The sequence below is a fragment of the Boleophthalmus pectinirostris genome, unplaced genomic scaffold, assembly GCF_026225935.1.
Source record: "Boleophthalmus pectinirostris isolate CB_2022bp ecotype Guang Dong unplaced genomic scaffold, ASM2622593v1 HiC_scaffold_16, whole genome shotgun sequence".
Classification (NCBI taxonomy): domain Eukaryota; kingdom Metazoa; phylum Chordata; class Actinopteri; order Gobiiformes; family Gobiidae; genus Boleophthalmus; species Boleophthalmus pectinirostris.
In genome coordinates, this window is record NW_026571095.1 from 16,685,698 (window position 1) to 16,757,786 (window position 72,089).

General features: G+C 38.1%; 1 protein-coding gene across 2 annotated transcripts; it reads left to right on the top strand.

The window, feature by feature from the left end:
- Positions 1-27,802: 27,802 nt before the first annotated feature.
- LOC110173405 (BMP/retinoic acid-inducible neural-specific protein 3) lies at positions 27,803-46,269 on the top strand. 2 transcript variants are annotated; one of them, XM_055152064.1, is made up of 7 exons: positions 27,803-28,060; positions 32,653-32,855; positions 35,643-35,845; positions 39,191-39,296; positions 40,085-40,321; positions 43,723-43,945; positions 45,008-46,269. In XM_055152064.1, exons 1-7 carry the CDS (start codon positions 27,819-27,821, stop codon positions 46,131-46,133), a joined length of 2,340 nt encoding a protein of 779 aa, XP_055008039.1. In that variant the 5' UTR covers positions 27,803-27,818; the 3' UTR covers positions 46,134-46,269. The 2 variants fall into 2 exon arrangements, with proteins under 2 accessions (XP_055008039.1, XP_020795063.1); XM_020939404.2 differs by having other exon boundaries at positions 45,011-46,269.
- The last annotated feature ends 25,820 nt before the right edge of the window (positions 46,270-72,089 follow it).

The following is a 72,089-nucleotide window of genomic DNA, read 5'->3' on the forward strand; positions in this document are numbered from 1 at the left end:
CATTTTTCTGTACAAGCTTCTATAATATTAACATAATACAAAAATAATATTAAGAATATCATTGAGTATTAAATTATGTCAAAAAACATATTTCCACCAAATAAACATACCATATTTATTATGGTATCATAAATGGTAAATGGCACCGAGTCTGTTCCTTAGTATCAAAATCAAGTTTTCAGCCAATAGACTATGGATGGGCTAATTGACTGACATATCAGTAGAAACTAATAAATATCTGTTCTTGGGCTTTATTAGTAAGAAAACAAAAACAAATACTGGTAATCTTATTATGTGATGTGGTGAGTTGTTTACATTCTGGCCTATATAGGACTGAGAGTGGTTAAATATCTCTTGCACTCCATCCGTGACATTGCATTTTGTGAGGGCTCGATTCATCGTGCGCACAGTGGACTCTGAGCTCTGTGTTTACTCATTCACAATGGGCAAACAGCAGATGGCTTTTACCACTGTACTCTTATTCCAAGGGCCACTCACTTTATGGAGAGCACACAAACAGAGGGTCTTTGGCCATGCTGCGCTGTGGAGAGAGGAAGGGTCCAGATGGCAGCGGCCGAGAGGACAGGAGCCACGTCTGCTTCAGTCTGCTCCCTCTCTGCACACGGTATACAACACACAACACTAAAGAAATGTGAGCAAATGTTTCCGTAAGGACATATTCTCTGACAGTTGGTGCAATGACGAACTACAGATTTTAGCAGTACTGAGGCAAAGTGCAGATGTCCCTAACAGTGACACTTGTACGCAGAAAACATATTTAGAATTTATCTATATAAATATCTATATAATATCTATATAAATCTGATTTCTGGTGAGTAGACCTGTCACAATAATTATTACTAGTATATCAACTTAACATTCAATACATGATAGACTGAACATTATTATTATTATTATTATTATTATTATTATTATTATTATTATTATTATTATTATTTTGTAATAAATTAAGATTTGAGCTGCAAAGGGTTGAATACATAATTTGACTCATTAAAAACTAATTGTGTAAGTGTTGTATTCTACAATTTAGTTATTTCAGATCATGTCTTTTGTAAATATTGTACATTTAGAATACTCCTGCTTTATAGTTTGGTTTCAATATTATCATTTATCATCTATATTTACTTCAGCAATACATCAGACTTAAAAATGTGTTATTGACAGGCCTATTTAGCCCTATAGAAATCTGATCATCAAAAGCACATGTCAGTTAAACATTAGAGTAACTGTTATATTTGAAAGACAAAGTACAATTCATTAAATATCTCTTTCAGCCTGTCTTTGCTGCATTAATTTGTCCTTTCTTTGCATAACAGAGACAAACAGAGAAATCAGATTACTCACATCAGATATTACAGCCACGTGAGGCTTGTGCATTTTAGAAGCTTCTATAAGGAAAATGAAGCCTGTGTAGCTACCACATAATCAACCACTCAATGCATTAGTCTTTCAGAAAACCTAGAGTGAAATTACTTTTTTGAATATACCATAATTGCACATTTTACATAATGGCTTAATAGCTATAATACAGAGAAGGCTATTTTTGAGCTTGTTCTTCTTCTTCTCAAATCACTGAAGTGGCTGTTGAGTATAGTTCAGTGTGATTCTCTGTCTTTTGGACGTTTTATCTGACTTTTTCAGCTTCTTGTCACAACCAAGCATGTATTGTGACTGGAATAGTTCAGACCTATATACTGACCTGTTTATTTCCAATGTTATTATTAAAAAAGCATCAGCAAATCAGGGCTCATTACATTATTTTTTGATTGATGCTTTATCAAAAACATACCAGCACAGTTCTTCTCTCAGACACAGAAAACACTCTGTTCCACCTATGATTTATTTATTTTATTTATTTATTTTAATGAGACAGGGACAGCGCACAGTTTTTACATTTACCTTAACAGGAGACATGCACTGTACCAGGTTGTAGCACCAGTGCTAATGTCCACCTGTAGTCCCTGGACAGGTTCATTGATTGATTGTATTTAACTGACCTTAGCTATCAACTGTTCTTCCTGGAGACCTATGTAGCATGTTTGGGGTGATGTCATGTGGTATCATAGGAAGTGCTCCTGTGTGTTTTTAAACTCCACACACCTTCACTAGAATCATTTGAAAGATTTCAGCCAGGGAACTGACAGTCTTTATTGAACAAAAGGTAAAAGGTAGTTGTTAATTTAAAAACTACCACTGCATGACATCAAAATGTGGAACAGAGCATTTTGAGCTTTGGAGATATAGACAGACTAATAATGTAATGTTACTGAAACGTGTGAATGAAACAAAACTCAACTCACAACACAACACAAACTAGGTATGTTTTGAGGAGGCAACAACATTCTCACATGGCTTAAAACTCTCCAGGGTCAAGAATGTAATACAGCAGAAAATACTGACTCTTGCTAAAGCCACAAGTAAGTGTAAAGACAAAGATCAGAGCTGTTTTGTTACAGAGGGCCAAATGTTTGACCCTTAATATAAACGTTACAAGATGCTCTGCTCTGAGTCTGGACATAGATCAGAGATAAGGTTACACAAAACACAACAGGACACACAAACAGACATCTACTGCGCCTCTTCGTCTTCATCAAACTCTGAGAAGAAAAACATCTGTGCTTTGAGTCTGACCCCTGAGATCTACGAGCAAATGTCACTCTGTCAGGTCAGCTGCCATTGGTGCCCCTGTAGAGACACAATTCTAGAGAACCACAGGAAAATCACTGTTACATGCCTTTGCATGAAATCCGCTCTCATATATTACTTTAAAGGTCCTATAATACGTAAAATTGACTTATGTGATCATTAAGTCGGGTTATAATGCTGTTACCTCATCAGCCTGTGTTTTGTTTCATTCATAAATGAGTAATGCTCATTGATTAGTATCTTTGGTAACATTTTATAATAACTACACCTTATTTAGCCTTAATAAAGCATGAACAAAGACTTAATTAATAATGATTCACGCTTAGTAACTACTTAATTACTACCTGAATTAGCACTTAACTTGCACTTAATTTGCCTGTGCAGGTGTGTGTAAATAGTAACTCAATACTTCTTAATTACTCATGAACTAACCATTTGCATGTTTACAAATGCATATTTAAGTACATTTGAGCATTTATTAATTATTAGTAAGCCATGAGAGAATGATTTACTAATAATGCAATGCAATGATAATTCAGGCAGCTGTTATCTGTTAGTTAAATCTTTCTGAGAGCTTTTCTAAAGTGAAGACTAATTATGCTTTATTAAGCATTTGTTAAGGTTGGTCAAATTCCAGAGAAACAATAATGCATTATTAGTAAATCATTCTCTCATGGCTTACTAATCATTAATAAATGCTCAAATTTGTACTTAAATATACATTTACAAATGCACACACATATGGTTAGTTCATGAGTAATTAAGTAAGAAATACTTATGAGTAACTATTTACAGCACAGGCGAATTAAGTGCAAGTTAAGTGCTTGTAAACATGCAAATGGTTAGTTCATGAGAAATTAAGAAGTATTGAGTTACTATTTACACACACCTGCACAGGCAAATTAAGTGCAAGTTAAGTGCTAATTCAGGTAGTACTTAAGTAGTTACTAAGTGTGAATCATTATTAATTAAGTCTTTGTTCATGCTTTATTAAGGCTAAATAAGGTGTAGTTATTATAAAGTGTTATCATATCTTTATCTCCAATGTTCAAAATGCTTTGTTCCACATTGTGATGTCATGAACTAGTAGTTTTCAAGGTAACAGCTTCTTTTACCTTTCGTTTAGTAGACAATTATCCAGATGATTCTAGTGAAGGTGTATGGAGTTTAAAAAACACAGTGGAGCAATTCTTGTTTTTATGTATGTCATACCACAAGACTGCACATGGAAAAAAGAGTGTTTATGTGTTAAAACTGATTAGAGTTTGCTATCAATCAGTTTTTTTTATTGCTTTATAATTATTATTGCTACACCCAATAGTTTTTTTTATATGAATAATGATATGAAAAAATATGACCCAAATAATCATGGTTATTTTTAGCCCATTACATTTTTACATCAAGGAACGCCTCTACTCCAGTACAATGCCTGGAGTTGAATAATGGAAAAACTGCTTTTAAATTGAACTGAATTTAACTGAATACAGGTACCAAGAATATTCAGAATTCTCATTTTGAGTAACTGTAGTCTGGTACTGTTACTTTTTCATTTAGTGGTTTTCAGAATACAGTTACTTTTCTAAAATCAAAGGAATACATTGCAGGACTTTATCACACAGTTTAGACTTCAAACTACACAGTATTAGAGAGAAAAAAATTAAAACACTGCTCTTGTGGTATGTGCAATCAGTAATTGTTCATTCTATAGTTAGAAATAGGAAATGCATAATAAAACGGTGAAACATAAATATAAAGCAGTTGTGTTTAGACAATTTAAATGCAACTCGATTCAGAATACAATACTCTCATTTGCCCATATATCGGAATACGTTACAAAATACATTTTAATTCAGGAATTCAGCTTTCTGTAACTAAATACATTTTAGTCTTCTCTCCACTGATCACTGATGTCACAAGATATCGCAATATGGATAAGTCCTAAGACTGACTATTATGATAACATTATTTTGTTCAAAAAGTGTCGGTCTTACTGAATTTCTTATTTCCCAAAGTTATATTTTTCACCTCTGCTTACAACCCACATGTGCATATCCAGATGTCAAAAACACACTGTCTCATTAAAAATATTTGCCTGGATGACAATATTCTGCCTTAAACCAACCATGGACACATCAGTCTGTCAAAGAAAAACATGCACACTTTACCAACTCCCAAGTCAATGTGTAAAAGTTAAGTTGTCAGATACTGTCTACTTTCAGCTTATGACAGTTTTACAGTTTTAAAGACACGTGTTAGCATCAAACAGTGGAATAGTACATGGTGAGGGCAGCTCTTGTCTGGAGCATTGTTGGTGTGAGTTTTTGAGAGCGCTCAGCAGGAGGGCTGAGTCACGCGGAGGAGGAGGAGGTGCCGCCATGTCTGACACTGACAGACAACGCCATCAACACCACCTCAAACTTCTCCTGGACAAGTTTGACATCAGCACTTGTACAAGCACAACGTGAAAAGGCTGTTAGTAACTTTAATAAGACATTGTTTTCTGGTATTTAGTTATACATGACAGTTACATATTACATATGTATCATGATGTAGCATTTTGTTTATTCTAAGCTGACAATGTTTATCTAAAACAACTCAACCAACAGATGTAACATGTAACCAAGAAAATAGACACACTCCTTACTGTGAGCGGGCTTGTATCTCCACAAACCTGACACTTATTTGGCCTCCTACTTCCTGTTTCCATGGAAATGTTGTTTCTTGGGCTATAATATTCTACTATATAGCATAAAGGGTATCCAGTTCCATGGAGAATGTTCCGAAGTATGATTTTAACTTTTTATTTCTATGGTGGCATATCACCTCCAGAAATTTACATACTATACCTTTAATCAAAAAGCAATGTAGAACTTAATACGTAAAGACACAAATAGTATTTAGGGGTTTCAATCAAATGACTCCTTCCTGATTTGAAGGATTTTCAGAGGAACTTTCCCTTTTTCAAAGATATAATATTGTAATTCGAATTGTATTATTGCTATAACAATAGGTGTCTGTTGCCATACTTTCAAATCCATAAATAGGCCTACATAACTGTACAAAACTACATTGTATTTTTATTGTATTTGTAATCTATTTATTTAACATGTCTTATTTACTTATTTCCACATGTATGTTACATATCTACTACATGTTACTAATCATACAAATTTTAACATCTTGGGATTCATGATTGAGAGAGATCTGGCTGACAGATAAAGCAGATAAAACAAACTCTTGTCACATATTTCCAACTCGGTCAAGTGTCTGTGAAACATCCTGCAACACATGGACATTATTAATTCATTATAACCATGAACCCCCAAAAGTCCTCATGTTTTCCAAGATGTCTGACACACTTCTTTAGCCTAACCCCTTTTCTGATAGAAATGTAACAGTCGTATTGACACCAGCCAGCGATCATCTGATGGATACTGGTGTCAAAGTGTGAGGGGAACAGTCTGACTAATACAGAGAGGTGTCCTTCATTTTGACATATATCATAGATCATTCAGGGCATCTGCCAAGCTGAAGACATGTGAGCAATGCAACACAAGATAGCCTCATTGTGAAATTAAAACTCATACTTACAATATGCTAGTTCATATGGGTATGTACAGGTACCATTATAAAATGGTATTCATCTATTTCTACCATGGCTTCCAACAGCTGCTAATCTACTACGAGGAGCACTTTATTTGAGGTTAAAAAGTAATTATGCATGTAATGCGAAGCATGAAGATCAGTACAACCAATTTCACTACTACTACAGTTACTGCCCTTTCCAACACCATTTGCAAATAACTAGGGTATTCAGAAAGGGGCCAGATCAATTAAATATTACCTATACACAAAATGGATTATTGTGATCTTTAAGACAATGCAGTTATCTCATCAAAAAACATACCAGGAGTTGTGTTTTGTTTCATTCACACATGTTAGTGTCAGTAATCCTTTATTATTAGTCTGTCTACATCTCCAAAGCTCAAAATGCTCTGTTCCACCTTGTGATGTCATGAAGCAGTAATTTTCAAGTTAACAATTACCTTTTAGCTTTAGTTCAGCAGAGATTTACAATTCTAGAGCTGAACTTATCCAAATGATTCTAGCAAAGCTTGTATGGAGTTTAAAAACACAGTGGAGCTGTTTTACCACATGACATCACAAGGTGGAACAGACTGTTTTCAGTTTGAGAAGAAGACAATTGCAGCGTTTGTGTGTTAAACGGGTGAATTAAACAAAATAAAACTCCAGGTATGTTTTTGATGAGGAACCAACATTATGACATAGATAAAAGATAACATAATATGGGCCCTACCACTGCTTTTTAGTACTTATTTTATTTTTAGTAGATTTTATTTTTTTTATGGACCACAATTATTCAAGGTCACAGTCCTCGTCTAGTATGAAAATAAATGCAGTGATGAGACAAGATAAATGGAGAGCCGATCGTCTGCTTGAGAGGTAGTGAGTGATTGATAGAAGCTTCAGCTCCAATGTCATTATAATAAAAACACGGAGCAAGTATGTCTAAAGTAGGTCAAAACTAGCCAAGTGACACATGCAAAGATCGGCTGCGTGCCTTGAGCCAAATTTAGCAGCTTACAGGTGAGCGATAGCAGCATTAGCATGACAGAAGCTCAGCTATATCTGGCAGAGTGGAGTTTACCTGAGGCTGTCTCAAGTTGCCATCATACTCTACAAGGAACAGCCTCCAGCCCAGGTCATAATGTCAGCCACTTTTTACAGTGTACCTATTTGAAGGGGGGAAACTTAAAATGGTAATGGTGAATCAAAGTATAAAGTTCAAATTTTAACTTGTACAATTTAATTTATGCATCAGATTTGTGATTACAATCATTTGTTCATAGCAGTTACTCTGAAGATATGAGGGATTATCTGAGTTGGTGTTTTGGCTCATCTCACAATGGCAGCAGGAAAGGTCATCTGCCTATTGTTGTTTTGTTACTAAAACAGTATTAAAACAACAGCATCTTCAAATGGGACACTGTACATATAATTTTGTTTGGAGTGCAAAATGTAATTACGTAAACCGAGAGCGGTCTAATTTTTGAAAATAATTCGACAGAGCGTCACATCCGTGAGAAGTTTTTTAGCAATTTTTTAGTCAGCAGTAAAAGTGGTGCTTCAGAAGTAGAAAAATACCACTGAAATCACAGAGTAACAGTGAGAGGGCACTGAAGAGTGAATCAAAAGCCTGTTCAGACACTCAGCAGTGGATCATTTTTGGGTTATTGAAAAATACTCAAATGCTGCTTTATCAGGCTGTGGTCAGGCTCTGCTCATGTTACATGAAGGTGTTTCATTTGAGGAAAGTACAGGGTCACAGACGTGATACCTGTCCCAGGTTGAGCAGTATCTTAGGTTTTACATCATTACAAAAATACACAGCGATGTTTCCTATGAGCCCAGTGTGCACAGCAAAGAACTGCCAACAGCTCCAATGTGTCTCACATTTACATTTACCACGAGTCCTGCATTATGTTCACTCCAGGAGAAAACATACAAACGCTTAAGAGAAAAGACCCACAGAAAGTATAAACTACTGAATGTAATCCCTCAAGATTACAGTTTATAGAGAAGAAAGAGATTCCAAAGAAATCTATAGGCCTTTGTATGAGAGTGTATGAGAGAAAGTGCATCGAATACATAATAGCTAACGGTGTCAATACTGAAGAATCTGAGTCACCGAGGTTATCAAACGCTGTCCTTTAATTAACAGAGAAACTTTGACATTAATTCCTCCTGCGCGCTCCCTTTCACACACTAAGCAGGATTTGATTTGCAGGGCCATTATAATTGTACGCTTGCTGCATTTATGATCCATTTACACAAAAACAAATGCTAATCGTAGGACCCCAGTTGTTTGCTGTGGTATTCTCTCTTAATAGTCACTTGTGGACCAAACACAAAGAACCACAAAATGGTTAATTGCTCTTTATGAGCGCTTCTAATGGGCGTAGTTAGTTTCATTTGTAAAAGTGACAGTGAAATTGTGTGGCATTGATTTGATACAAGGATTGAGCATTATTCTTATACACCCACTGCACATGGAGGGTAATTGGTGCCATTCGTTTGTTGTCTCTACCTTGGATACCACCAGCAGTCAGCCAGAACAGAGAGGGGCTTTCGTACAGATGAATTATTTGTTTTAATCCCTGCAGGATATTGTCTCATGAAATCCTTTCTTTATAAATATTCACAAAAGCGGCAAACACAAGTTCTGGCCCTAGGGCAATTGGGCTTTGATATTACAATATGTATTTATCATGTACGACAATGTTGTAGGTTCACATCATTAGGGTTTGAAGCATTTCATTTGTTCAAATAACAATGTGCATGAGTAGAATATCCACAGGTTTCAATGAGATGAAAAACTAGGACCACTGCCATAACAATTTAAATGACAATAGTATGTTTGCATGTAAGGTTTATCTTTATGTCTCAGACACAGAGACATGTTTATTTCTAATAGCTTTGTTGCCACACTGGCTATGGCTCTTTATTCTAGTATCTGACTTTTACTGGTCATGTAAAAGTACCCCCTATATTACCCTGCCTTTGCTGATGTGTGTGTATTCTCTGCATTTACCCCTGAATTTAAAAAATCAACAACACCACCTTTACTAAAGTAAGATGCACACTGCCAGTGCACCAGATCTGTCTCACCGTTTCTGTAATGCTGTTGATCCATCAAAACCAAATCAAAAACTGACCCATATTTCAACAGTTTTGCCATGTCAAACTTCAACACGACATCCACTGCTGTCACAGCCTTAATCATTTATGAAGCTACAACTTTCAGAAGTGCTAAAAATGATACGTGTGCGATCTCAACACCAACGCAAGCTGCTAACAACTGAAATACTATTAATTAACTATCGGTCTTATTCATTTTGCTCATTATTTTACACCAAAGTTTATTCATTGATCGCACTAAGTATAACAAGACATATTCCCTTTGATCTACTAATTTCATGTGTGACTTCTGTGTTATGTGTGAAGGGGTCTAATTGAGTATTGGGCCCTTGTGTACAGAGCGCCTTTAATTTGGCTTACTGAAGCATGGGGGACCTAGCCTGTAGTTCATCTCACACTCCCATTTGTAGGTTGCACGTGGACTCCAGATGAGTCGTGGTGCTATAATACTAAAGCTGTTTGCCTTTGTCCTAATGAGGCATCAGGAATACTTTGTCTTGTAACACACACAGTATTTAGAGCAGCGTGTTGGAGTGTGTTGACACAGCCACAGCGGGGGGACGCTAATGAGCTTGGACCCAATTTAGATTTGTAACTAACAGCGTTGTGGTTCAGTGAGATAACCAGATATGCTGTAGTCCTCCAGGCATGTGTAATTATTATTGGATTAGGGATATTCAATTATTTATTATTATTGTATTCATTACTGTTTTTCCCATCAAATACACATACATACATACATCTAAATAATGTGTGCACCTTCGTTTGATACTTTTTGGTCCTGGCCATAGACTATATATATATAAGAGTTCTTAAACAGGGAGGCTGTGACCCCTAGGGGGGTTGCGGAGGTACTGCGGGGGGGGGGGTCGCAAAATCTTTGTTTGATTAGACATTTTAAAAAATATTTCTTCATGTTTGAAGAATGACGATGAATAAGTTTTCATTGGTTCTGTCTGTGCGCTCCTTCATCACTGCAAACACGTCGGCCCAGATTTTATCATGTCTTCTAGGCTACAGGTGAAGAGTTCCATTACAGCTTCACTTTTAAGCACAGCAACTTATTACCACCCATCAGGAGGGGGTCAGGCAACTTCATTCCCCGGCCCAGCCTCTTCTCTGTCCACGGAGCGACTGGGAGAGGTGGGGGAGTGAACAGGAGAGGAGGGGGGAGTCATGTCTTTCCTCTCACTCCTCAAGTCAGAATGACTGGAAAGGTTCCGTGTCTCATATCAAAGTCTTGTCTGAGCGCGCTGTGGATCCTCTCTTGTTTAATCAGATCATTTAAAAAAGTCACACTTTGAGCCCATTTTCCATGATGTCGTTGCTCCATTACTCTAGCCTTCTTAGAGTCAAAGTGCAGCTTGAATCTCAGGCCTGAATTAGCTTTGATCAAAGGCTTTCTGTCATGGAAGGAGTTGAGGCTTAAACTGGAGATGGAGCTAGTTTCAACTCAGGATTTCACGATAAGTCGCAACTTGTTAAGCGACTTGAATGGAATACCCCCCTAGTATTAAATATACAATAACAGAGTAGCTGTTTTTACACAATACTAGGCCAATTTAATACAAAACACAATCGTATGCCATATATATATAGTAGGGGGTCCCTGCTCCAGGTCTCCATCAGTTTGGGGAAAAACGTTGAAGACCCCTAGTCTATGGTCCTGACCTACCAGGACATCATTGTTTGAGTTTTGAAAGTCTTCTGGTAATTGTTGACCAAAGATTAGCTTCATTAAGTCAACAAGAGTTTTTTGTTTGTTTGTTTGTTTGTTTTGTTTTTTTATTATCACTTGAAAGAGTTTGAAATGGTCAGTAGTGAAGATGCACTATGTAACTATGTATTCACAGGGAGGGTTTGTCCTCTGTTTTCTCCATTGAGATGTTATTGCTAGGCATGGAATATTCCACAGTATGACATTAAACTCATCTGTTGCCATGAAAAAAGCAGATGAAGCCAAGTCAAATTTCACATCAGATCTGTGAGGTAAGCCTGCTCAAAGTAAGATTGCAAAAGTTTCATAGTGCACCTTCACATGTTTGAATATCTGAGGTGATGTAAGGAAAGAAGTGGGTTATTTGAATAAGGCTTACACCACCTGACGAGTCTATGTTCTGAATGATCCATGCAGCTCAAGAGCTCTCTAAAGGTTAATAGGTTCATAGTTTCATTTCACCAGCTCAATAAAACACATAAAAAGAGTGAACTACATTCGACGATTGTGCAGGTGGTAATTAAAGCCGGCAAGATTCAAGACACTCAACAAAGCGCAGGAAATCATATACTCCTCTAATTATGTGTCTGTCTATACACCATGGTGTGCAGATGAACTTAACTATAGAACTGACTTTGTTTCCTTTGTTTGTATTAAAAATTGTTTCTTTCTCAGTGTCTGCCATGACCGCTCAGTTCAAAAGGACTGAACAGTGATAGTAACCCAGGTATAAGGTAAGAAATATTAATACCGTTATTCATTTTATATGCAGTCTTATATCTACATTGTTTCTGCCTAAAACCATGAAAGGGGGATTCCAGAAACAAATCTTAGTTAATGAAGTTACTTCTTTTTTCACCTTAACTAAATGCTTTTTGGACTAAGTTGGCTCACAAAACTGGTGCATTTTCTGTTTTAGCCAAGTTGTTTGCATCACATGACACAGACCTGGGGCTGACACTGTTTGTGAGGCCATTAAAAAGAGAGAGATGGATCCAGTCTGGACACATAGTTAAGCCTGCAAACAGCTGGAGTATTATGGACCAGGCCTCATGCACCTCCATATGGACAACACTGTATAGATTCCCAGTCATTATGAGACCAATATTTTGTATTGGCAGCATTTTCCCAATTGAGTAAAGAAAGAAAAACTTCCTTTACTAACCTCATGGGACCACAAGTATCTGAAAATATGTTGGGGTTTTTTTGTCCTGACATTTCTGAAAACTAATCAAAATATGCCCATGACCACAGAAAACCTCTACACCACAAAGAGGAAATATATTACTTGAAACTCGGCTAGAACATTTACAGAATAAGTGAAATCCCTCAGGACCTTTAGCATCGTCAGTGCTGTAAACAGCGGCATTTAACCTTTTACCCCTTCTTTTTTTCAAGTCTTTGTTGAGCATCTGATTGAATGGTTCTCAGTTTGGTAGTATTTTCTCCTCAGTCTTTTCATCTTTTTCAATAGTGCACACTTCTGTAGGGATGTTCAGATCGACTGGATATTGATTCGTGCAGTTTAGGCACAATACAAACATTGTAGTGGGGGTTTTGCTAATTTCCAACACTGTACCTATTTATAGTTTCCTTTGAACCAAACGAAATATTAGCCTGAACTTTTTTATATATATATATATATATATATATATATATATATATATATATATTACCCACCTATCTCATTAAAAATGTTCAAATGTTAAGACATGTTTGTATAATTTCTAATCTTTTTGTAATTATTTTATTGATTATTTTGTTCCAATATTGCTGGTTCAATTGAATGTTGAAAAGAAAAAGAAATGGGCTACATTTAAGGTCCAAATAAGCGACTCATGGACCCTTTTATTGTTGGTTCAATGACTGTTTTTCTTGTTTAAAACTTGAGTAATACTAATTGTTCAGAGAGACACGATCACTCAGTCAACAATAAAATATCCTCATTAATGGTCATTAATGGTCAAATCCACCTTTATTTTGTGATTTGTGAATAATGCCTATTGACTTGGTTCTCAAAGGTTTGTGACTTTTAAAATATGGGTCCTCAGAAAAAAAGTTTCACAAATACTGCCATAGACTGTATATGTAAATGACATAATTAACCCGTTAGCCGTCAAGTTCCAAATAGAAAGAGGTCATAGAGGAACTTACGGCTCTTTCGGCTCTGTTCCCAATTGACTTTACATACAGTGAGCCTCATCATTTTGGTCTTAAAATGTTAATATAAACCGATTCTACATGATCCTAGTGTTTTTATTTTGCTATTTGTGCGTAAATAAATTTCTATTCGTAATACAGACCTAGCTCCATATTTACCCCGATTACCGCTAACATCGTGAGCTTCATTTGACTAGAGCCGAACGCTATAGGTGACATCACACATCAGCCTTATTGTTTAGTGTAATATTTGGTATAAAAAGCCTCCATATAGCAAAAGCAAAAATTCCACAGCCTAATTTTTGTTGACATGAAAATATGAAATAGATTTATCATGGTCCAAAAGCCCACTCTAACTAATTTGCAGATGCCAGAGTCCATCACCTATAAGTTTTTGCCCGTTGTATCTTAAGACCCTTTAGCTTTTGTTTGGTCGGCAACTTGTCGCCTCATGACAAATCCTATATATAAAAATAATCCCTAATCCCAAATCCTCCACTGTACGGACTCATGGGGGAGAGAGGATGCTGCTAAAATGCCTTCACTTCTTTTCCAATAAATACATGACACATACGCACAGACCAGCAGCAGCAGCACACCAGCTCTCTGCGGGCCCTTGATGTTATTTTTTCGTTAGCGGAGGATTGGCCACACTTCATCCACTGGGCAGAATAATCCCTGCTGTTTCTGAGCTGTAATAAGTGGAAGGCTCTTGTGTCGTGTGGAGCGGCTGCAGAGGAGGCGGCTCTCATGACAAAGGTAAAGGAGGTTAACGATGACTCCAGTGTAGCCATTTCCATAATATAATGAGCCACGAGGAGAGGATTTTACACAGGGCTAAGAAGGTTTACAGGAAAATGTGCTTGAAGAAGTTTAAAGATGTATTTTAATTTAAAGGGGCACTGTGTAACTTTTCTAGTGGAGGATTGCTCTGCTTAGAATGTTCCACAGTATGACATTAAAGAGCTCTGCTTTACATGTATTACATTTTATATCTTTATAGCGCAAAAATACATTGAAAAAAAAGGCAATCTGACTGACTGAATCTGTTCTGTAACGTGGTCTGGTTTGGTCCACATAAAGATAGAAAGGTTTAATGCCATACTGTGAAACATTCCAGACAAAGCATCTCTATGGAGAAATCATTTAACGGATCCTCCACCAGAAAACTTACATAGTGCACCTTTAAGTTATTTAATTTTTTGAAAGATTAGACTTATAAACTTAATTAATCCACGAGGGAAATTATTTAGACACAGTAGCTCACACATCACAATATACTGTGTTATAATAACAAAGAACAAAAATATAAATGGTACTAATACATTCAAAATAAGTAGCAAAAATAACACGAGACTGCTATCAAATAAGGCATAATTATATAAATGTATATGTAGAAGTAAAAATAAAAAAACAGAAATATTGTAATACAAATATACTGCATCTTTCAATTATACATTCAAGGTTGCAAGGAAACAGTACAAAGATGAAATAGTGATTGACATACAGTGTTATATTCTAATAACTGGAGATAGACTGTAATACTGTACCTTTTAAAACATTTCTTGAGAATGATTTTTTTTATCAGTATGAAAATGTTGTTTCACACATCACCTAATTGAAAGTGGTCTAAAAATTGCACCTTTTAATTCCTGCTTTATGCAAGAGCACTTAAATCTTGCCACGATCATACACATAACACATTTCTACTTATGATTTAAATTGTTACAAAGGCTTACAAAATGGGAATTTAATTAAACACACTCTTGAAATTTGCTCAGCTACCTCCTGTCTTCTCACATCACATAAAAGGAACAATAACTATTCACTAAAAGAGACCAGTGAATGAATGAATGGTGATAGGTAATTACAGTGGCTACTTATGAGTCTATTATATGATACTCCTTTACCTTGAAGCTCTAAAATGTGCACAGCTTAACTCCAAATTCAATCAATCACTTGTTATTTATAGAGCCCTTTTCAAAGCTCAAGGCTACCAAACCTCTTTCAAATAAAATCAAAACATTATAAAAGCACACAACATGCTGAACGTAGATTTAGTCAACCTATTGATGCTCTATTATCAAAGTAACTCTCAAAACCTAAACTATCAAAATTATCTGCAAGGTCATTTGCCATCACTCAACAAAACAGTGCAGGGCCATAGTGCAGAGGATGAGAGGAGACAAAGAGACTTCATATTCAACTAAAGCAGCTTATACTTTTTCTGTGTCTTTATAAGAGCTGACAGAGCACATTATATTTCAGCAGCAAGGGTCATGTCTGTCTGTGAAAGCTAAACCTGACAACTGCTCACATCAATAACACGCTCTACTGTGGCATAACCAAGTATCCAACAAAAAATGTAACATAGCAGAGCCATTGTGCTCCTCTTTTTATATTACAAGACCTTGTCAAGGAAGAAAGGTGTGTCTTCTGAATGAGGTTTTTACATAATGCATTAAGTATCTTGTTTTGTTGTTTGCTTGACACGGAAAACTGTAGAATGTGAAATGGATTGTGAGGTGTTTAGGAGATTTGGTGACCTTGGAGGTGGAATTTATTTTTATAATGGTGAAAACTATTTGGAAAGTGTTTTTTTTTTTGCTCTCTCTTTTTTTTTTACAGTGGCTCAGAATCACCTAATGAGCGCTGAAGGTCACACTGTGTGCCACGTAAACAGCTCCTTCGGTTTATTTAAAGGTGCACCAGGAGAATACACTGGGAGAATGTGAGGATTCATATATGCCCAAACTTGGTTTGTGTGCTCAGATCCTATCCAAAAGTTTCTGCGTAATGAAAAATCGGGACTGTTGCCATAGTAATTACTTTTATTTTGTGTTGAAGCTGACGTTATCAACATTCCCTGGGAGTGTGACGCTAACTCTTGGCACTGCTCTGTCTGAAGTTCTGTTACTCAAGTTTGACTTACTCTGAACTTTTATTTGTACACAATCTGATTAGAAAGACCTGATTTGGTTGGAACTACAACAGGTGAGCTGGTTTGTGCTCTTAAACAAGTCCCTGACACATAAAATTACACTCACAACCTACAACAACAACAACGGCAGTTTTTTCAGTTAGTCACTCTTACCTTTTTGTTGAAAATCAAATACCTATCGATCACAGACTCCTGAAAATGTGCTGTTTAAATCAATTTTGTATGTTTTTCCTGAGTTCTCAGATGATCTTCAGACTTATTTAGCAGTGTTTGCTTATCTGTTCATTGTGTCTCCATGCTAACTGGTGAATATTCTGCCAATGCACATACATGTAGAACACCCCCATTGTGATGTTACTGCAAAGAAACAAAAAATAATAATATTATGATTGTGGTGATGACATTGGTATCAGGTATTTTCCTTAGTATTGTATAAAGCCCCACTGCTTGCTTTTCTAACCATTGCCACTGATGTAGTGTATAACAAACCCATAAGACCCATTTCATTGTCTGCGATGTATCCAAGTGAGAAGATGGTTAGCTCCGATGTCCCATAATGATGCATGAGTATTCTCCCTAGTCTGTTCCAAAGGCTCAGTGACATTTGTTTAAACCCCAGAGCAGATGTTACTGGTGCATGTGATGAAGGTGACTCCAGTCAGCTATAAAGACATCCTTTTCTCTGAGTTTGTCAAAGCGTGCGCCTGTCTGTCTGAGCCTGTGTGGTCTGGGACTAAACACAGATCAATGCATCGACCGCACGGGAAGTTCATTAGAGCTTCACAACTGCAGATTACACACTGCAAAACGAACTCAGCACCAAACACAAAGAATAAATCATGTGCTTCAGATAGAGATTTGGTTAATTTGCCATGTCTCCTGATGTTTTGTTCCCCAAATGAGACTATAATCCTTTAACATTTCTTATAATTTCCTGACAACTACAAAGGATGTTAACATTTGAGACCGCTTTGACATATGTGACCTCAAGTTTAAAGATCTGAGGGGCACACTGGTAGAGTGGATGGACACATGCATGATTCTGGATTGTTTTTTAGTATAGTATCTCAATTCTCAATTCATTTCAGTGTTCACAAAATTCATAATAGGTGAATTTGCAACTCAGTCCTTGTTATCTTGGCCTACGTCATCAAAGCTATAATACTCCCTACATGAGCTGGATTGGACTAGAGTGGAATGGACAGCACTATCACAATGTCCAGGTCCTGTACTGATTTTAAATAAACTTAGAATCTACATTATAACTTCAGCATCATGTGTATTTTTTTCAACTCTCAGACACTACAATTTATTCTACAACACTCAGACTAAGACGAGTGATACTGAGACTGGATCCAGATATGAAAGAGATGATTTCTCTGAAAGATTGAGCATTGTAACCATTTTGCTCCTTGTTGAGAACATTGGTGTATTTTCATTCCATTCTTATTTTTGGACAATAGTCGATCTATAGTGTTGGTATGACTTACACAACCTGAAGCAAAACCCCAACTTAGTGTTTTGAATTTACATGAATCACTCTTTTCTTTGTAAAAAAAATATATATATATATTATTATTATTATTATTATTATTAATAATAATAATAATAACAAAGGTTGATCGCCAGCTGGAAGATACTGTGTGAATAAGATTAAATTGACAGTGACAGATCACATTTTTGTTAGCGAAAAAACGTTGGTGCAGGAGCAAGGACGAAAGTCTTGTTATTTCAGGCACTTGTGTCCATCATCACAAAAGCCTTATCGCACTCATTAAGGTTCCTCTGAGGTTAATGCAGTGTGGCTCTGATTGTGTTCAAGTCGACAAAAGCAAAAAGACTATTATGAGTGCTTATTGTCATGCACCGTTTTGTGCTCTTAAAACGGTAACTGATTCACATCCTGTACACTCACTCTCTGCGTGCCCATGTGTTAAACAGGCAAGGACCAGTCATTCATTTCATAGTCTGTACAACTGAATAAAGGTTTGTTATGAATTTGCCCAATCAACACACTGCAGACCTGAGCACAGGAATAAAACACCTCACAGCAGTAACACTTAAGTAACTATTTGTTTACTCAGATGTTCACTTCATGCAAGGTTTTATTCAACATGATGAACAAAATGGTTCTATCTATATTGTTTACATTTGGCTTTTCACTTTCATTTTGTTTAAACTGCGTAAAAAACACTACCACTTCTTACTACTATACTACTACTGCCACTGCTACCTACTACAATTATTACTACTGCTACTACTACTGCTACTGTTACTGTTACTGCTGCTGGCACTACAACTACAACTACTACTACTCCTATTACTACTACTGCTAGTATTTCTACTACTACAACTACTACTACTGCTACTGCTAGTACTTCTACTGTTACTACTACTGCTATCACTGCTACTATTGCTACTACTACTGTTACTATGGCTGCAACTACTACTGCTACTGCTACTGTTACTGCTGCTGGTACTACAACAACTACTACTACTACTACCACTGCCACACTACTAATACTACAAATACTACTACTGCTACCACTGCTACTACTACTGATGGTACTTCTGCTGTTACTACTACTGCTACTACAGTTGCTACCACTACTAATACTGCTACTACTACTACTGCTACTGCTATTGCTATTGCTACTGCTACTTCTACTGTTCCTACTGCTGTTGCGACTACTACTACTGTTACTTTTCCATACATCAGCTATGGAGCTTGGAGAGAGCAGCGTATACAGTCACAGAGAGGTGTTTTCAGGACACTGAATGATTTTGTGTAAAAAGAAAATCACATAATCTGGATAAGACAAAACTGAAAGAGTCTTAAGATAAAGGATGCAGTGAGCAGACAGCAATTCAAAGCATTTATAACATGAGCCAGCATTTCTCTGTCTGCTTTTAATTCAAGCGGCAGAGATCCACCGATTCCAAAGCTGTTTTGGGTATGGTCTAGTACAAAAATAAAATACTAATCAGGTATACATTTAATATAGCAGTGAAGGGTTAGGTTAAACAGCTAATGTAAAGACTATTTACAGGTCATTGTTGATGCTGACTGACTCACATTAGCACTTAGGTAGACCCATCATGATAATTACTACTTAGCTTTCAATATATGAAAGCTAGAAATATTTATCATGTGTACTTTTTCTTTGCACTACTGGGAAATTTATGGGTTTTTTGACTGATATGATAAGCTTTAAGCCATCAAATGGTTGAATTAATAACTACTATGATTCATCACAAACTAAGTACTTAAGTATTAACAATATTGTAGATTTAGAATAGTTTTTGTGACCTAAATCTGCTTCATGGTGTTTGTGTCAGTGGTATATATTAGTTGCAATATTATAGTTTATTGGCTATATTTTTCTTCAGCAATATATCGGACTTCAAATTTTACTAATAAAAATAAAAACTCCCACGCAGGTTCACGCATAGGTTCACTTTGTTTTAGAAAGGAAACACAATATTAGGTCAGCGCCAAGAATCTGTAAATGCACAAAACCCATTTCTTGATATTGACATTACAGACTGAAATCTGCAGTGCATGAGGTAGTAGAATAAAGGCTCAATCAAAAGTATCTTCAGATTTTTACTAAACTATTCCTGAAATAAAAAACTTTACATAGCACCATACAGCACCTATGTAAAAAGTACTCCAACCTTCAACTATCCATCTTGGTCATTCTTCTTTCTATATCTTTTTTACAAGGATAACTCTCATACATTATTACAGAGCCTTAAGGAAGATTGAAAAGATGGACCTCTAAAAACTGAGGCACATAAAGCGCTTTAAAGTGCTCTCATTTGGCCCATTTGTGAAATAAATTAAACTTTGCTACTAAATAATGGCCTCTGGAGGACTATAGCTGAGGGCTTTCAGTCATATCTAATTGGATTCATTATTGTGTGGTGCTGTGTGCTTATTGAAAGCACAGTGCGTTACCTTCGGCTGCTGTTGGGATGCCTCTCTGTGCACAGATGTGACAGGCGCTCGGTATTCTGGGTCAGTCCTCCACAGCCTCACTGAAAGGCCATGTTCAGGGAAGGAGCAAAAATAGCAGCCGGCCACAGGAGCTGGAGCTTTGACAATGAACTGGACATGTGCTGTACAGAGCCGTAACACCATGACCAGGGAGAGCATCAGAGCATGTACTGGCTAAGGTGAGTCATTCTACCACTAATATTGGTCCATTCATGGTATTATAGACAATGCCAACTTACCACCATCAATGAAATTATAATTAAATAGTGAACTTTTTTAAATTTGGCTGCTCACCTTCCATGAGTGAGTTTTGGCATAACAACAGCAGCTGGAGAATCTGTGTGCTCTCCCATACCTGGCCTAACTCGATGCATGATCACACTTTTATTTTATTTTACCTTTATTTAACCAGGAGGTCCCACTAAGATACAGAATCGCTTTTTCAAGAAAGACCTGGCGAAGGTAGAAGCCGACACAATCAATACAAAACACCATTATATTATAACACCATTTGCGTCTCTTAAGAAAAACATACATGTCTCGGTCATCGCATTTTTTACAATTTCCTCAAACTTTTCAAGTGACACCACAGATTCCAGTTTAAGATCTTTCTGTAAATTATTCCAAGACTATGGTGCTGCATAGAAAAGACATATTTTCTCAGGTCAGAGGCACCGAGGCACAGTGAAAAGTAGCTAGAGTTTCTCCAATATGGCTTAATTAACTATTCTTCTATGTCTTCTACAACAATAACAATAACAACAACAACAACTATTGCTATAGCTACAACTACTACTACTATTCATAATAATAATAATAATAATAATAATAATAATGTTTCACAGTTTACAATGGGAAATAGCTTGCTTTTGGGGCTTATGACACTCATGCATGTGATCTAAAAAAGAGTTCAGAGCAAGGGATGAGTTAGACAAATTTAAAACTGTGCATCCTGTCACAGTGTTACCGTCACATTTCTTTTTGACATGCTGTCAATGATGGAAGTGATTGCAACATATTTTATATCTAAAACTCAATCTAATCTAATCAAAAGTTGTTGATATGAGTACCATGGGGAGTAGCAGAGTTTCATAAAGTTGACATGTTCAAATATTGTTCCATAATAACAATATTGAGTGTGTGTCTATTGATATAATCTCAGTTGACCAGTTTTTCTATTGCAACTTAAAATGAACACTTTGAAAAGAGTTGCTGGCCAAGCACGCACACAAGTTTAAAGGTTAATGAGAATACATTTTCAAGCTTTCACAGTGGACTAGTGTATTATTCGGAGCTGATAGGTCAAACATTTATTTTGCATAATTACTAAGTGACTCATTTTTACAAAGACACAACTGTAATTGCACTTAAGACCGCCATCACCAGTGTGTCATTTACAGTCACTGGTTCAGAGGTCTACGTTCATTTATTTCAATATACGGCAGAGTTGAGATCATGCTTAATGTGCCGAAACAAGTGCTAATGTGCCTTGGCCCCCTCACACTCACAAAATACATGGGCGCGTAGCTGTTGCCTTTCCAAACATCTTTTCTGCAACGCTTGTCCAATTACCCACACATGGATGCTCATTGTCCAGCCAAAGCTCTCGATCGCTGATTAAACGAAATTACAAAGATGAAAGAAGTCAAAGGCACATCTGCAGAGGCTTGCCCACAATCTGCAGACTAACAAGTCTTTTGTGCTTTGGAAAGAGTTTGAAAGAACAATGGAGTCCTCTGAGCTGCCATGCACTGTGCACATCAGGTGAGGTGCACACAAAGTAATTACTGCGTAAAAGACATTTGAATTCACAGGTGAAGATGCAGCCCTTTATCAACTCAAAGAGGATAAAATCCTTCAGTGACATGCCACAACAAAAAGGTAATCTTATGCCAATTAATATACTGGTAGAAGCTTGGAGGAAGTGCAGCAAAGATAGTATGACTTTAAAGGTGTGCTGTGGAATTTTTCTGCTGGAGGATCTGCCACCTGCTTGACTGTATGAAGATGTTCCTTTTTTGTTTGGAACATTACACAGTATTGCATCCCAAAGGAAACAACTGGTGACATCATTAGGTAAGAAACACTTCAGATCTGTGGAGTGGCCTCCCACTGGAAGAATGCATGTTTTTCGAGGTACGGTTAATAAATAATATAATATTATTGCCTTACACTTGTAATGCACTTTACATACTTATTGAAGGCCCTCACAGGACTACACTATAGTTATTATTCATTCACATCATGGGTGGTGGAACGTTATTACCACAGCTGGCCTGGGGCAGACTGACGGAAGCAAGGCTGCCAACAATCACCATCAGCCCGTCTAACCACAACCAATCACTCACACCACACCTTTGGGTTGGGGGACCACTACTCAAACCATTGAGCCTCTGTCGTCCTTTTTAAGTAATAAAATCATTTGTAATTGTTAGAATGTACAGTAAGTTGCCTTAGTAACTATACTTCATACGCTCACCTTCTCAACTTCTAACACCTTGATTGAGTGGTTCCTATGCCTGAATCATTCTTAAAAACACTATTTTCTGATCTATAATGTTTCCCCATCAAAAACATACCTGGAGAGTTGCGTTTTAATTCATTCTCACATGTTTAACACACAAACCCTGCATATTTAGGCTGAGTTTTTCTCTCACACAGGAAACACTCTGTTCCACCTGGTGATGTTATGTGGTAATACACCTGTAGAATCGTTTGCATAATTTCATTCCTGGTTACTTTTTGCCTGAACAAAAGGTTAAAGGTAGCTATTAACTTGAAAACTACCCCTCCATAACATCACATGGTGGAACAGAGCATTTTGAGCTTTGAACACAGACCAATAAAAAAGGATTACTCAACCAAAAAAAACCAAAACAAAACATATGTCTGGGTATGTTTTTGATGAGATAACTTGGCTCACAATAGTCAATTTTGCATAATATAGGATCTTTAAACTGCATGTATATATTTTAGAACATATAAGGTTCTTGACCTTAAATGTTCCACCTCTTTACAGTCTCTGTAAAACATTCTGTACCAAAGGTTGAGCTGAAATCCTCCCCTCCCTATCTAACCTGAGCAGCAGTCATTCCATCATCCCATCTGGTTATTACATTTGCACGTCGTGTGTAGGCCCACAGGCATTGGGGTTATTTGGGGCATATTAACACCAGTGCCACGTCAGGACTCCTCAGCATCCCTTCTCCGGACAGCTCTGAGTCCCCCCCCTTCTGCCTCTCTCATCTGCAGCTTGTAAAGGCACTCATTCAGCCCCTGCACAGGCATAAATGATCAAAAATTGCCTACATTCCTCCTAAAGCACAGCGGGCGGCCAAGGAGAGAGAAAGAGGGAGAAGGAGGGAGAGAATGAGTCAAATGAGAGATGACAGAGAATGCAAATAGAGACGAGGCGAGGCGGCTGAATAGGGCGCAAAGGAAGGAAACACTATTGGTGGGAAAAAGGAAGTTGAGGATGTCAGATGAGGAAACTAGGATACAGCAGAGGAAAGCAGAAGAGGAGAAATAAAGGAAAAGTAGAGGGCTGGAACTTTTCAATTACAGCCACACATACAGACAACAAAGAGCCAGATTTCAGGAGATTATAACAGTCTGTAGCCCACAGGGAAAAGCTCATTTAGGCTCCTTCACTACTCCTCTCTGCACATCAATTACAAGTAGGAATGTTTAATACCTTCTTTTTGTCGCACAGCAAATGGAAGCTTATCATGGCACAGAATCAACAATGCAAAGGTTTATTCAAGTTTGTGAAGAGCAGCAGTTAAGTTGGTAAATTTGCCCACTTACAAGAAGATTTGTGGTTTTATTGCACTGGTGAGTTAGTGTGATTGTGTTTTTGGTGCTGAAAGTCATATAGAAGATAAACTTGAATCCAAACCATAAAGCAGAATTATCTATGAAAACTATTCTAAATGTAAATATTGTTGAGCTCCAATAAATCAACAGCAGAATGCAACACTTAAAGGTGCATTGTGTAACTTTTCTGGTGGAGGGTCCAACAAATGCTTTTCTCCATGGACATGTTATGTATGGAATGTTTCACAGTATGGTATTAATTAAGCCTTTCTATCATCAAGTTAAAGGTAAGATCTGTGGAGAGGCAAGCCCACTCACAGTTAAAATGCTGTTTAATGTCCAGATTCCAGGCAAAGCTTTGACATATCCATAGAAACAAGCAGGTGATGGACCCCCAACCAAAAAGTCACAAAGTGCATCTTTAAGTATTAAGTAGTTTGTAGTAGTAATTAGTAGTAAATAAAAATAAATAAATAAACATGCACATAATCATGCACATTCCGAGTACATTTTTCTTGACTTTTTAATGTATCCAGAAATAATTCTTATTATGTGTGTACAATTTTGTATTGTTTAAAAAATGATAACATAGATAGTAAAAATGTACTGTATAACACTAGATTATTGTGGGGTTTTTTTTCATTTCAGTTTTTCCTTAGTATGAAAATATGAAATGTATGATTGTAACTTACCTCTACCAATACAGCTACTACTTAATACTAATACTGAATCATATCTTTTTGTTGCTTCACCATTTGTTTTATCATGGCTCAGACTCATCGTGTGGTGAAGAGAATCCTCTCACTGGAAGATGACAGAAATGTTGAGTTTCTATGGGAGTGGATTGGGTTTGACTGAGGCTGACCAGGATAAGATGATATGTGTTATTGAATTCACTCTTAATTTGAGTCTGGCAGGAGAAATAAAGCAGGCTTCTGAGGCATCCTGAATGTGCACATTGAGTTACTTCCAGGCAAAAGGAATCAATGGGAGCCATGCATTGATCGAGCAGCATCATGGATACAGACATAGCAGCCCATTCAACTGCATGAACACCTTTGTACTACTACCAAATATTCCACTACTAATTGCTACTAAAACTATGGTATTGAAACTAGATACACATTTGAACATGTGTCAATACTGCAAACAAACAACATTTATTGGACAAAGCCGGGCCTTTCCTGAATAGCTTTAGAATGGTCTCTGTTTACAAGACCACATGAAAAAGCTAATAATGATGTTGTCCTGAAAAGCTATTCTATTTCCCAAAAAAGATGGGTTTTTTTTTTCTTTGGGGACTGAAATTGTATCAATTATTATTATTATTAAGTTTTTCAATATCAAAACTAAGTTTGAAATATTAGTATAGTGACAATAGTAACTGCCCATTGTTTAATTCTTTCTCCTTCATAGTCTAAATCATGAGATCAAACAGCTGAACTTCTGGAAATGGGACCCCTCTGACAAGTTGTCCAGTTGGTGTCCCTAAGCAGGCCCATCAACAGAATTCTGGGGGCCTTGGGCAAGAAGCATCACATTGCCCCCCCTCTAATATAAAATAATAGGAACATGGTCCAATTCTGGCCCCCTAAGACCCTGGGGCCTGGGCAACAGACCCCCCCCCACCCCCCATCCACTACCCTGCTTATACTAGAAAAGTGATCAAATATTATACTTTGATCTAAAGTAAAATCGTTTTTGATTATATATACAGCTGAAAAAGTTTACTACATCAAAATAAAAATCACAATGTGTTCACAAAAATGTTCACAATGATATAGAATAGGTTGCCTGATCGGGGGTAATGTCCACCCTGGGCGCAGCACAGGTATAGGGCCCTTCTCAAAGTCTGTAATGTGAAGTTTTATATAGTGAACATGTAACAAGGGCACACCAAGATGATTTGTACCCGGCGTCCTACACCCAAGAGCATGCAAAAGTAACAAATATGTATATACTGAAACACCTTGGGGAAGGTTTCAAAGTCATATCCTCTGGAGAGTTTTCAGGTAATTAGAGCTGTACTTCTACACACTCCAGTACACAGAGCTCAAAAGTCCGGATTCATTTTTCGCTTTGTAATTTGAAGGTTTTACGGCAGCTGTCTCTCCTCTCAGCGTTTGCACAAGTCAAACGCATGTTACGCCAAGTCTGCACAGCAAGAAAGCTAAAGGGAAAAAGTTACAAACTATACAGGCCCGTCACTCAAAACACTTATAATCACAGTATGGCATCAAATCAACTTCTGCAACACTGATAAGGTTGATAAATAAAATATACACCCAAGAATCAACAGGAGAGCAACCCCAAAACACACATACCGGTTACAAACCCTTTTCCCTGCTGCTTATCTTACTAGGAACAAAAACACACACAATATTTTTGGGGAGGGAGTTATGATGTGAAAACTAATGTAAGTGGCTTTCATCACCTCACATAAAACCTTTTTTTTGGCATTAATGGTCTGTAATTACTTTCACTTCTAATTCACAGCAATGTGCATGTCACTGCAGAAGAGGGAGAAACTGTGCTCAATAATTAGCCTATTATCGGGAACATTTGAACACGTTTAATGTGCTCCAATCATGCTGAGAGGGGAACAGCCTGTAATGGCGAGTAATGGGGATAAATGGGGAGATACAGAGAGTGACAGGGGCGGCCATTACTATGTGCACATCACCATAATCACATAAGAAATCACTGTGGGCCTACCTTCTGCTCTACACCACGTTGTCCTGTGACGCAGAAGCTCATGACTCCACCAAGTGGCCCAGATTGGAATACAGGGGAAATATCAATTCTGCAAAACATACTCAACAGAACAGTTCACGGATTATTTTATGTCGTATATAATGCAAATTCAATATTTCATACACCGACACTGCACGTGGTAGCACCATTAGCTACATTAACCGCCACGTGGCCCAACATCAACTTGCCGAACTAATTTAAATACCTCTAACCTCACAGTGAGTAAAGTCTGTATTTTCAACTTACCACTGTGCTAGCCTACTTCTCCATTATTAAAAAGAGTAATGTAGTTGGGTAATTTAAGTTATTCGTGAGTGATTATTAGTCTAGTCCGTAGGTGACACTTGATGCCCTATAAATCTAGCCTTGACCATAGCGACAAATACAGGCAATGTTTCATGACCAGATAAGATCTGATAAAATTTCATAAGGTTTTCACTTTGCCTGGCACAAATTATTGCTGGCTCCGAAACACTCATTTGGCACACAGTCTTGCGCGGCACCAGAGCGAGAGGTGAGCAGAAGGCTGGAGAGACCAATAGAGGAGACAGGGGAGGGAGGGCGTCAAACGCGCTAGAGCCGGAGCGCGCCTTCATTCATCCAGCCGCGCTCACACAGTGTTTAGCGGGAGCACAGAGAGGCTGCCTCACAAAGGATTCTTACAGAACATGGAGCTCTTTCCTATTCAATCTCTGGGGACATCTTAAGTGTTTCTGTGCGTCCTCCCAATGAACTCTGCCTCGCGCCTGTAGTAGATGGAAGCGCGTCATCGCACCGATGGATGGAGGAATGCACTAGGAAAATACGAAGTGGTAATTAAGTTCTGAAAGTGCAAGATCCAACAAGCTTTTGCCTTTACGGACATACAGACCGTGCATTTTAGCTCTTATCTGATTTGATTTTCGGTGCTTGCTTCATATTGCAATATGCGAGATGAAGTGGTCAACATATGCCTTGCGTGTAGGTCAAGTCCACGCGTGAAGCTGCTCTTTCGTGCTGTGTCATCCTCAGTTCGGGGAGAATGAGGTGTCTCTGGGTGAAGCATGAGCGGTCAGAGGATCAGTCATAAGCGGCTGTCTCTGCGATGGAAGGCTCTTTGGCTCTACTTCTGCTGCTGGACGTCCGGAGCCGCAGCCTCTGCCCCCGGACAAAGCGACTCCACGGACTCCCCGGGGTCCCTCAGCTGGCTGCTGTCCGATAAAGGACCTTTCCACCAGTCTTTGGAGTTTAGTGAAGCGGCAGAAAGGTACCAGCAAGGCTACACCACCAGGTACAAAATCTACAGGTGAGTGCTCGCAGTTTGGCACGTGCAACGTCAATTTTTTTTATCACAACTGTTTTCTTACTTCAGTGATACATTCACTAAATAACTGTGGTCAGAGTTGGTAGGTTAGGTCACAGACAGAAAGAGTGCCCTTGACAGTGACACTATGAATCCTTAGTGCCTATTCCTTGAATTGTGATGTGTGTGTGTTTGTGTGTGTGTGTGGGGTGTGTGTGTGTGTGTGTGTGTGTGTGTGTGTGTGTGTGTGTGTGTGTGTGTGTGTGTGTGTGTGTGTGTGTGTGTGTGTGTGTGTGTGTCATAACGTGTAGGAATTTAGACTAACAATACAAGATTTATTTATTATTGATTATCCCTTTAAAGAAGACCCTGCATAGAACATACCTTTTACAGAATAACTGAATAGCTGAATAGTCGAACAGGTATTTTTGCAAAATGATAAATTACCCTAAACTCTCTCATTATTGTTATAGAGTTAAAAAAAATATTAAGTTTAGGTTCACTTTTTGTTGGAAACATTTAAGACCCAGGATTTTAGGGCCTACAGACTTCTGATCTTTCCTGAGTGATGGTGGGGCTGATGTTTGAGAGCTGCTTTTCGGTCTACTCCACATTTTCGACTCTGATTTCTCTGATGAGCACTTTGAGTCGGAGAGGACCCAATCAGTCTCAGCAGATGTTTCAGTGTCTCAAATAAAAACTTGTCCAGATTCTGATTTGTCTCGATATGCAGGTACAGCAGCTGCAGCAAATTAGGTGGCGAGCTGATGGGGCCAATCTCAAGATGTACTACTTAAGCATGCAAAACAGACTGGCTCCTCTTTACAAATTATGTGATTGGAAAGTAATCACTGATCAAACCCATTAGCATTTGGTTTGGCTTTTGATAATTATATTTTGCTAATGCACCAAATGACCTCTGTAGGACTCTTCTGATTGGGGATATCTGTCACATCTTATAACAGGCTTCAAGCAGAGTGCCATTTCTGTCTATAAATCTGTGAGAAAATTCCTCATTTACATTTTCATCTCAGTAGCTGCAAAGGTTTTTGATGGATTTCCGTTTCTTTTTATCAGTCTTGTGGCTCTATCTGGGCTGGGCCTGTTTAATGCATCATACCTGGACAGTGTCTGCTCTGCTGGTGGACATTGCCAAGGGCACAGAAGAGAAAGGAGGCTTTATTGTGGAGATTTGTGGCTTTATGAATCATCTTGTCCATTATCTCCCCTCAGGAATCTTTTACTCTGTGGTGTTTATCTCGCGGTGACGCCTGCATTTTGTCAATACCAAAACCCCCCTTCATAAATAGATTCCACACCCTGAAGAGGCGCCAGGCTTGGCTGATGTGTAATACATTGCTGCTATTAAAAGCCAAAAGCACTGACTACAGCCCAGTGAATTTTTATAATTAATAGTTAAACAGTCTTCTACCAAAAGCCACTCAACTTCACTTTGATTCAAACTATTTGCTTTTGTCAAAACTAAGCTGCACTAAAATTTACAGAAGGGTATTGCATTCAGTTGAATTTCTATTTTACTTATTCATTTAGGTATTTATGTATGAGAAAAGTTTAATTGAAGACAATTCTCAGACAGGAATGAAGTATGTGTTGTCCAGTCCCAAGCTCAAAGGAAATGAGAGGATTGTTGGAGGCCAAAGTGACAAATAGAGGCCACATTTTGTTAGTAGAATGGGCAAGAAGATTTACTATACAATACTCAAGTTTCTTCTAGAATCTAAATCAAGAGCAAAATAAAATGCTGTTTTTGGCACAGCTTCACAATCTGCTCAAGTATCACATTATTTTAGTGTCCAAAATGCATTCAACAACACAAAATCTGTGTAGTCTGCACTTGAGAGTGACTTTGCAAAACAACATAGCTGAAGGATCAGAACAATTTGGCTGCTACACCTGGTGTCTTGTGTTAAGCCAAAGCCCCCGCTGGAAGTAATGATGAGAGACACGTGTTTGACAAGGTGAAAGGAAAATGAACCAAGGATTAAGTAGAGACATAAGAAGACCAGCTCCTGTTGTCCACAATGAAAGAAAGAGTCAGGACTAAGGCTCTGTATTACACATAATTGACTCTTGTGAGCTTTAAGTCATGTTAGAATAATACCTCCTCAAAAATATGTATAGAGTTGCATTACCACATGACATCACAAGGTGGAACAGTGTTTTCAGTGTGAAAAGAACTCAGCCTAAGGGTTTGTGTGGTAAACACGTGTGAATGAAACAAAACTCAACTCCAGGTACATTTCACTAGCAAGGAACAATGGTACATGATAAAGATACTGTATTTATTGACTGGGTGGGTGAAGACACAGGATGGGGGCTCTGTCTTAGGTGGTCAGACCAGCTGACCCAACCTCGAGACCCACCCTCCCCCTTTGTAGATGATGTCTTCAAGCTGAACAAGAGACGGGTGAGAGGGAGGGGGTCGAGAGAGATAGCCGGTGCTGTTGGAATAGGCCTGTATAAATAGGACGTCTGGGTAACTGAAGGTGTAATTTTAACTTCTTGGGTTCTTTTTAAAGACAATGCAGTAAACACACTTTACTGCATTGTCTTTAAAAAGAACCCAAGAAGTTAAAGTATATAAGAAGACAAAATGAACATCTTTTGCTTAACTGAAGGTGTGGTTGAGCTGAGCTGTGGGTCGCTGGGGATGAGCAGGGGGAGGCTGAGGTGTGGTCCTGCTCTTGAATCTCAGTCAATCATATTAATTCCACCTTTGATGAGGAAACAATTCAGAAAATAGATCAGAAATATCAGAATATGGGCCCTTTAAGTATTTAGTCACATTATTCAATTTAAAGCACAAATGTGTCAAATAATTCATATATCCTTGAGTTTGACCAGCACCAAATGTGACCATGTAGCCTTCATTCATGAGCAGTCTGTCCCCTTTCCACATCTGCTTTGCTGTTACTCTAAGTCACTGTGCCATTTGTGCATACTGATAGAGTTTGCTGTAGGCTATACCCGGGGCTCCTCATCTGTCCACCGGGGCCGGTCACTCTCCCTATCCCGTGATATGGGATGATCGAATATAACTATGACACATATGGCACAATGTCCCCCTTTCCCCAATTACCTCTCTGTCTGTCTCTTGTCTCATAGCAGGGATTTGATTGGGTCCTTGGAGGCGAGAGTTGGTACAGCGCAGTCATAGAGGTGTAGCATTTGCTGCTGCTGTGCACTGCTGTGGAGCTATGGGGGATCTCCCTGCTGGCTCGTGAATATCAACGGTTCAGCTGTTTGAAGTTTTCCAAACTGTGTGCGCTAACAAATGGAAAAAGTGACAATTTTTGATGCTCTTTTCGAGTTCTTTTCAAATTATTTTTTTATGCTGAAATGATGGTATTTTACTGTTGGCTTTGGCAATGAGCAATTAAAACATGGTACAAATGTGTGATTTTGCCAGAGGCTGTGAACTGCTATTTTGTATTCTGATTTCTACTGCTATGAGGAAAGAAACTGGTGAGAATTGTTTCTTCTGTTAAAAATATTCTACTACATCATAAGACATTAACTTGGGATGAGAATGAAGCAATAACAACAACAAAAACAACAACAATAATAATAATACATTTATTACGAATATGTTATTAAGTAAGAATACAGAGTGCACAATGGGGCATATAATACTTTAAAGTAGGTTAGTTGCACTATTAAGTAAATGTTGAAATTAATAAGAACAAAGAGACTGGTGAATTATTTATAAACTGAACTGCAACAACTTTTGAAGTTATACGTTTAAAACTTTTAACATTTAAAACAATATGCAGGAGAAAGTCTTGCCTCAAAAGACCTACAGACTGACAGGTGAGCTGCACTACGTGAAGGTGACAGCTGACATTACTTTACTGTTAATAATGTGTGGGACGTGCTGTTTTTGCACCATGCATCCACTTCATACCCGTTTCATATATTTTCATTGGGGTTCACTGAAGGACATTTCACAGCTTCTGTTTTTTCGTATTTCTACAGTTTCTAGATTAGAACCTATTAATACTGTGGCTCAAGTGACTCATCCCCTGACCAGAACATCTCAACCCAAAACTCATCATTACACAGGCTGTTCTTATGTCCTTGGGCAATTTTCCATGCCTCCAAGGGCTGATAACAGTTAGTGTGTAAATGAAATATTACTGCATGATCTTTTGCTAGTACTATGGACATTTTTGGGCATTTCTTTTGTTAATTCTAATTCAAATTTACATTTACCATTAGTAGGCTTTGGTGTAGTTCTTGGTTTAGTTCATATAAATAAGTAGTAACAGTAGTCAATGATATGCACTTTATGTTGCATTTGTTTGAATGATTTTAACAGTTTATCTTACAGTTTATCTTCTTAAACTTGTACAACATTTAGCTGGGGTTAATATGATCAAAATTTTCCACTTCTATCTATGAAAGATTACACTGGATTATTCTTCATGTTAGCATCCTGACATCCACTATAAATACTTCTCCTAACCTTCACCAAAGCCTTGACTCTACGTCTGGAATATCGATCTTTTCCATAGCAACAACATTATAGACTGCAGCTCACTGTTGGAAGTGTTGTTTTGTTGTGTATGTCACAGGGAGTTTGGTCGATGGAAGGTCAACAGTTTGGCCGTGGAGAAGAGGGACAGTTCATCGGGCAGCGGGGGCCTGTCTCCACCCCTCGACCCCGAATTCATGCACGTGGTCCGGCAGCTGGGGCGCCGGCCGAGTCTGCAGACCATCACAGAGAGTCTCATTAAGAAGTATGGCACTCACGTCCTCATCTCTGCCACACTGGGAGGTACGCTACACTGAACAAAACAGCTCTGCTCACAACATGAGGGGGTTTGTCAGCAGATGGCATCATAGACTATGAAACTTAAACTCAAATAATATGATGTTAATACGCCATGGAGAAGAGTGATACATATCTACTTCAGTGGTGAAAAAAAGGTTGATTTTTAACTAGGACTGGGCGATATGAGAAACAGATTAATCATCCTCATATTGATCAGTTCAACTTAATTACATTTTGTCTTTTAATATTAATTTCCTAGCAATTATTAAAGTATGTATTATGTATTCGTATTTCGAAAATAGTCACATTTCTTTCTTCAAAGTCTTAACTCAGCTCCAAACCATAGGATTTGGCTGTAGACCCCTTGATTAGAAAGACCCAAGCAAAAAATTGTCAATCTCAATCAAATTTGATTAACTTCACAACCAAAATTTTAAACTAATATTTAAAAAAAAAAATAGGCATTTGAGTCTGTTGGGTTTAATTAAAATACAGGAATAGGAATGCAGTTGTTAAAGAAAGTTCTCTCTTTGTACAGTTTATAATAAGAACAAATCTGCTAAACCTCTCAGTTACAAGACACGATTTTCAAAAATTCTAATTAACACATAATACAGTTTATGACCAGTAATTACAAATGTAGATTGCAAGCAAGAAGATGAGCAACAACAACAATGTTTTTGTATTCTTATGACACTGGTTTAAAGGGCCCATATTACACTAATTTCTGATCTAAGTAATAATGTTGTTTGATTTGCATCATTTTGTTTCATTCACATGTTTAACAAAGTCCATACACCTTCACTAGAATCATTTGGATTTCAGCCCTGAAATTGCCAATCTCTACTGAACAAAAGGTAAAAGATATCTGTTGACTTGAAAACAACAGCTTTATGGCCTCACAAGGTGGAACAGAGCATTTTAAATTTGGAGATGTAGACAGACCAATAAAAGGATTATGTGTGAATGAAACAAAACACAACTACACGCTACAGTTTTTGATGAGGTAATAGCATTCTAACTTGACTTAAAGCGGATAACAGTTCATTTTGCAACCTTAGCCTTCCTTCCTTAGCCATAGTTTATAGACTTGGTTTAGATCTGGTGGTACTAGGAAAGCCAAATATTGTCTTTGGTGTGAAAAGCTAGATAAACTAGTGTAGACTATTAGACTGACTTGTGGCATTATGAGAAGGTGACTGGTTCTTGGATGCTGGAAAAGCAGCTAAAAAAGATTGCAACATCAGCGTCACATATGGCACCCCAATCTGAACGTCTGTTGTTTTCTTATCCACAAAGCCCATAATGCATTTCTTGGATCAGTGGTTTGCATTACACCCTGCACCAAATCACTGTTAGAGAAGTAAATTGGGGAACAGTGAGAGATTTTAGTTTATAGCATGAGATGCCAAAGGGAGGATCTTGTTTGTTGTAGTTTTATTTATATGCCACCGGCTGGTCCGCTATTTTTCTTATAAATCGTTATCAATAAGCCTTAACCCAGATGGAAAATGAAATTCAGCTGGAACTCCCTATTATTATGTTGTACTCAGTATCAGTCTGATGTCTGGCTTTTATTTTACTCCCATGAATACGGTAATTGGCCAAAAATCCGCAGTAAACATACGGTTTGGCTGTCACTGTTTCAGAAGTGGAGACAAAAAATTTTTTTTCCAGTCCCGCTATTTTGTACCAATGTTGAAAAAGTGTCTCCAAGCTGAAATCCATCCAAATCCATGAAGGAGATAAATTCAGATGCTCTGACACAGAAACACAAGTTCACAAAGCAATTTAGAAGTGCTCTCTCTCCTCCTCATAAGCAGACCTTCAGCGTCGGTTATGTGTGTCGACTCTGAGATAGTGTGACAGACAGACTAGTGCTGGCATTAAAGTCAAGAATATGATGCAAATATAAATGACTGTTTCTAAAGCAAAATGAAATATTATTGAGAAAAACATTATCTGAGGTTTTATTGACAGAATTATTAACAAAAATAAGTTTACCAATCTCATTGCTGTTGAATACAAAAATACAGCCTTAGACTATGCAGATGACAATGATGGATGATGGATTGTATGAATGCTTTTTCTTAATATGTCTAATTGTTCTAATTGGTATATGTGCCTTTTTGTATTTATTATGTACTCAGCATGGTGCCATGAACAACATTTTGGTTGTTAATGACCTTGGTATGGACCACTTGTGGATTCTGATTCACAATTAATGAACTGTTTAAAGTATGTAACTACACACATATCCTAAATTGTTAATGTTTCTCTTTATGGCCATAATGGTGATGACTTTATGGTGTTGCTGGCTCCATCTCACATTGTTAGAGGTGTCAGAGGTGCTGTACTTTAAGTGAAGTGCCTCTCTGAATGAAGAGCAGCTGTGATTTCTGGACCACTTAGCCTCAGCAGTGAGGTCAAATCTGTGTGTATCCGTTTGTAGAGTGTGCATAAAAACATTAAGAAAATACAGAGTGATAACAGGCCTCTTAAAAACACCTGTTTATGGCTTGAATGAAAACATGTTTTATCTTTTACACCAAGAAATGTTCCTCAAGGACATAGTATCACCTATTCCCAAAACATGCATGCAAATAGTAACACTTGTCATTCATTGGAGTATATTTCGCCTTCAGATGCAGAGGCCAGGTTCTGCCTTGCTCCACTCTTTCAACCACTAATCACTGCTGCGTTTCCACCGATCTATAAAGATGTTAATGAAAGATGATTAGCGCTGCTCAGTCAGAACTAATGAAGCCCCGGTTTTCTCTGCGGCACCAGGGGAGGAGTCTCTCACCATATTTGTGGACAAGAGAAGGCTGAACCATGAGTCTCCATCTGCAGACAGCGAGGCGGCCAAGTCCAACTGGACGGGGGCGGTGACACTAGAGACACTTCACCAACTGGCTGCATCCTACTTCACCGACAGAGAGAGCACTCTGAGGAAACTGCACCATCTCCAGATCGCCTCCAGTGCCATTCGGGTAAGCCAGTAAATGAGTAAGTGCATATATATATATATATATATATATTATATATATATATATATATATATATATATATATATATATATATATATATATATATATATATATATATATATATATATATATATATATAATATTATGTTATTATATTATGGGTCAAACACACAGCATTAGGATAAAGATTCACTTGCTGTAGATAAATGTTTTGTTCTGACATGGTTAGGCTTCATGTATTTGCTATTTGTATTTAAAATGCAATTGAAAAACTGTGCAAAAAGCTCAAAGTGCACCATCAGTGCACCAGATATTAAAAACAACCATATAAACAAATGAGTGACTTAGAGTCATTACAGGCACTGAAATAAACAAGCTACTAAAGATTAAATAGCTAAATATATTAAGTGTTACATCAAAGTTCAAAGTGCATTGTTTAAGTTTAGAACATTTTGTAAAAGCTGTTACCAGTCTTACATTTAATGGAGTGATAGCTTCTTCCAGAGGGAAGACGCTCTCACATGTCTCTGCAGGATGGCCAGAGGGGTTGTGTATGATCTGAAGGGCTCGGTATAAAAAATCTACATTTGTAAAGAGCTTTGAGGACAGATAGGTCACAGTTCATTTTTTTCTTTTGGCTGAGCGGACCATCTTGTTTGAAGCTTTCCTCTCTTTGGCTGTAATGTTACCAAATACAGTGATAGAGCCAACCAGAAGGCTTTCAATGGTGCAGCGATAAAAGTTCAGTGGGATCTTAGGGTTCTTTGTGAATTCTTTTAGGTTTCCACAAAAAGAAAAGCCACTGCTGTCTTAACAGTTTTGCTTGTGTTTTTGTTCCAGCTCAGATCATTAGACAAGGTCAGACCAAGAAATGTACACTCTTCCACAATTTGAACATCAACATCAGCAATTACAATTGGTGGATGACCATTCTTACAAGTAAAATCAATTACAAGTTCACAGCTCTGTAACATGTTGATCAATCAAATCAACTGGACTGAACTAAAACTAAATAAAGGTCATAAAGGTCATAACCCCAAAATTAGGGACTGCTGGTTGAGCCTGTTACTCAGAGTCAGGACAGTGTACTTATTTAGTCTCCCATCTAAATAAAGCTTACATTTTCTTCGAGAGGAAGGTAGGGCTATCGAGTATTGAACACTAAGCTGTGCACATAGTTCTTTTCTTTGCTTGACAACTTGTTGAACACTCATTGTTTGAATAGCTGATTGCAGTGTGAGTGGGATCCCATGCATTATCTTGCCTCACAGCTTCAATTGCAGGTTGAAGTAAATTCTGAAAGAGTAGCAATAGTTCTTTAACACACATTTAACTGGCATAAATGGTCAGATTGATTAACAGAAAAAATCTTACAGGTTTGCTATGTGAACAAGCTGCTTTAGGGTCATAGAAGTTTACCTCTTTTAAATTTAAAGAGCTGAGTATGAATGGAGCAACGAATTATGGCCACCAAGGCCTTTTGAAAAGGTCAGTATGGAGTTATTGCCATTGCAAGGCTGCTTTTGCACTTGGTTTGATGTGTTGGGAGTAAGACATGTAGAGAATTTAAATACTGTTGACAATTCATTAACATACACTATTTCAACTAGTAGGAAAGATATTCTGAATTTCAACAGCCTGTCTGACTACATCACCTTCACTGCACTACTTTACATCAGGTTAAATGAGTTTGCTGAACTCCTAACAGACTTCTACTGCTTACCCTGAAGATAACGATTATGTATAAATCACTTAATATTAGCTCAAGGTATTCATTTACTTAATTCACTTAACCAGGCTGGATTAGGAACAAATGCATGTTTAGAAACTTGCCTCGATACATAAAGATTTACCTGCTGCCACCACAAGGTACAGCTAAGCAGGCAAGATTAAGAATAAGAGTACCGGCTGTGACATGTTGCCAAATAAAGTTTTTAAGACATGTTTGAGAAATACGGACGCTCTATAGAGCACGCTTACAAACACCAATCATCAATTTTCTTATGTGGAGTGGCTATTACGCTGTATTCATTATTCAGGCCGAGGGGCAAACTGCGCCTTTAGACTGTGCGTCCCATCTCCTGAACCGGTTATGAATCAGCCTGATTGATTAGAGATATCGTACCATTAATTTCCAGCCAAGGTCCTCTCCCCATTTACTTTAGCAGCATGTGTGGAGCTGAGAGGCAAATTAAAGATGAGAGCATGAGATGAACACTAGCACCTACAGAGCAACACAGTTCATTAGCGATCGCTAGCAGCTCGCCATACATGCGCTACGCTAACATGCTCTGAGTAGTACTTTCCTGAACGCCAACATTAATTACGCTAAGAGGCAAAGTGAACACAGTTTGAAGGTTTTTACAGGCAAAGGAGTTGATTCTTCCTTTCACATCTGAACAAATTATTCTGTGTGAGCATAGGAATCTTTATAATTGAGGACCTTTACGGTACTACTTCACAGTGACTCAGTGCATTAGAAATTCATTTGAGGCATAAAGAGCTTTTGATGAAGTATCTCTTGACCTTAAGATTTATTTAGTTTTAATGCAAATGAGCTGTTATTTACAGGACACGCTTCAAGGACTTAATGTTCTTTGTATTAAAGTGAGAAACGGGCTACAGCATTTGCAAGAATGACTGTGCAAATATCAGATTTAAAGAGCAGCATATGACAGATTTGACATTTCACTAAAATGTGGGTTAACGTAAGTGGATTGAAGAATTTGCTCAAAATTTTCTATCTATAGATACTTTTTTTTTTTTAAACAGACATGATGTAAACTTAACTTAAATGAGGTTTTAACATAATAGTCTCCCCTCATCATTGGCTTACTCCAAGTTGCATTTTGATTAGTTCATTCATGTTTGACTCATCCTGAGCTGTACTATATTTGAGGCTTGAGTGTTCGGAAAATTTCGGTTTCATTCTGTTTCTCGGGGTCATGTAGAGTTGAAGCAATTGTTAGTGGTGAAATGTCACAATGAAGAAGCAGGGATTCTCAGTTGTGTACTTTAATCAGTAAGTCAATGCACCCATTTCTATGTCATTTTAGATCAATATTATTATATATCATAAATTATATAGATAGATTATATAAATATTGATCAAAATGTAAAATAATGATGTTGCATAGATGAAGTGTAATGTAAAAAGTCTGCCATTGCATTCTTAAATTGTTTAATCTGCTTTTGTGTATTGATAACATTACTTTTATTTATTTTATTTTTTTATTTGCTTCTTGACTGATGCAAACTAATCCATATAAAAATATACCACATGTACTATCCCACCAAACAAATGCAGTCCATCTAAATATGATTAAGGCCACTGTATGTGTGTTACAGGTGACTGAGACCAGGACGGGCCCCCTTGGCTGCAGTAATTATGACAATCTGGACACAGTGAGCTCAGTGCTGGTCCACAGCCCAGAGAACAAGGTCCAGCTCCAAGGTAAGAGCCACATCCAACTCTGGACAGCTCTATCTGTTCCACTAATTTAGGCTGTTACAGAAAGCTGGCTCATGATACAGGTTTATGGACAGCCTGTACATTATTTTGTGTGAAAAAATTTTTACAATCTCATAGAAAAGTTGCAGGGAGGAAACACTGTAATAGTTCAATTTCTATAGGTACCAAAAGCATTGGCCAAGGGCATTATTTGTTGTAGAAATTGCTCAAGTAGTAGATTTAACAAAAATCTGTGACCCAAAGAAAGGAACACTCAACACACTGTGGTATTAAAGTCTAGCAATGATTCCCCTGTAGAGAATGTTATAACCTTCAATAATCTGGGTCAACTATCGGCAACAAAATGGCATCAAGGACTAGGTTAGAAGTGTCCTACGTACAATCGTGCAATTATTCATTATCATTATTTATTCTCTATTTCAGATAACGGTATAAACAAAAAAAACAAAAACAAAAAACAACAGTATCATTATCACGGCATCAACACTGAGTTTGAAATTTTAGTATAGTGGCAACACTTAATAGATTTGAGAAGAGCGTTTTGGCCATCATTGCACACCATTGTAACAGCCACTAGAAGCCAAATGGGGCGAAGGCTTGCCCAAAGATACAGCAGCAGTGTGCTTTGAGCCAACAGCTCTCTGGTTCCTTCACTATATCTAAGTCTAACAAAATACTTTTATTACTTAAATGAATTATTCTTGCTGTTCTTACTCAGTATGTTTTTTTATGATGATGTTGCATTTAACTATGAGATTTACCCCTCTCAGGCTTGCAGGTGCTCCTCCCTCTTTACCTGCAGAGTCGTTTCATCCAGGCGGCGCTGGACTACATCGGTTGTAAATCCGAGGGCGAGTTCGTCTGCCGGAGTGGAGACTGCTGGTGTCGCTGCAGTGTGGACTTCCCTCACTGTAACTGCCCACTCTCTGACCTGAGCAGTCTGCAACACAACTTGCAGCGCGTCCTTGAGGCCTGGAGGAGCAGCAATCAGGAGTTTGAGCAATCTGGTGAGTGCTTGGCATTTACAAGTATCCAGTAGCGGATAAAGTAAATTTTGTAAGTTAAAGTAAAGATAGATACAGATGTAAAAATAACTCAAGTAAAAGTAAAAAGTATCAATTGAAAAAATCTACTTAAGTAAAAGTATTTAAGTACCAATTAAAAAATATGCTTAAGAGTAAAAAGAAAAAGTATTTCACATATTTCAAGTGTTGTTCATTTGATAAAATGTCATGACACTGATGTCAATATTAAGCCAAAATAATGCCTTAAGTCATATGTAAAGTCCTTTTACTTTTCAGACCTGTTCAAAAATGTAATGGAGTAGAAAGTACAGATACCTGCTTTCAGATGTTGTGAAATAAAATAAAAAAGTGTCCACTGTAAAATGTACTTAAGTAAAGTACACATACCTGAACATTTAAGTACATGCACATTTGGGTTTAAAATATCATAGACAATTTCTGAACTCCTCTATTCGTGAATTCTGTGGGATGGTTTTCTTGGATCGAGTTCTTTCAATCTACCTGAGAATTAATACCCCATAAAGCCTTTTGAAAATTCATGCCTAGCTATATAATACTGCCAGACTTTAAATCCAAAGCCTGTCAATCTTGGTGTCATATCTGAAATGGTTTCTGATGTTTTCTCTGCGCTGGAACGTGTCCAAAAACACCATCCATCTGTCATCACTCAAGTCCAACAAAAATATACATAACATCGGCCAATACAAGGACGACTCTAATTATGACTTTGAAGGTTCAAAAAAATATATTAATGCATTCAAATCCAGACCAGCTGTATTTTGTTTATTTGTTCCTCATAACTTGCTTTTGAGGTAGACAACTGGGGTCCCTCACACAATCACACAGATACACAAAATAAACATAAAAGATACACAGAGAACAGTATGGTTTAACACGGGGGAAAAACACACAGTAAATAACCTTAAATAAAAAAACAATAACACAGTGTTACAGCTAAACGGACATCTTCTAAAAACTATTTTCTAAAGTCATTTCCCTTATGGATCAATAAAGTTTGCCTACGTCCAAGTCTAAGCCTCTATACTGCTTGTTTTGAAAGAAGAAAGCAATCTATTCCTCCAAACAGCAATCCCATTATAGTCCATTATACTAGTCGTAAATAAATTGCTCATAATTGTCCTTTGCTATAAGAGGAAGAACTTCGGCAATGGCAAAGTAAATTAAAGTCCGCGGATGGATCACAGTAGAATATTAACTACTGTCACCTTGGATATTTTGGTAAAAATTCCTCAATTATTTTATAAGTAATATGTGAAACAGGTTTTACTGTTCATTTCAAAAGGTGATTTTTTGATTATTTTTTTCTTTATATATATTTTTATGTTTGTGTTTTTACTTATATTTTATTATATTTTTTTAAATGTATGTTTTATTTGGTTGTATCTGTTAACAATATTAAGCTGCTTATTTTAGGGCAAGGGTGGGGGAATAAGTGGGGATAAAAAATAAACATAACATAAATATTGTGTCTACTGTAACACACAATAAAGTATTAAAAATAAGGTGAATCTTATATTCTTTTTAGGTGACACAATACATTTTAAAATATAAATATACAAATACAAATAAATATAATTAATATAATGAAATACAAAAATAACAGGGTAGTACAGGGCTTCGATATAAACTGCATATGAACACTTAAGCCACATATTAGTTAGTACTATGTGAAAAACACAGAATCCAAACATACATTATACAAAACTAAGTGTCTAAAATATCAAAGGAAAATGCAGTAGTGTTGAAGGGAGTATACTCTGAGCTTGGCCCCATGTGGTCTCTTGCACTGTGTAGTTCAGGTGTGGTAACATGTGAGGGAATATCTACATGCTCCTGTCATCTGCCTACAGCATTTTACAAGTGAGATCAAAGCTACACACACATCACTGAATTATTCTCTCAGGCTGCACTAAAATGCCGGAGAATTTCTGTGGTATTTTTCTTGTTGTTAAATCACACCACACAACCAAGGCAACCAGAACAATTTATTTATCGACAAAAGCACCAGAAAAGTTGAGTTTAACCAGACGCTAGTTACCTTGAACATGCTGACAACAGGTGTTAAGAAAAATCCACTTAAGTCTAGGCGAGTTTAGTAGTCCTCAACAATTCATCAGTGGTGGAACAACAATGTAAACATAGTACTGTACTTAAGTATACAGTTTAGGTATCTGTACTTCACTTAAGTAGATTTAAAGTGGATATTTGTTACTTTTGCTTCACTGCATTTTAAAGTAGGCAACTGTGCTTTCTACTCCACTACATTTTTTAACTGGACTGAAAAGTAAACTTAACTCTTTATTATTGTGTGAGATCTACTAGGGGTGTGCAAAAATATTGAAATATTGATATATCGTATCCTTTAATTCGATGACACAGTATCGTGGGCTGCTGTATCGATATAACACCATTATAATACCAGTATTTTTTGTTATATTTTACTAAACTATTTTGATACAGTGCTACAGTTTCGTTATTTGATTAGAGAAAGGAAATTCATTTATGCAATACATTTGACATATTCACTGTTTTGGTGATTAAAATGGGTGAGTTTTCATATGAACTACACAAGAAGTAGTTTAATAAAGACTAAGTTTCACAGCCATGATTTAGCCTTTATTTTTTTCTTGAACCGTATCGAATCAATTTGAAATATATCGTATCAAATCGAAAGTGCACTGTATTGAGATATGTATCGTATCGTGGCCTATGTATTGAGGTATGTATTGTATCGGTAACTTCTACCCAGCCGTAAGACCTACTGAAAAGACTGAGGCGTTTATTTTTAACACCTTTTTAGTTTAGTTTTAGTAAAAATAATAATAATAATAATAACAGCTAGAAAAAAAAATCTATTCAATTGTTTCTGTTGAACAAAATTCAGAAAAAATCTAAATCACTTACTTGAAGCTTTATTAGATCTCAAAATCTGTGCAAAGTAAATTTCTAATACTTTTACTTAAAGGTGCATTGAGGAACTTTTCTGGTGGAGGGTTCATTAAATGCTTTTCTGCGTGGAGATGTTGCTTTGTCTGGAATGTTTCACAGTATGGTATTAAACATTTCTATCTTCAGGGAGTCCAATAGTTACAGATCAGATCTGTGGAAAGGTAGTAAGGTAGATCTGTACCTGTTTATCTAGGTATTTTTGAGCTATAAAACCATGTGTAATTTTATAAATTATTTTCTTGAGTATTTATTTGCTCCACTATCTGTACTTTTTACTAAGCAACAAAAATGAGTACCTCTTCCACCCCTGCAATTCATGCATTTGTTTTCCAAGGACAACCATTGAAAAGTTTCGTGTAGGCTATTGTTACCCCACAGTGACACTTAATGCATGTTGTTTTACTTGTCACCAGAGGAGTTTCGAGGCTTCGTGGACAGACTGCCAAAGCACTACGCTGTGAACACATCTGTGGTGGAGCACTTGTGGCGCGCTGATGCCAACCTGCTACAGCGCTACAGGCAGTTGGAAGCTCACAGCGCCCAACTCTCCTCCAAAGCCCGCCGCATCACTAACAAGCTCTTCAGTCTGAGCAAGAGGTGCAGGCAACAACCCAAAATAGTCCTACCATGGCCCAGGTGAGTCGCAAAATAACACCAAGGGAATAGTCAGAGCGCAGCCTGTTAACCCAAGATGCTGCTAGAAATGTATAATTATGAAAGAGACTGGGCGTTGGGAAAAGCAGCCAGGCGAAGCGGTGGTTATTAGGAGGCTCGGTTGAGGAGGGAAGTGCTGACAGGGGCAGTGAGGATTCTCTGTTAACTGGAAAAGACAAGGTTGATTGTCCGTAGAGACAATTTTCACTAACACTATGCAGGCTGGGTCCAAATCGCAATAAATTTAAAACAAAGTATTCTTCTATTGGACAGATTTTTTTCCTCTATCACTAACTCTTCAGGGTGGGTTAGTCCACAGGCTTCTAGGCATGAGATTGTTATTTGAAGCAGTCTGGATGGAGGGTTTTCCAAGTCGCTCCCTCAAAGTGTCTTTTTGCATTTTCAGCAGCTCCACCATCTGTTTTAATATCTATCAGAGATCACTTTGGCCGTAACTCTGCTCAGATTTATGCCTCTCTCATGAACACTCCATATTGATAGCTATTTCTGGCTGGAAATTAAGTAAATGACACAATCCATCAGCTCAATAGTGAAAAGCATGCAAAGCTCCCTCAGTCTACAATCCAATTACAATTTTTATCACACCCCTTTTCTCTATAAAAGGAAATTCAGGAAAATCAGTTTTGCATTTAAATCTGTTCTGAGGGAAATAGCATTTTTATGTTTACGATTTGCCTTTTAGCAAAAATATAGTGTAGAAGTCGTTTTTCATTGTTACAAATAAAAGCAGAGCAGAAAGACATGCTTCTGAGTGCTGTCTTCTGCACACAGAAGAATAGGTTGATTTGGATTGGATTTAGCTTCTGAGGCTCCAGCTGAGACTGTGTTTGGATAGAATGACAAGCATCAGTGTGGCGTGTAATAATAGAGAAACTGTGAAATCATAAAATAACAAAAACATGTGACAAGCGATTCATATGCCAAACGTGGATTTATTGTTGAGATAATCACTAAAACATAAACCATATGCATAATGTACTTTGAAATATGGATATGGTGGACATAAATATCTCCTGTCCTCAGCAGACCGCTGCACTTCTGGCTGAGCTTCTGCCTGTCCAGGCTGTACTGCAGTGAGAACAGCCATGTTGGAGTGTACAGTGAGGAGGGCCGCAGCTGCTCGTGCCCATACGCCCCCCTGTCCTGCCAGGGTGTCATCCCCTGCTCTGTGGGAGAGGGCTCCCGCTGCGCCTCCTGCTCCACAGAGAATCGCACGCGCTGCTCCAGCTGTAACCCAGGCTTCAGCCTGACACAGGGAGCCTGCCGGCCCGCTGTGCCCGACCCCACTGACCCCTACCTGGGGCTGGAGAGTGATCGTGACCTGCAGGATCTGGAGCTGCGCTACCTGCTACAGCAGCGCGACCCGCGCATCACTCTGCACGGGGTGTTTGTAAGCAACGATGTACGCATCAACACCTGGTTTGACCCGTCCTGGAGGAAGAGGATGCTGCTCACACTCAAGAGCAATCGTGTCAAATCCAACCGCGTTCACATGCTGCTGGGCATCGCGCTGCAGTTTTGTCTCACCGCCAACAGCTCTCTGGAGCCTGCATTCTCTCTGTTTGTCAACCCATTTGGAGGCAGCCATGCAGAGAGTTGGACCATGCCCATCGGCCAGAGTGGATACCCCGACTGGGAGCGCACCAAGCTGGACAGACCAATGGACTGTTATAACTGGACTCTGACTTTAGGGAACCGTTGGAAGAGCTTTTTTGAGACTGTTCACTTTTACTTGCGTAGTCGTATCCGGGAACCCACGGGAGGAAATCGTACTACGGTGTACTATGAACCGCCAGAGCCCACTGAGCCGGCCAATAATGTGGGCTACATCAAAATCAATAGCATGCAGCTGCTGGGGTACAGTGTGCACTTTGACCCAGAGGCCATCCAGGACCTGATCCTGCAGATTGACTATCCGTACACTCAGGGCTCCCAAGACTCTGCCCTCCTGCAGCTGGTGGAGCTGCGCTACAGGGTCAACCGCCTCTCTCCTCCAGGGGTGCCCCACGTGGACCTGTTCTCCTGCCTGCTCCGACATAGACTCAAACTGTCCAGCGCTGATGTGAGCCGCATCCTCACGGCTCTGCAGGCCTTCAGCTCTAGACAGCCCCAGCACCAGGAGTATGAGGCCAACAAACTGTGCAGCTAAAGACTGTCTCCTCTCAATCCATTTGTGTTACATCTGTGCTATGTTATACATGCAAATTGTGCATTTCAAAGGTTTTTACAATCTCAGTGTATTTTTATGAAACAATTGTTGTCAAAAGGAATAATTCTGTATTAAATAAGAGTGAAGAAAATAGGAATAAAGTTTGGGTACAAACTCTCCACAGGTTTGTTTTTTTACAAGTTTTGTTTTTTATTAAAGATAAAATGATTTTCACTTTTTGTTGCAAAGTAAAAACATCTTCAATTTATTCTGCCTTTATTTATTTACACAAATTATCTTCTGTTTTCTTCCAACCACCACTCTAAAGTCATTGTGATTCCAGAAAGCTTTTTATTCATGAGGACCACTGCATTTTAACGGCCTGTGCTTTGGTTTTCATACAATGCTTATTATAATATTCACAGTTTGTATTAGCAAAACTGAAAAACTAAAGGAAACTCCACTAGGTTTGGAGATTTAAGTTTGATATTAAGATTATTGTCACGTTATATTTGTTGTCAGAGCGTTGGCATGCATCAAACTCAGTCGCCCTAATCTGCCTCACACATTTAGCGTGTTTGCCACTAGAGAGCTGCAGTGTTGTGTTGTCTTGGCCCATCTGGAGGCTGCGTATACAAGGTCTCCATTCTCCCGTCAGGGGCAGGCGGGCACAGATTACTAAGTACACCACGCTCCTCTGCCATTCAGACTTACTGTGATGGATGAGGGCCTGCATCAAACAGCAGCCCCAGGTGTGTGCGACAAGGATACTACATTTTGGTTTGGCCTCTTACAAAAGTGTCTCAGACCAAACGGGAAGTCATCTTTAATGCCCCAAAGGGCTAGAGCCTCTGGCGCTGCAGCTTTGATTAGACTAGCATCTTAAGACGCAACTTCATCAAGATTCACCGGGCACGTCTCTCCCGAGATTTAAACCAGACACAATTTGCTCCGATGTGCCTGTTCCAAATGAATGTGAGGAGGCGGGCTGATGCAGATCTCTGCGATGTACTACACCAAACAAAACCGCTATTCTCAGTGGTACGAGTATAAAGATGTTAAATGATTTTAGCAGTAAAGGTTGGCAAAGCTCAAAGCACTGGTTACATCACTATATGTTGTAATAGTCTTTGCCTTTAGTTTGAAATATTACAAATATCTATTAACAGCACAACAACTGAATCAAAATTACTCCTTCAAAACTGTGTGGTGACTTTAAACTGTATTAAAATCTGAAAAATTGACAATAAAAATAAACAGATATAAGACATACATTTTTTAAAATGACGTGATGTTTAAATAATGTGCAGGTAGGCGGTGTGCAGGAGGCAGAGAGAGGGGAACAGGAGCAGTTGGTGTGTGTTTAATGCTAACATTGTGCATCTGGCTGTGGAAATGTGCTGCAGTGGGAACCAGTCCAACACACAAGAACAGATGAAAGACAAGAACATATGAGCTGCTCTCATTATACTCACTACACTGGCAAAAACAGCACATGTTCAAATACTCAAACACATATAAAACACATTTATTTAGACTAAGAGAATACCCTGGGTAGGCTGAGAGCAGACACTAGGTGACTAAACGCCTACTTGAAACACTTTGTAATTGTAGTGGTTGTACAGTAGACCTAGTATTTTGTTGTGCATGCGGACAGTTAACTATGTCCATCTGTATTCTTTTAGTTATTTTTTTGTTTTAAAGGTGCAAGGTGTAACTTGTCTGGTGGAGAGTCCACCATCTGATTGTCTTTATTGAGATCCTTTACCCTTTGCCTGGAATGTTTCACAGTATGGCATTAAAATGATTTATCTCCATGGGGACAATTAGGCGACTCTTCCAAGGTGAGATCTGTGGATAATGGCTCCTGCTAATGTTTTTCAAGGTGTTTCTGTGGAATAAAAATACATATAATTGAATAAATGTATGATAGACAAGTTTAATGCTATACTGTGGAACATTCTGGGCAAATCAACAAAATCTCCATGGAGATAAGCAGGTGATGGATCTTCCCCCAGAAAAGTTACACAATGCACTTTTACCACAATCAGTAAAATTATTGTTAACACACAATTATTCTCTAAAACTAAACTTAAGTTATTCAGCCAGTATCAGTAAGTGTCTGTATTATCCAACAAACCCAAATGATATAACATTTGATGGATGTTTGTAGCAATCAAAACAATCACCGTCAAAACAGTGTCATGTAATGTAACAGATGTAACATGGTTTAGTGCACACGCAGGTTGCTGAGCCATATCTGAGTACATGAGGCTGGTGGTCCTCTGTGGGAACATGAGCTGGACTAATGTGTGTGTGAGTTTAACAAGCGCGCCGCTCGAGAGGGGAGCAGTGAAGAGGAAGAGTTTATGGAGAAGGACAGGCCCAGGGGACGCATCAGGAATAATGGCCGACGATTCTTCAGAGCAGCACAGACGGAGGGTTTTAACAGGCAACAGGGAGGCACGCTGTCAGGCATCACTCCAGCTCACCAGCTCCTAATTGATCAGTGCATTTCAAATTTTTACCACTTTATTGTTAGTGTTTTCCAGAGAGATGTGATTATTGAGTAGAGATTAAAGTGCAATATATAACTTTTTGGTTGGGGGTCCATCACCTGCTTGTTTCTATGGATATGTCATTGCTCTGCCTGGAATGTTCCACAGTATGACTTTAAACAGCTTTACCTTGTAAATGTACTCACTTACAGGTGGTTTTATAGCTCAAAAATACCTAGAAAAACATGTGCTCTGACTGTCAGCTGGGCTGCTTCTCCATAAACCTGACATGCAACTTGTTCTGGTTTGGGCATCATGGAGATAGAAAGTTTTAATGCCATACCATGAAACATTCCAGACAAAGCAAATGCGTCTGCATGGAGAAAAGATACACAATGTACATTTAAATCTCCAGTAGATATTTTGTTTGGCAAAACCAGCTGCATAAATATTAATAAGGAATATACGGGTAAAAGTTTGTCTGAAGAGTTTAGATACACAGAAATGTGAGCACACTACTCTCTTATCCTGTTTGTAGTAAAACAGGATTGCGGATAAGTTCAAACTAGGAATGCACTGATACAATGATGATGCTGATAGAAAATTTTGATGGATGAGATATCGGTACCAAGATATCAGTTCAGTCGATATTCCATTTTGATCTACGAACTGGTGTGATAAGATGATTTACTGGTTGATGTTGGCCCAAAACACCTTGAAATATTTTTCATAGCTGTTCTCTAGTAACTTTAAATGACAAATAACAGTTACACATTTTGATCATTTTTTACCATAAGCTTTGCAGTTAAAGGAAATACATTTTATTTTCAGTCTCTGCCCTGGTATCTCTTGATATTGGGGATAGGCAGATACTTAAAGCCAAAATATACAGACCCTAATTCAAACTATATCATTTGGGGGGAATTAACAAAATGGATCCTACACATCAGCCCAAAAATATCGGCAGAGCTACATCTAGATTCTTAACTACCAGTATTGGCATTAGCCATGAAAAAAAACATATTGTTTGACCTCTGTTACTGAGTGACAGGAATAGTTCAGCTGTTTCAAAGCCTGCAGAGTGAAAAGATTGATTTGGAATATGTGTCTGTCTATAGAATAATGTATAAAGCTAGGCTTCAAATTCATCTGAAGCATAGCAGTAGACTCATTTATTCTAGGGATGAAGACAGTACTGCACCTTCCTCCATATTTGAGGCAAATTCCTGTTTAGGAGTACAGGATTTGTTGTTTGACATTTATTAAATGGAGTAGCCTTTTGAGCAGTGCCATCTTGTTTTTTTTTTCAGTTCTTTCAGTTCTTGTCATGTTAAGGCAAGACAAATGTGATTATGTTGAGGCACTGTGCTGTTTTATCATTTAGGCAATAGGTTATCAGATTTTGTCTTCTTCCCAACTACTTAATGTTAACCCTGACTTTACTGTCTCCCTTTACACACATCAAATACTAAACTCAGAATCATAATCACAGTTTGAGTTTTATTGCCACTGTCAGTGACCAAATTCACAAACTACAAGTGTCTCTCTATTCAATTTTGGGGAACATTTCTATCAATATGTAGAGGGCAGTCCAATGAATAAATTTTTTATTGAAATCGAGATCCAGCCATCTTTAATTGACAGTTGTATGCTAGTTGGTTTTTTTTTGTTTTTGTTTTTTTTAATAAAGAGGTAAACACAGCCAATCCTCTATCAGTTAAGACATGTGTTGTAAAATGGACTCATAGAAAGTTTGTAACTCATTATTAAAAGACATATTTATATGGTTGATCAGATAAAATACATTTTAATTGAAAATTGAAACTGACCAGTATGTGCAAAAAAAGGTGATTATTTTTATCCTTATCAGCTCTAAAACATATGACATTATAATAAGTGCCTGGTTCTTTCTTGAGATTGTTTTGTCCTTTCCTAAAGAAAGTCTTCTGTGAGCTATTAAAAGGCCATTCAGCGGGACGAGCTCATTTAGTGAATTAAAAGAGTAGTCTTGTTCTGCCCAAGCTGATAAGGAGTGTGTGGTAGAGCAGAATATTGATTAGATGTAATGTTACACCAATGGCTTGGGTTCTCTTGAGAAAAACACCACTTCTGAATTAACGTTTAGTTCGGCTTTTACAGCTCGTGTGCTTCTGCCAAGCTGAAATTTGACAAATGGCCGCCATGTGGTACGCCATTCCCCTGGTGAAGTATTTGTCGGAATGAGTCATAATGAAGTGAAAGAATTTGACTTTGGACAGTGGGAAATCCTTTCAATCAGAATTAAGTGGCCTCTTAAATCAGCAGTGTAGGCCTTGTGACAGCCTCCAGATAAACAGTAGAAAACAGACACTGTCCAATTTCTGCTAACAATTTATGTGAATTTATGAGTATTAAAGCTTAAAGAGCTCATATAACACTATTTTCTGATGTTATAATGTTGGTTCCTCATCACAAACATACCTGAAGATGTGTTTTGCTTAATTCACACATTTAACACACAAACTCAGCAAATTTAGTTTCTCTCCACCTTGTGATGTCATGTAGTAATACAGGAAGTGCACCACTGTGTTTTTAAACTCCATACTGCTTCACTAGAGTAGTATGGATGATTTCAGCCTTGAAATTGTCAATCCCTACTAATCAAAAGATAAAAGGTAGCTATTGACTTGAAAACTACCCGACTACCACATGACATCACAAGGTGGAACAGCGCATTGTGAGGTTTGGACATTAAACAGAAACACAAAACATTAAACAGTGTACTCACGAATAATATATTTGATAGCAATCTTTTTTTAACCTAAGGTGTACTACATAATTTTTGTGTTAGAGGATCATTCACCTGCTTATTTCCATGGAAATTATATTGCATTTATTCAGTTACAGGTTTTTAATACTCAAACATAGGCAATAGGAGGCAAGCAGGTGGTGGACTCTCTACAAGAAAAGTTACATAGAGCATTTTTAAAATAAAGCAAAATAAATTACTCACAGGAAAAGTGCACTGCTGACTGAGCCCTCTCTGATACCTCCATCTCCTCAGTAATATCTTCATAACAGGTCTATTATGCTGCTTGACTATGTCTTTGTACTGCATGTTCTAAGGCATTCTCTCTGTGGTAAAGTTAGTCTATCATGTCCTCATTGTACCAGGCAGAAATATCAAAGGAAATTCAAAAATTCTTTCTATTCTCATCATCCTTTAGTGGAGTGGGGCCCAACCTTTTATCAACCCCACCTCCTCGGTTCAAAACTGCACTCCCCATAAATTAAGTACTTAATAAAAATTCTTACCTGCATGGATTCCAGACAATTTGTTTTTTGTTCCACCACTACCCTTTCTGATCATTGAATAGGTATTTTTTATTATTTGATTTGCACAAATAATATTGTTGTTGACCTGACCCTGTGATGAGTGAATCTCCAGGGACCCTCTACAATCTCTGGCACAAAGGCTTTGCTAAAACACTGTGTTTTTTTAACTTTGAACATGTGCCTGCAGTCATCAGACAGTGTTTTTTCACTTTAGATCTTTACATCTCCCTAAAACTATATCACTAATGATGAAGGTAGCTTTGAAATAACAAAGCAAAACAACAACAACAAGCTACAAGCAACTGTTTTTTCCCCCATATTTCACAGTCTGCAAAAGTTTCTCCTTTTGTATTTCACTGAACTTGAACAGTGCTATCTATCTCGTATCTATACCCCATTCGTTCTATTGTGCAAATCTTTCACAGCTGTTCTCCTCTGATAAACGTGTATGAATGCTATGGGACTTGTTACAATGCGATGCTTCTGTTTTGATACCTCCAACAAACTAATCTTTCCAACATTATCAATAAACACACCCTTCGCGGCCTCACAAACTTCTCGTCATTCCTCATTTTTGGAGGTGATTTAAGGTAAAACTATCATCACGCACTAAATAAAAATGTCATTGTATTTGCTTTAGTTTGATTGAGATCTCCTGGTCCACTCCCCACTATCGGCCCCATCAATCTCCTTTGATTTCGCGAGCCGCCCGTGTGACTGTCCTTACGAAGATTAAGCGTGCGCTGGGGTTTACACAGAGTCTCTGTATAATGACTTAGTGCCAGTTCCCCTCTTTACTTCATTGCCATTGTTCAGCCCTTGCACACTCATTACCGCTGCAGTGCTAATGATGCAGAGGGCCGAGGTGCTGTGCCGAGATGAAACACGCCGATGCCAGGGATTTACAACGCTCCCTCCCTGATCACTGATAAGTAAGCACAAACAAAACTTCGCCTGAGGTCTGCACAGCGGGGAGACACATTTAGATTCATTTTAAATGCAAACAAAAATGGCTAGACACAATTTTAAAATCATTATCATTTAAAAAACGTGCCTTCATTCAATTCTGACACCAGCCATCTGAATTATAATCCATAATAAAGGACAACAAATTATTTTACAGTTTAAAGGTCCTATACTATATTATACTATAAATTGACCTTTTAGCCATGTCATAATGTTGTTACTTCATCACAGACCTGGAGTTGTGTTTTGTTTCATTCACATATGTTGACTGATCCTTTATTATTAGTCGGTCTGCATCTCCAAAACTCAAAAAATCTAGTTTTTGAGTTAACAGCTACCTTTTATCTTTATTTCAGAACAGGCTGACAATTTCAGACCTGAAATTATCCAAATGATTCTTGTGAAGGTGCATGAAGTTTAAAAACACAGTGTAAGTCTCTTCTGTAGTGTATAAGTGTCTTGCACAAGGACACAACAACAGAACGTGCTAATCTAAACTGAGATGGAACATTGGCAAATTCTCAAAGCACTTAGCTACAGCTTCCAGAATATTAAATCACAAAAAGGTGAACTTCATCAGATATCAATAAATTTGTGTATTTGTCTAATCCACTTCCTAAAATAAATAGTAAGTCTATTTTTGCAGTACTGTGGCAAAGATGCAGAGGAAACCCAAACTGTATTTGAAGTAAGCAGTGGGTAGACACTTGTAAGTCTCTCCAGTCCAGTCTCTCATTATCGCAGCGGCCTTGGAAACCTTGGTGCGTGCTTTAAGTGGCTCTAGAGCGGAACATACTGTATAATAGCCCATTAATCAGAGACTCGGGAATACGACGGCTTTGAACTGGAGGATCCTTACAGTGCCATCATGCTTAATGGTAATTGTCTAGGCTACTTTCTGCATGTATCCAGAGTTTCTATGGCCAAGTGAGAGGTTCACATAGTTTTCTTATGGGAATAGTATGTTCAACGTGAAATAGAAATGTAATGTGTGGCAAGAGAGAGAGGGAGGTGTCGTCATCATGCACTATAGCGCTTGCATTTACTTCCAGAGGTGGAATTTTGGTATACTGCATTATATTTACATACTATGGAAATGAAATTAAATATAGACCTATTAATATAATTTGTTTGGATAAAAGTATATTTAGAATATCTGAATAATATAAGCAATATAAGCAGACAGTGATGTAGTAGTAAGAGCTTTTGAGTTTCCTCAGTAGAACCAAGTCTACAGTTGATTACTGTAGTAAACAGTAACTGTCAAGCAAACTTGTTAAATACTTTAGTAGAGATTGTTGGAGTAATTTGGAAAAAGAATAGCCACGTACCAGTACACATTTTGATAACTCCCCCTCATTTGTTCTTCCCAGAACATTGTGTAAGTCTAATTAAACAGAACAAGCTGGATTTCCTGGGGGAGTGAAATCATTACAATCTAATACACCCTGTACATTTATTAAACATAGACCACAGTGCATATTTGTCCCAGATGACGCTTCCATCTGACAAGCTCATAGATTCAATATTATTAATATTTCAAATCATAAACAAACAATTAGTTGTATTCATTTATTCAGCTCTGCTGGGTGGCAGAGGGAGCCTGGCAGCACTACAGCGGCCCACTTCACATTAATCAAACTGGGGCTGACTCGTACAGAAAGTGAGCATCTAGAGGGAGTTCTGTGATTAACACTGAATAACTTCCCCTTATGAAGTGTGTGCGATCAGCAGTTTGGGGTCTGCAGGGACCGCCGGAGAAAAGGAGCTGCCATAACAGGACAAACAGCAATCCAACACCACAGAGATAACTGTGAGCTTTGAGTGAGAGGACTCAAACAAGGCAATAATACACATCCACGTCTGTCTCAGGGCACATCTGTACACAGGTTTCAGTGAAGACTGTCTCAGCCTTAGTCAAGATGACTGTAGACACAGAGAAAAAGAGATATTTAGACCCCCTCATTCATCAAAGAATGATTATGTTGGGGGTAAGAAACCAGAGATCACAGGGAGAACAATTAGCAACATTCAAACTAGCAACTTCAAGTGACATCCACTAAATTGCCCTAGAAAATAACCTGAACCATGTTAACTCATATTTTAAGAACTAATACATTATTATTAATCAAATCAATGTTTCCCTAATCCTGCATTTCAGAGTCTGCACTTTATATAGGACTGGACTTTATTAAGCGCAGAGTTGGGGCTTAAGCGTTCTGGGCAGAGGGACTCAGGCAGAAGTCACATTACTGATGACTAAGCTGGTGACTAAGCTACTACCTCCAGTGCAAATACATTTCCACCTAAATCCCCTGTGAAAGTGGCTCTGTCCTGCCCGCTGGTGCTGTCTCTTCAATCAGGGGGGCACTTAACAGAGGCAGTGTGGTGATGGCAGAAGGCAGGGGTCAGCAGGGGTCACTGTGAGAACCTATCAGATGGTAGAGTGCATGTGTTCAGCTCCAAGCATCTCTGACTCACACAGTAAAGGACAGGGCCTGCATCACCTGAGGAGGACTACATGCTTCACACATGGAGCTGTTACTTTATGGCCACATAAAAGCAATCCAACACAAAGAGCCATGACAGGTAGGGCTGGAAATAATAGGGTCAGGTTCGATAATATACATGGCTCAAGATGGAGATATATGCTGTTTTTTAAAAAACAAATATGTTTTAAAAAACAATATTTCTTTGTTAAACAACTACTTGCTCAAAGTTAATATGAAACACATCTATTTTAATCATCAAAACAGTCAAGGGTATTGCATAAACAAGTATCCTTCCACTACATAAGCAACACAATTGTAATACGGTCACACAAAAAAATCCCAAGAGACACCAAAAAAATGCTCTTGGAGATAGATCAATACAGCAGACCATGATAATAAAGGATTACCAAATTCAGTATAACAATATATTGATATTTCAATACTTTTGCACATTACTAGTGACTGGTATACAAAAGTAGAAGTAAGTAGGTTTTATACTAATATATACAATATGTAATGTAATTATTATACCAGTATTTGTTAAATTCATATTTACATATTTTAGTATGTCTTTTGGGAACTTGTCACACTTAAGAAATGATATCCCTCTTGGCCTGTAACAATAAAAAGAACAAAGGGAACAGTAGAATAGTAAAACTGTTGAGGTGCCTTCACTTGCAGTAGTAGAAACAGTAAGACAATACAAACCATCCACCCAGGCAGTTCTCTATCTCTTTGTTTCTCATCTTTGTGAACAAACCCACACATTCATTAGATGTAAAAACACCACAAACTAACCATCACCTGCTTCCGTTCCTGTGGGTTCCTCATTATTGTTCCTCACTCTCAAACAAAAACGTCAGGCAATTTTTCTAAAAGTACTGTGCGGTTTTTTTTCGTGAGTATCTCATTAAGTGACAAGTGGAAGTGGAAAGATGTACAGTTTCAGACAATTTACATGTATCAATACTTACCAAAGTTTCTTATTGAATAAATTTTATTCCATAAGGATTTTTCCCCTACATTTTACAGTTTGGGAATTTCTTTACTTTTTCCTTTTCACCAAATTCAACTTCAGTTTTATCAATATTTATAGGTGCATTGTGTAACCTTTCTGGTGGAGGGTCCATCAAATACTTTTCTTCATGGAGAGGTTATTGCTTTGTCTTGAATGTTTTACAGTATGGTATTAAACCTTTCTGTCTTCATGGAGACCAAAGCAAACCAATTTAGAGGTCAAATCTGTGGAGTGGCAGCCCCACTCAGAATGGTGGTATTTTTGAGCAACAAAAACACCTGTAATTGAGTAAATGTTAAGCAGAGCTGTTAATACCATACTGTGGAACATTCTAGGCGGAGCAGTGACATATCCTTAGAAACAAGTAGATGCAAGTGCACTGTTAAACTCTACTCTGTTCTCTGAAAGTTGTGGACTGCACTTAAAAACTCATTGCTGTCAATAATTAGGATGCTCAGAATGCATAAAGTAAGTGAGGGACAACTTTGGGCCACTGCTGCTTTTTACCACAGTGAACATCATGTATACAGTGCCTTTAAACTTAACATCACTTTGAACTTGAAGTACCAACAATCTTCCTTTAGAATACTTCTTGGCTACTCTACCACCTCTCATCACGATAGCACTGGCCAGGTCTACTTCTAGATGAAAGAAATGTCTTCACTCCTCTTCGAAATCATTATTCTCAATCCAGGTGGCTTTTTACGCACACTCGCCTTGTCCTATAGGTCGGCTTCATCTTCCATTCTCACCTCGGACTCCTAACCTCTTGCTCAGCTGTCAGATCTCTCTCCACGCCTCAATAGACTTCCATGTCCGCTAATAGGATCACAGTGAAGCCTACACCACTTTGATGTCCAGATTGAAATAAATTGTCAGGAATTCAACTATGCTGTTTGCCATGTATCTGGCTTTTGCATAGTAGTAAAAAAACAAAAACACACAAATCAATGCTTTTAAAAGACAGAGAATAATGGCGCTTAAGGTCACATCTGTTGGAATGCTTGGAGGCACACCTGCGGGAGACTGGGAGAAAATGGTTGGGCAAAGCGTTTGATTGTGTTTTGTTTTGCCTGTTGCCTTCTGAAACGCGGCGCTGCAGGATTACAGGTCAATCTGCATAGTCACAGATGCAGCACAGTCTGGTTTAGCTCCACCATTTAGATGTCTGGAGCCTGAAAATACCATTGCGTCATGGCAACTCAAACTCCCTTTTCCTTTAAAAGTGCTATATTACTTTAACTATGACTTTCAGCCATGTTAAAATGTTGTTATCTCATCACAAAGATACCTGGAGTTGTCTGGAGTCTGGAGTTTGTTTCATATACATGTTTGAGTAATCCTGCGTTATTATTCTGTCTACATCTCCAAAGCTCGAAATGCTGTTACACCTTGTGATGTCATGAAGTTAAAAACTACCTTTTGTTCAGTAGAGACTGGCAACTCCAGAGCTGAAATTATATTCTATGATTCTAGTGAAGGTGTATGAAATGGAGCACTTCCTGTATTACCACATGACATCACAAGGTGGAAGAGTGTTAGAGAGGAACTCAGCCTAACTATGCAAACTTTGTGTGTTAAACATGTGAGTGTAAAAAAACACAAATTTCAGATTTGTTTTTGATGAGGAAACATTATGACGTAGATCAGAAAACAGTTTAATATAAGTATAACATTTTTAAGATGACACCTTAACAAAACAAAACAAAAAATGTTGAGAAAATGTGACCTTTAAACAAATGTATTATTTTTGCTAAGGAGGTCGTATGAGCAAAGCAGGGCAGTGCAGTACAGTGCAGGGAATCTATAGGGAATACATTAGAGGTTCTTTCTTTTGAAAAGATTATTTCCTATAATCAGATCCCCACAGTGTGGAGGCTCTGTGCTTTGAAAGAAGAACTGTAAAAAGACATACAGTACCTACTATATAGGATGTAGGTAAAAGTAACAGAAACATAAAGTTTTGTAAAACATAAGTTACATTTTGAGAAAAACTATGATAGAAATATTTATTTACAATATTTATCTTAAGTAAATTTTATTTGTATTTGTTGGGAAGTTTGTTCTTCTTTTTTGTAGTACAATTGTTCTTTATAAAATGGTTGATTTAAAAATGATTTAGTAGCATTATCCTGCTTGAATGCTTATCTGTCAGTGGAATAAAGTAGTTCTTATTGATTATCATGATATTTTCTATAGCAATAATCAAAATATGTTACCGTGATGGGTCTGGATCTGACAGTGATGCTCTCTTCTCTCTGTGCCCCTGCGATCGCTATGACAACCCTACATCATTTATTGAGCTTTTAATTGATAGTCTGTCCATAATGGAATTGCATTATGGTGCAATACAATGAAACCTAATGTTATAATTACTGTAATGACCGACTGTAATGGTTGACCTACACATCACTTCCTCTTCCACATCAGCAATCTCCTCTCAGAGCATCCAACACTTTTAGCACAGCATCTGACCCTCCCTCTGAAGACATGTTACCCACTGCAATAACACCACCATCCTCCCACCAGCCACACTCACACGGCTTAATTAAACATGATTAGTGCGGCCTTCACGTCTTCATTTGTGTCTGGGTAAAGCCCTGAGAGCACCCATGGGAGAGAGATTACAATTGGCTTTACAGTGAACTCCATTGCCCTGCCCTTGCTTGTCCTCACTGGTCCATCCTCTGCAGTTAGGCTCCAGTGACTTTATGTCCCAAAGTGCTCGTTACAGAGCTCCACACTTAAACTCTCCCAAATCTTGACATTTGAAGTGGCCTACATTTTTGTTACGCTTCCAAAAGGACAGTTATGCTAATGCGCCAAATGAAACTTTCTCCTTAAGGGAGTAAACGATATGTGGATTTTATTATAGCTACGGCAGAGGCTTAATGATCCACAACAATGATAGAAATATTTTAAAATGGAGCGACTCAAAGGATCTTAGCATGACGTGGTGCTACAGAGGGCTGGAGGAAGATTAATGATCTGACAGGAGATGGATGCAGATTTATGTTGAAAGTGATATCCATAAATTTGGTACCTCAAGAACCAGAACGTAAAACAATAATGCTTCGGTCTTCGATCTGTGTGTAATAAAAAGCATAAAAATACATTAGTCAAAGCTAAGCAATGCATTTTAATTGTGGTGTGGCATAGTTTTGAGTAGGAGATGAGTAGGTGCATAAGGTATAATATGTTCTAGTATGTATGTAAAAGCATGCATTCAAGAACTGTCAATACACTTCATGGTACAGTTTTTTGTTTTTCCTATAAATATATATAAATAAACTAAGTTGTTGTGGTATGCCATATAGGGTGCATTCACATAGACCACACTGGACTAAACTGGGAACTAAACCTGGACTAGATCAAGTGACTTTTCAACCCCCTGTTATTTCATTACCAGGAATGTTGCACAGTATGCCATTACTATATCATATTTATTCAATCAGAGATGTTTTATTGCACTTGGTCTGTTATTTCTATGGAGATACAGAAAAGTCATACTGAAACGTTGTAGGCAAAGTAATAATATTCTTATGGTGACAAGGAGGGGGCGGCCCCTACTCCAAAAAAGTTACATAATGCACCTTTTATATAGTGATGAAAGGCAACAGAAATAATTATTTTTTAGGGACAACTGAGAGATTACACAGGCATAGTGATGGAAATGAAAACAAGCATTCACGTTCTCAACTAACACAAACTTCATAACTAAATTACTATAAATAAATGCATGTTGCTTTAAATCACCGTTTTAAATGCAATAAATCCAGATACTAACTTTTATTGCAATATTCAGCATGTACTTCACACATTTTCTAGTATGGTGTAGCCCCTTTTACTTGAATTTTCCAATGTAGCACAAAGAAACGTGTGGGCAACAAGATCGTTAGTGTCAGGGGCTCTTTGTGCTCTGACGCTCCTGTCAGAGCTTTAGACTGGCAGCTTGAGTCACCGGGAATGTGGAATACTGAAGGCCCTTTTTATTATGGCTCTTAAAATATGCAATGTAACTAATTAAAATGCTGTGTTTGGTATGCAGAAACATGCAGAGCTCCCTGAACAATGGCATGCCTATGAATAGTGCACCTGCCACTTCCCTGCTGCAGCACCTTCACGCATTACTTTTATATAGGTGATAAAAAGATCAAAAGGAAGGATTCATAAAACAGACTTCTGGGGTGTTCTTATTTTTATTGTTGTAGTTACCACTGCAAGAACCATTCATTATCTCAACTACGTTTGCTGCATACTTAAGAGCAAATAGCCTTGAGATCTCTGAAAAGCTATTATTGGAATGTCTTGATTGCTTTTCATGTGTGTGCCAGCCTGACCCTGCTTTTGGAGAGCTCTGCTGAAGATCATTAAGGACTCTTGTGTGTATCATTGGCAGAGACCAGTCATCAAGAGCACTGGTCTGAACCCTTGTTGTAAGTTTAAAGTGTGATGTTTAAGCTTCTGAGACTAGTTTAGGGACATTTATTGTAACACATAGGAGAAGCAATGCATTTTATGAACAGCAGTTTATGTAAAGCATTATTGCCCTTATCTGAGGAACAAGAGACGAGTGCCTTATCACAGCAAACTTGTGTTCAGTTTTATGAATTCTGTTATTTTTTCTGTTGACTTGTGTGAGGCATGTTTGTGATGAGGAAATAACATTATAACATAGGTTAGAAAATAGTGTAACATGGCCCTTTACGGTTCTGAGAATAGTTTAGGGACATTTATTGTAACACAGGAAAAGCAATGCAGTTTATATAAAGAATTTTTGCCTTAGCTGGAGAACAGAGATGGGTGCCTTATCTGAGCAAACCTGTGATCAATTTTGTGTTGTTTTTTTTGTTTTTTTGCATCTCACTGTTTTTATTATTTTCTTTTTGTTTTGTTCTCTGTGTGTTTTTTATGTTTTAGCATTATTGCACTTGTTGGAAAAGTGTAACAGCTTGTAACTTATATTAACAATTATATAAAGCAATTGTAGGTAATTTTAAGATCTTACCTGTCCCATTTCAAAATACACAATTGAAACAATGCACATAAGTGTCAAGACAAGAAGGAGAAGTACAAAAGATAATTGCCTTACAGTAGGAAGCATTCGTATCTTGGGATCTGAAGGTTGTGGATTCATCATGGTGAAGTCTAGACAAATGAGAAAGTTGCATTAGAGCCAGCAATTAAACTTTAACTTGTGATTTGTGATTGTTTTCGCTACTTTTTAAAAATGTGATTTTCACAACTTGGATGTATTACCATATACATTTTTTAATTTCATTACATTTATTACATATTGTGATGTGTGTGTTACGGTGTCCCAATAATTTCCCATGTCGAACAATAAAGCTGGCCTTAGTCAGTCATCTTTAATCGTCAAGTTTGCATGGGTCTTTTTAATCAAAAGGTTGTGGGCCTCTTCTATGTATGTAGCATGTGAAAACTGAAAAAAACATTTTTGTTTGTTTTAAATGGCGATTCTATGTTCAGAAAATTAATACTGAATGCCTTTATGTTCAGAATAAGACAAAATAAAAATAAAAATCATGACTGATCAATATTTAAAAAATACAATAATACATTTTTGGTCAAATCCCAGCCCTAAATTGTTCCCTATGACAATGAAAATAAAATCTTGATTATAAACCTTGAATTTTGTGTAGAAATTCAGAGCAAACTGCTCAAATAACGTGCAATGGCAATTTAAAATAGGAAAAAAAAAAAAAAAAAAAAAAAACAGTGGCTTCTAGATCAAACTTCAGCCATGTAATCTGTATGAATGCAGGCACCTGTTTTGATGTTCTTCCATTCTGATTCACAGTAATACTGCTGCCAGGATAATGTAATTTCAACACATTTATATCAATCAGGCAGAGGATATATGAGTGAGATTGAGCCATTTCACAGACCGCAGGCAGACTGAGCCTTCAACTTCAGCATCCCACTTTTCATTTCAACCCAGAACACTTATTTGGACTATCATCTGTGGACATGACCATCCATTCCCATTAGTCCTCAGTCACCAGGCCAATTACTATAGTAGGCAAAACGAGACTTGACATTATGCTGCTGGAACATTCATATAGCATGAGTTTCTGTGCGGATGTTTTGTTCAAGTACAGTCATGCAAAACACAAAAGCAAAAATGAAAATAAATAGATCTATTCAAAATGTAGGCACACAGCATGAAATATGCGTAAACATGCGTATCTATACCCAGCGGATAGCACATAAAAGCAACACAAACATTGCCTCTGTTATCTACAATGGCACTACACAAGATAATGTTGTCCTGTGGGGGTAGTGACACAAGGCAACACAATGCAAAATGTATCTTGGGGGTTTTCTGTGCTCAAGGCAATCGATTGGGAATACACAAAGTACAGTTCTGATGCCAGCTTCTGTCCCTCACCTAAAATAAAGCGTTTGAAAATACAGCTATACCAAGATGGCAGGCACTTTCAACCATTACACATCACAAAGACTGTATGTGTGCCTAAGGCTGGGATTTACAGGCTCATTTGTGAAGTTCACACTCTGTTTGAAATGTAGAGGTCAAAGACATTCAACGTGAGAAGGGATTGGCTTCTTCTTAAGATTAAGACAATGCAACTTATTGTACGAGGAATTTCCTATTTCCATTCTAGGAGCAGTAATGATTGCGTCTGACAAACATGTACAGTACCTGTATGTAAAAATTGTATAAGGTTTGAAAGGTAGACTACAATTTAACTGAAGATGATGGTGCTCTGGTGCCATCTGCTGTTGTACATCAGTAATACACCAGGATGCACTACTCTCACTACTAAACTGTATATATTGTGTTTTATTAGCATTATCTATTGCTCCAAGTAATTTTTGGCAAAGTTTTGGTTAATCTGCAGCTTTCTGGTGACAAACAACTAAATCCAAGAGTGTGCTGTCTTCAGTGGCCTCTGCAGTTCCTAGTAGTTGGTGACATCACAAAAGACTGCCCTAATTAAAGCCAGGCGTTTGTGATTATAAACCTGTTCGACCAATCACACTGTTCCTTATACATCTAGACCCTGCCCCTCCTCCTCTCTCACTCTCTTCTGTAACCCACAGGTAACGCCCAGTTTAGCAGCTCTATTTGAAATGTGGCGGAGTTTAAGTCTTTACAGCGACATTAAGGTCCATATTTTAATAACTATTAAAACCAAAAATCAATCAGGTATTAACTATCACTGACATAATTACAGATGTTAGATTAATATTAATATTAATATTTTAGATTTACTACAATATGTTAAATGTCAGATTTTTCAAAAATTGTAAAGTGAAGACAATTTAGTATAGTAAATTTCCAGATGAACCATTCAAATATGTAAGGTTAAGGTCCTTCACTTTAATCATATGAATTCATTAAACACTCATCATCCCAGTAAATCATCTGTGTTCCCAGAAGATGACAGTTAAATCTTTTAAGGGTCAACCGTTTCCTGGATGTGACCCTTTCTGGAGGCCCTGCTTCAGTATAACTCACTCTCCACAGTTTCACAAGATTTCCAAGAGGAAAATCCCAAGAGAAACATCAGAGATAAAAGCCGGATATGATCCCCACCAGACTTTCATATCAACAATATTTCTAGTCATGTGATGAGTGTCGTCACTGGTGACTGGTGTTGTCATTGCAGGGACACATGCTCCCATCCAGTCCATGACTCCGAGACTTGGGAACTCTGTGGAATGTGGAAACATGGGGCATTTACTAATGTCTGTGTTGTGTCTGTGTGTAAGTAATTCATGTAACAGACACAACAGAAATCACTGTTTAGTTGTATTAAAGCAGGCATTTATGACTTTGTTTTCAAAATAAGACAAGATATGTTTTCCTGTTGGAAACATTGGGGTTATGTGAACCAAAAAGACTTGCTTGTGTATACTATATTGTTGATATACCACATATTATGTGTGAGTGATATTGAGAATGCTCCTTTTCTCATGATGAAAGAAAGCTGTTATGTGGGCAGATGTTAGCCTTGTGTTCCAAGGTCTTGAACATGAGCTGGTGTACTGTGGTTCTGTGGAGTATGAGTGAACAATCAGGTGTGTGAAAGACAAAACTGCATTTTGAGGTGAGCATCAGACACAGGTCCATATATATATATATATATATATATATATATATATATATATATATATATATATATATATATATATATATATATATATATATATATGTGTTTCTCACCTTCCACGGTGGTAGGTCTCTCTCACCCTCATTCAGCTCGGGTCCTCTACCAGAGGCCTGGGAGCTTGAGAGTTCTGCGCAGTATCTTTGCTGTTCCCAGTACTGCACTTTTCTGGACTGAGATGTCCGTTGTTTTTCCCGGTATCTGTTGTAGCCACTCTTCCAGTTTGGGGGTTACAGCCCCGAGTGCTCCGATCACCACAGGCACCACTGATGCCTTTACTTTCCAGGCTCTCTCCAGCTCTTCCTTGAGCCCCTGGTATTTCTCTAGCTTCTCGTGTTCCTTTTTCCTGATATTACCATCGCTTGGTATTGCGATGTCAACCACCACGGCTCTGCTCTGTTTCTTATCCACCACCACTATGTCTGGTTGGTTCGCCATCACCATTCTGTCAGTCTGTATCTGGAAGTCCCACAGGATCTTGGCTCGGTCATTCTCCACAACCTTTGGAGGTGTTTCCCACCTTGATCCTGGGGTCTCCAGCCCGTACTCTGCACAGATGTTTCTGTACACTATGCCCGCCACTTGGTTATGTCGCTCCATGTATGCTTTCCCTGCCAGCATCTTACACCCTGCAGTTATGTGCTGGACTGTCTCAGGAGCCTCTTTGCACAGTCTACACCGTGGGTCTTGTCTGGTGTGGTAGATCTGGGCCTCTATTGCTCGAGTGCCCAGGGCCTGCTCCTGAGCAGCCAGGATCAGTGCCTCTGTGCTGTCCTTCAGACCAGCCCTCTCAAGCCATTGGTAGGATTTCTTGATATCAGCCACTTCAGTTATGTTCCGGTGGTACGCCCCATGTAGGGGTTTGTCCTGCCATGATGGTCCCTCCAGCACCTCTTCCTCTGGACCCCACTGTCTGAGACACATTCTCTGAGCACCTCATCTGCCGGGGCCTTGTCCTTGATGTACTCAAGGAGCTTGGATGTTTCATCCTGGACAGTGGTTCCCACACTCACTAGTCCTCGGCCCCCTTCCTTCCGGCCTGCGTACAGTCTCAGGGTGCTGGATTTGGGATGGAACCCTCCATGCATGGTCAGGAGCTTTCGTGTCTTAACATCTGTGGTCTGTATCTCCTCCTTTGGCCAGCTTACAATCCCTGCAGGGTATCTGATCACTGGCAGGGCGTAGCTGTTGATTGCCTGCACCTTGTTCTTGCCATTGAGCTGGCTTCTAAGGACTTGCCTCACTCTTTGCAGGTATTTGGCCGTAGCCGCTTTCCTTGTTGCCTCTTCAAGGTTGCCACTTGCTTGTGGGATACCAAGGTACTTGTAACTGTCCTCAACGTCTGCTATTGTTCCCTCTGGGAGTGACACCCCCTCTGTGTGGACTACCTTCCCTCTCTTTGTCACCATCCTGCTACATTTCTCATATATATATATATATATATATATATATATATATATATATATATATATATATATATATATATATATATATATATATATATATATATATATATATATATATATATATATATATACCATATATATATATATATATATATATATATAATATATATATACCACACACCTGATTGTTCACTCATACTCCAGAGAACCACAATACACCAGCTCATGTTCAAGACCTTGGAACACAAGGCTAACATCTGCCCACATAACAGCTTTCTTTCATCATGAGAAAAGGAGCATTAATTTGATGCAATAGTGACAAAAAGCTTGACACATCTTTCATTTCTCTGGACCTTTGGCCCACATAAAGTGAGGTAAATGGACCCTCGAGTGTAATGCATGAGCAAGCGTTAAGTCAACACAGTCCTTCTCACCCCTCAGCTCTCCCCACAGGTTAATATAGACTAAAAGAAGTAATTCTGAGAAGCTGTTCCTCTTCTGCGTTGCCCAGTAGATATGCACTCTGCAGTGTCGCTCCAAGAGACTCTCAACAGCTCTGTCACAGAATGTGCCTCATCCGCTGTTTCCGAAACGCTAGAACCAAGACAAACATTTACACTGAGCAATGGAACAAAAGCTCAGACTTCACATCTGCACCAACATAATAATGTATTTGATAATGAGGTTGCAAAGACGCAAAATTACAATCATTAATTTCACTGATGCAGGAACTGCACATACAGATATGCACTGGGTTAAGACTTCTAGAGTCCTGTTGTCCTTGATCACTGAAAGCACCACACTGCCCTTGGTGCCCTTACCGGGGAGCTGTATTAAATAAAGAAGACAATAATATTGGGGACCTCGATGGCGTCTAACAGCTCATTAACCCCATATTCCCCTCGCCACAGGGTGCATACAGCAGACATATTACAGAATACACTGACCACATTAATGTGATTGATCATTTCTTATAAGGCAACTCTCCCTCACTTTAGCCCGGTATTTCAGCCAATGTTCCCAATTAGCTTCTGTGTAACTCCCTCAGAACTGTTGGTGTTTCTGATGCTGTGAGCATGTCAAAGAGAGTACAGAGTTCAAACATATTTGCCTCCAGCAGAGATTTCCTCAGATAAAAGTGTCATTTTCACTGGAATAATATTGTTCAGAGAAAACGCTGTGCAATTTATTACAGTACATAAATAATATATTATAGTTTGACCAAGAGAGCTACGGGTTTCTGAGGATGTCCCAATTAACCCTACTTGTATGGCTCATTTGAAAGGATGGTACCAATTTTCTTGTGATGGTTTTTCCCTTATGTTTATAATTGGCTTGAAAGAAAAAGGGTTAATGCTCCAGGTTACACTTATTGAATAAATAAAACATGGGCCAAAATTGTGATCTGAACTGCAATTTTGTCTTGTCTCATTTTCATGTTTATATTATTTTTTATATTACAAATCAGTTTGGTTACATTACTGTAACCAAATTGATTTGTAATACAGGACATCTGGCAGTCAATGTTTCCATTTTATAAGTTATATTATGTTTGTACTGAAATGGTTGATTTTTGTAATTACTGCTCCTAGATTATCATACATGTCTTTCTAAATTCATCTTACAAATGTGAGTAACAGGTAGAGAAAGCCCAAAAACAGATGGCTGTATCCAGGGGGCTCATTCATATTGTGCAGAAGCTGAGCTGAACGTAGTTAACATTGATTTGTCTCCAGCTGCAGATGTTGTGTAGCCAGCTGACATTTGATAATCCTGAGATGGGATCATGTGCACCGCTGCGGGCCGCTGCACATGGCACTACACTACAGAGAGGTGCATTAAGTCATGGGGCACCTGCTCAGATCAATGACATACTCCATATTCAGATGTCTCTAAACAGATGGAGCTCTACTCTAACTATATCTACAGAATACAAAAACATGGGCACGGCCAACATTGTGGCTGCACTTTATTTAATTCAAAACAACACTCTGAAACTACACATACACAAAAATCCTATATTTCTTTACTTACATACATACACACCCTATCTTTTATTTAATTGTATTAATTATCCGCACATGGAGCTGGAACTGTGACAGATAAGCAGACAACTGTCACTCAAAATCAAAAATATATATTTTGCTAATCGATTAACAAGAACCAAGGATTCCGGGTAATACTGGCCAATACAATTTATTGGTAAATGCAAGACGTAAACAATAACAAGTCAAAACTTAAAACTTTTTTTTCCATCACTTTCAGTGACTGTAGACAAAATGTCATTTCTCATAAGGCTAATAAAGAGATCCTGATTTATTTGGTTTCTGAGTGGAGGAGGGAGGAAGCGGATTTAAAGGAGGAACCAGACTGGAAGATTGGAACTTTTCCAAATACAGTTTAAGGTCGGACCATTTGGGAATTGAGAAAGCAGTGGGAATTTAATGACTGCTGCTTCCAAAGAACAAGCTTTGACATGATCAGTTGCAAGCAACTAATACAGGAAGTGGCTTTCAACAGAGCAGAAAGTTGAAATAGTCTAATGTGAATATGAGCCACAACATATTTTTAAAACAAAAAAATAATTATTAAAATGATTTAAACCTTTTTACATCCATTTAAATCTTGCATATAAATTTTAGGTCTTTATATTGTTCAAAACATACCTTTAAAATTATGTGATCCAGGACACCGCTCCTTAGATCTGACCTGTAAATTGGCCTTGTGGTACCATCTGCTTGTCTTCATGAAGCAATGTATTTACGTCCATATTGCGGAACATTCAAGGTAAAATAATAACGTCTCCATGGAGACAAGCAGTTGGTGGACTTTCCACTTGAAAACAGCACTTTTTAAATGCTATAATCTAGTTGATGGGAAATGTCACACTGAATGAATTATGCTTTTTATATCAGGCTTTTTTTGTATCATAAAAGAACACTGACCAACAGGTGAAAGTGGGACCAATTTTAGCACGTGCCACACCAAATTAAGATGTGTCTTTTTTTGGTATACGCTACCTAAATTGGGTCACGTTTGCTTAGTCAACTTAAAGTGAATAGACTTTTAATAGGCCACTTTTCACTGAATTTAACTTAACTTTAACGGAGTGTGTTCATTGTGTGGCCATACCTGTTTTGTTCGCAAACCTTGGTTGACAACACAAAAGAACACAAATAGAAAAGTGAGCTATTCAATCTAGTTGATGAGGTTTCTGGGTATTTGTGTCACTGTGTATTCAGGGCCTAGGAGAGTTGTAACAGTGGCACGGGTGATGTAACGTGACATTGTAAGGAATAAGAGTGGATAAGCAACAGCTGTGTCATGAAAAGATTGGCACCAGGGCACCCAGAGCACTGTATAGTGTAGTTATTAGCCTACACCATGTAAGTAACCTTATAATGTGTATGTCATGCTTCAAACAGTGGTCTTTGAGCCATCAACAAAATGACTGTCCTCTTTATTTTCTACTACATATAACTAGACTGTGAACTTACAACCTACTTGTGTCACAATAATTTCCCTTGTGGATCTTGAACTACCAATAGATATACACTGAAAATAAGATGATGTATGTGAACTGTCTGGCTCTGTTAAAGAAGACATATAGTGCTTGTGTCTGTTTTATAGTTATAATCTATGACACTTGTGGATCATTGTGTTATAATTTGCACAATTTAAGCCGAAATACTGATCTAAAAGAAACAAATCTGCTGACCCCTGTGCTAGAAACCTGAGATACCCAATGGGAGCTGATGCTGCTGTGAAAATAAGCGATTAAAGATTGCTCAATCAAGCACAAATCACTCCAAAAACAACTTTGAGAAGGCAAATGAGAAGGGGATGCAACTATAATATGGTTAAAAGCTCTGAAGAGTCGATTTTTCATTATAGGTCTGCTTTAATTCACTCCCATCTTTGGTTTACAGTTCCTTCAAGCTTGATTCAAGCAAGATGTCTACCATGGTAAATTTTACAGGTTAAACATGTAATGTTTGAGTCATTACATTGCACAAAACTAAAAGAATTATGGTTTAACTGAACTTGAAGTAAAAGGTAATCTCTCAGTGACACAGTTTCTATGGTTACCCACTGTGGACAAAATAAGTGACAGTGCAGACTGAAGAAAGACACGACATAAAAAAAACAGAACTACAACAACGAACTTCTCCCTTCTTTGGTCTCATGACATTACAGAGGACACACAGCAAAACTCATTTATGGATCTGAAATCTGGTCACATGTAGGCCTACTTCTCCCTTTTGCCCTCCATATTATTAAAGGTGGGGAGTTAAACATACTCAGTAACATTTTCTTAACTAACTTAATTTTCTTTATTTCTGAGTAGTTTTCAGATTGCATACTTACTATTTTGTTAGAAGTAACACAAAATATTCATGTTGCATCACTTCAGATATTATTATATTATATTATCTTTTGAAAATACGAGATTTTGTGCATGAAAAAACCAGATGGTTTTCTCCAAATACTTTTTGATTCTTACTTATGTCATTTATTAGAACACTACTTTGTACTTCTACTTGAGTAATACAGTTTTAAAGTAATATTACTACAATTTTTGGCCACTTTACTCACCTCTGCATATTATAAATATGAGCTGAATATGTAGCCTCTATATGCTCAGTAAGCTCCATTATTATTTAGCTTACATTGTGAATTTTCAACTATACTGAATATCTTTGTCATTGTGAGGAAGTATGGCAGCTGTAGTAATATCCGTAGTGAATGTTCACCCAGTCAGTCCAAGTAAAGGCATTGTCTGAGTCGACTGGGGCCGAGGAAGCTGGCCGTCTTTCCATCCTGCTCTTGATTTTAGTCCCTTCCTGGCATTTTTCCTGCCTCCTCACTGAGACACAGCCCCAATCAAAGGTTTCTCTGTTAGCTAGAACTAAAGATAGACATTCTCAGCCTGTGAACAATAGTTTTCACTGTGACCAGGATAAAAATAGACCTCAGTGACAGTAAATTAAAATTCAAGCAGGAAACATGGAATCACAACCTAAGAATCTGGGATGTGAGAGCTGCGAATTGGGTAGTATTACTAAGGGGGCCCGTCCAAATTAACATTCAACATAAGCACACACACGTTGTTTCAGTAGACCAAAACTTGAAGGAAAATTAACCAACTCATTGAAGACTGAAAGGTCCCTTGCAAAATTTACTGAGCTTTTAGCCACGTTTGAATGTTGTTACCTCATCAAAAACATACCTGGAGTTTTTTGTTTGTTTGTTTGTTTTGGGTTTTTTTTCCCATAATGTCATGAAGTGGTACTTTTCAAATTAATAGTTACCATTTAACTTTTGTTTACCTGAGATTGGCAATTCCAAATGTCAATTCTATTATTTTCTAGTAAATTGTATTGAGTTTAAAAACACAGTGGAGCACTTCTTGTATTGCTATATGACATCACAAGTGTTTCATTTTAAGAGAAGAACTCAGCCTAAATATGCAGGATTTGTATGTTAAACATTTGTGTGTGAATGAAACAAAACACAACACCAGGTATTTTTTGATGAAGAAACAACAATTATAACAATTATAACAGATCAGAAAATAGTGTAATATCAATCAATCAATCAATCAAACTTTATTTATAAAGCGCTTTTCATACAAAAACGTAACACAAAGTGCTTTACAGTGATTAAAAACAATCCCACATTTCCATTCACCCACCCACTTATCCAACCCCACACCTGCCCAACTCCACACAACCAAACAACCCAGACACACACACCCACTCGCACACATACGCACACACACAAGCACACACGCACGCACGCGCACACACACACACACACACACACCCACACACACGCACGCGCGCACACACACCCTAAGATAGTAAAATACATAAAATCCCCCTATAGTAAAATGTGAGGCTGAGTACAGGCGAACCAGTTGAGAAAGCACCATCAGAGGAGCCGTCTACACCAGGAGCAGAGAGACGTCCACCTCCACCAGGAACCACCACCGGAGCCAGGGGAGAGATGAAGCCTAAGCACCAACTCTCCACCAGGAGCCCACGGGACAGAACCCCGGCAGCCACAGCCGACCTCCGCTCCCGATGCAGAGGGCTCCTACAG

Excerpts from the sequence above, each read along its gene's own strand:
- LOC110173405 (XM_055152064.1), top strand. The coding sequence starts at position 27,819 with ATGAGCGGTCAGAGGATCAGTCATAAGCGGCTGTCTCTGCGATGGAAG. Across the intron at positions 32,856-35,642 it reads CATCTCTGCCACACTGGGAG|GGGAGGAGTCTCTCACCATA; the intron begins GTACGCTACACT and ends CTGCGGCACCAG. Across the intron at positions 40,322-43,722 it reads TCAGGAGTTTGAGCAATCTG|AGGAGTTTCGAGGCTTCGTG; the intron begins GTGAGTGCTTGG and ends ACTTGTCACCAG.